The sequence below is a fragment of the Zonotrichia leucophrys genome, chromosome 1A (genome assembly GCF_028769735.1).
Source record: "Zonotrichia leucophrys gambelii isolate GWCS_2022_RI chromosome 1A, RI_Zleu_2.0, whole genome shotgun sequence".
In the NCBI taxonomy this organism is placed as follows: domain Eukaryota; kingdom Metazoa; phylum Chordata; class Aves; order Passeriformes; family Passerellidae; genus Zonotrichia; species Zonotrichia leucophrys.
Genome location: NC_088170.1, coordinates 19,330,162 through 19,402,250, shown reverse-complemented (window position 1 = coordinate 19,402,250; position 72,089 = coordinate 19,330,162). Strand labels below are relative to the sequence as shown.

Below are 72,089 nucleotides of genomic sequence, written 5' to 3'. Positions count from 1 at the left end.
TAAATCAAAAAGTCTTTGCAAATTCAAACATGTCTGCAATTTTTTTAAGACAGATGAAAAAATAATCACTTGTGTTTTCAGCAACACTATTACAAGACATTGCAGAAACCCTATAAAAATGTCTTTCAGTTATTCCATAATTCCATCTTTATGTGCATACAGTTTTTCCCTGCACTTATGGCACCCAGGTTAAACATTTCTATCATAAGCCCAAAGCAATGCAGTCAGTCCAGAATATGACATGGTACCGTCCTTCTTAGTCAAAGGCCTGGGGACAGAAACAGTTTAAAGCCATTTAGTCATGGAATTTACTGTTTAGATGTGGAACAGGCTGCACAGAAAAGCTACAGATGTCCCACTCCTGCAGGTATTCAAGGCCACAGTGGGCAGAGCTCTAAGAAACCTGGTGTGGTAGAAGGTGTTCCTGGGAGGGATATTGCAACTAGATGATTTTTAAGGTCCCTTCCAACCCAAACCATTTAATGCTTCTATATTTCCTGAGATGAAGATTTTGTTTGTCTCTTCTAACAAACAAGCCTGTTTTAACAAGCCTGGAAATTTGAGCTTGTTTCTGGGCCTTCTGAGGGCAGGTGGGTGGAGAAGGAGACCTCCAACAGGGTTTGGGTGTTATTCCATGAAAGTTTCGTGCTCTCCAGAGTGTGAAAAAAAAACCTGATGATTCCCCTTAACAATCAAAATCCTGTTAGGAAGACAAGCATCCACTCTGTCTTCAAACCAGGAGGCAGTTACTGTAGTTGCTTCACAAAACTGTTATCTTGGGGATTAGGCTCTCTTGAAGAAACATCTCCTAATGGGGCCGGCAATTCAATAAATCTGAATGTTGAGGGTAGAAACACTCTACCCCGGGAGCTGCTGGATAATTGGTCTTTGCCCCCTTTCAGGTACTGCATAGCACTCCTTCCTAATTCCCCTGCCAGAAAGATGAGCCAGGTGTGTGCAGAAAGAAGAAATATGAACTATGGCAGTCAACAACCTGACAACGTGGAGGTGTGGAAGGGAGCCCACGCAGCAGCTGTGTTTTCCCTCCAGCAGCCTTGGAGAGTCCAGGCCCTTTCTGCCAGCCTCACGTCCTGGCATGACCCAGGCCAGGGCTTGCAGGCATCACACAGCCTTGTTCCCATCAAGGAAAGCAAGGCAAACCTAGCACACTAGCTCCCATTTCCCTGTCCAGCTGGTTGGACACAAAGCCAAGCAGGCTGGAGGAAAACAAGTATCTATGTACCATGATGTGAGCTGAAATGGAGGACATGGATCAGCCATTCCCCTCTCCCAGCTGCGGCAAAGTCACTGTAGACTCTCAGAAGATAAAATACATGGGCAGTGGTGAAGTTACGTTGTAAAGCTCCTTGACACACCTGTCAGAGCCATCAATATGGGTTTGTAACAGGTTTTCTTTTCTCCAGGAAACATATTCAGTAGCCAAGAGTTGTGGGTATGTTCTAGCTCAGCTCTTGGTCCCAGGGGTCACCTCTGCATAGCCTTCCTTGAGGTTTCCTTGGTTGATGCCTGTCTAAACTTCTGGATGGGACACATCACCCAGCTGCTATGGGGCAAAGGACAGAACAAGGGATAAGAACTGAACAAAAGGTATCTGTTTTCTTTGGGCTTCTGTTTTCTTTGGCTTGCAGAGAAGATGCAAGGTGCACATTTCACCATCTTGCTCTGATGTGTACTGAATTAAACAGAAAGGCCACAAAAAGGTGACTTTAAAATATAGCTTAATGGTCCACATTTAGGTCATGGAGACATTTTGCAATCATAACAAATCTTAAAATAGGTTGATATATCTGCTGTTCAAGATGGAGCACAGTTGTAGAAAAAGGTACAAAATATTTTATTCATAAGTCTAGCAAGACTGGGAGCTCAATCCGATTGACTGTGCTGACCTACTTTTCATGAATACCTGATCTCACACAGCTGTGCTGCTTGTCTCAAAACCAGCAGTACCACAGATGAACCTGCCATTCTGTCCACTTCAGACTAGTGAGTTAAACATGATTTTTAGCCCCAGTGTTTCCTTCTTTGTGCTTTATTTGAATCCATTGCAGTGATAGAACGATTTTTCTTTGTTTTACTATCTGGTTTTGGTCAGACTTGCTAGCTTAGTACTTGCAGAATGTAAAAAAAGCCCTCAGCATGAAGCATTAAAATAATGTTGCTGTCTTTCTTGGAGCCTGGAATCATACCTAGTGTAGCATCACTACAAAACCATGCAAAATGCATATTCTTGTTCACTATGTTTTAAAACCATGTCCTGTCAGTGATACACCCTTTCTGTGGTGGAATTCAATATCTTGAAGTTTCCAATCAATGAAGTCTTTTTAGTATTAATTTATGGATACTCAAATTACTGCCACTAATTTGAAACATCTTATAAAATGAAATCTTCTATTCTACAGATCTTTGTATAAAAAACAAAAGTGAATTTGGCACTCCTCTCCATTTTTCTTTCCCCTTCTTCTAAGTAAAAGCGTTTTTCTGTATTTTTATTCCTCGCTGAAACATAGAGCTCTCCTTTTCTTTTTTTTCTTTTAATAAAAAGCAGCATGTTACATGTTACATGTGCTAATGAACTGGCATTTCTAAAACAGAATGTATACCATATCTAAGACAACTGCTATGAAAATGCCTGAGTTGCTGCACTCTCTAAATAGAGCACAATTATGGCATACGGTTGGAGTGCTTTTATCTGTACTGCCACTGCTGGAAATTTAACTGTGTATGTGACCTGAATATTTAGAGCTCAATGGAAAATTCCATGAATGTAGTGTAGCTTCAGAGCACCTAACAGCTGTTACAAATATTATACCCTTTATACACCATTGCTAAATTATACAGATGAAGCCCCTCTCCCATTCTGGGTGTATGCTATCACTTCTGCAGTATTTTAACAGGCCCTTTGAAAAATGCAATGAGTAGGTGCTAAGTAGCTTGCATAATAATTCAGTGGAAGTCTTTCCTATCTGTATAGTCGTAATACTTCCTGGCTGGGCACAGTTAATTTTCAAACCCAAAAATGCAGGAAGAAACTATATCATAGGTAGACCACATTTACTGTGTGCTTTTGTTTGCCTAGTTTGATATACATGCTAAAAGCAACTACTTAGCTGAGCAAATACAAAAAGAGAGGGAGCAGCTCTTCACAGTGTTAGCATGTTTCCTATTATAGCAGGATGGACCAGAGATGTAGTATATCCATGGATGGTGCCTTTCACTCTTGGTTACCACAGTACTACACTGACACTGAAGAAAGTTATTGTAATAGGAACTGCAGAAACAACAGGGAGAGTTTATGAGAGCAAAAGAGAGATTTTGTAAAGCATTACGTTTAAAACAACACAGCAGTTTAACTAAGATGACACAGGCTGCAGACTGGCTTCCTAACCAGAGATTCTTCCTGCCTCCTACTTACAGTTCAGTTCCTCCTGCTTTTATGCTGTTGCAGCATATTAAAAGACTCTTTGCTGTAGAGAAGAGAAAAGTGCTAAATGTGTTGCACCCAACAGCCGACTTGCTGCTATAGCACTCCACTGGCTGCATAGGGAGACAGGGCAGGTGAGGAAGTGTTAGCTGACATCCACACAGAAGTTCATGACTGCCAGATGCATCTCAGCAACATAGAGGTATTAAACTGAGTGCAGAAGTAATGGCAGTTTCTCTACCTAAAAGCAAGGTCAGTGTGGCAAAGTAGTATCTACATGGGGAGGAGTCAGGAAGGCTATAAATTCCAAGAACTTGCTTATCACTGAGCAAGACAAACACTGCCCACGTCACTCCTGACAGTGCTTGTCTCTTTGGTTTCATAGCCTTCCGTAGGTGACACCATCTCCCAAGGCCATCTGTTCCAGCACTTCCCTGCCCTCCCCCTTCTAAAGTGGGGTTTTATGTCAAATGTCTAATGGGAATCTTTGCTGTAGCAGTACATAGCCATTACAACTTACCCTAAAGGAGCAGAAACAGAACAGATTGTTCCATTCCTCACTGCAATACTGCCGCTGCACATTGCTCTTCCCAGTAACCCCTTGCTAGTATTAGTAAAAATCATCTCCTCAATCAATGGAATGGCAAGGACATTGCATGTGTGTCTCTGTCAGTAAAAATGGGAGACCAGAGAAAGAGTGAAGAACTAACCAGCTGTCTAAATCAGGGAATGGCAATCTGCCCAACAAACTAGGGTATGTCAAAGCAGAGCTAAAAATAATCCTTGCTCCACTGAAGATCTTGCAACATTACCACAAGGAAACAGTCCTTGAGTACTCTTGATGACTGGGAACATGGTTGAAGGAGACCTTTCTTGTAGAAGACCCAACCTTATGGATGGGTTAGACCACGGTGGTAATAATGTCACAACCATGGGCCATTCACCTAAGAGTTCGAGCTGGTGATCCTTCAGGGTCCCTTCCAAGTCTGAATATTCTATGATTCTGTGATTTATGCAGATGAGACTAGTTACAAGCACTGCAAGTCAACAATTTCAGGAATATCTTTTTCAATCAAACCAAGTTAAACTCATGAGATTTAAAGTCCATCTAAAGAGGTGATGGAAGTTATTTTATTTATTGGTTCACAGCCACAGTACTGTGGCCACCTCACACTTCAATACAATTGCATCAGATAATTGTACTACTGAAGCCTTCACTGTGCTCCTTGGCTTCTTTTGAATAATGCAGAGCAGGTTAATGTTATTGGTCATCTCTGTTCTTGAAATACTCTGCATCCAGATCTTTATCAAATTCCCTAATGGACCACAATTCTTAAGTCCCATTTTGAGGGTCAGAGTCATGGCAAAGGTAGCAGTCAGAGAGCACCATACTCCACAGCCATGTCAAAATAATGTAGTCATATCCAAGAACCTTGGGAGAACCAAATCCAGACAAAGGTTAATTTGACCTCAAAAATTAACTTGCACAAAATATAAATTTTTTGAGTGTTAAATGAGAAAAATATTTGAGGATATGACAGGGGATCTTTAATAAAAAGGATTCTGAAAAAAAACCTTTTTTCTGGGTACAGAGAAGATTCTCTAGGAGAGGAGACACAAAATATCCCTGACCACTTAGGTATGATTTGTAATGCCCTCATGTTGTTAGTAGCTTTCTCAGTTCTATGGGGTAAATTACACTATGTCATTAAATGTATAGAAATTCATGCAACTTGCCGAAGCTGCACATAACTAAAATGCAATAGAAATGCCTTAATGAAGGAACTTTCTTATAGTCATTCTTCCTTCAGGAGAGAGCAGTGTGTTTGTGTACTGACAGACAGAAGCAAATACCTCCTGTGCACATGGAGCGCTGCTGGTGGAGCAGGGACTGACAGCAAGGCAAGGATCTGCTTCTCTCCCTTACTCACACACTCACCCCACCCCTGAGATGACCAGTCAAGGAGCCTGGGTGCACCGTGATCTCACATGCCCTGAGAAACCCTCAGCGGCATAAGCAAAGCTGGTGACTCCGTTCCCCACATCACACTGGGCACAAACCTCTCAAGGGGCTCATGGGCAGATGGCAACAGGGTCTCTGGGTGTGGAGAGCCTGGGCCAGGGCCCAGCGTGGGCCTGGGAAGGGGGCACTGTGCCAGCCCCAGCTCTGGGTTAATGAAAACATCAGTGACTTTGAGAGACTCTTTGTGCTCACTGGGATTTTGATTTAAAGGCCCAGATCTCTTTCAGTCCAAAACAACTAGCATCACCTGCCACCTATTTCTTTCTAATTGTAGGACTTCAGTGACTTCTCTAAATTTCACTATTATTATTTTTACATAATAATAACAGTTTTGAGATTGTATTTGGGACTTGTTATTTAATTCATATACAAAACAAAAATATTTTCAGTGTCAGGCATGTTACAGTCTTTGTATCACACTAAGTTAATAGCCTCACTCTCTTGAGAAACTGAATAAAAATCCTTGTCTTATTGCATATTCGGTTGGATTTCCTGGGATCAAAATTTTAGCTTTATCTTGAATTTACGACCTGATTTTTTCAACGTTGTACCCTGCTGCTATCCTTTCTCCTGAGGGAACACTACTTACTTCATCCAGAGTCACTGGAAATTATTGAAGAATCATGGAATCATGGAATGTTTTGGGTTGCAAGAGACCTTTGAGGACCATCTATTCCAAACCCCTGCCACGGGCAGAGACACCTTCCACTAGATCCCATTTCTCAAAGCCCCAGCTAGCCTTGACTTGAACACTTCCAGGGATGGGACATCCACAGGATCTCTAGGCAAGCAGTTCCAGTGTCTCATCACCCTCATAGCAAAGAATTCCTTCCTTAAATCTGATATAAATATATTCTCTTTTATTTTAAAACCATTAATAAGATCAACACCAGAGACTGCAGAAACTTTACCCCCAGCAATGACATCATTAATTAGCATTACCCTTTGGGAAGCACTCTTTTGCCAATTCTTGGAGTTTAACTGCAAATCTTTGAAAAACTCAGATCCTGGATTTGTGGGACAGGGAATTAAGCATTTTACAAGAAAAAAATGTTTTAAAAAAGGAAACTATAATGGACTTAAACACCACAATACAAATAAAAATTATTTAAATGTTACTTTAAAGTTCTTCTTATTTTAAAACTAAAAAACTAAAAACTGAACATTTTGTTTCCCTCTGACTCATGATAGTAATCACAGTAAACAAATCCTAAAACTGTGAATGTTTGTACTTAATTCTAATGCCTTGTGAAAGGAATGCAATTGACAGCTACCATGGCTATATTTGGAGCATTGGAGAGTAGAAATAGAATGGGTTTTTATTGCAGTAATGTGATAAATTTGGGATTTCCACCAAATCTCCTCTCCTTACACTCTCCCTGATATCGTTTATAATGAGAAAATGTCATTATGAATCTCTAAAATTCTTTAGTCCCCCGCCATTGTTTTGGTTGGTGTTAGAATGGAGGATGACTGGCAGGAGCAGGAAGAGTAAAGGCTCCCAGACAATACAAAGCACATAAAGCACTGTGGGTCCAGCCCAGCCCAGTGATAACTAATGGCCATGGAAGCCACATAACAACATATATTAAAGCAGCTGGTGGCTCCCATCAGTTTTCTCCTGCAAGTCCTAGTGACACTGAATGTGACACCTGCCCTGGTGTCTTAGAGTGATAGCCGTGCTTGTGGCCAGGCTGGAACTCCTTGAACTGGCGCTGCTGGGTCTGAACTCCAAGCAGACAAGCAGAATGAGCACACACGGTTCTCCCGCTGTTGTCATAACCCCTTCCCCCTGCAGTATCTGGCCATACCAGCTGGGGATTAGGACCCCAGCATTCTAGGGGCTCCTGTAGAAAGAGTAACACAAAAGGGGTAACAGAAATTGTAACAGAAAATTGATGCACTGCACTAAGGACTTTCCAGGCTAAATATCCACATAGTCAGCTCTCTTCCCCAGATTACCTATCTCAAGGCCTTTCCTCATTAGAAGCATTGTCAGTCATTTAAAAGGATAAAAATTCAGTTTCATCTTTGTTGTCTGCTCCTTATTTCATGGCTCAAAATTCCATACAAATAGTAATTGACCCATGGAGGTTTTTCTGTATTTTTTGATTTCTATCTATGTTACCTTGTAAGAAATAAAACATGAAACTGAGTCAGCACAAATCACCCAGGTGGCAATTCCCCATCCTGTGTTGCATGTATTTATCAAGAATAAACACCAGATGTCAGCACTAATCCAGAACTTGAAGTCACAGAGTCACAGAATATACATGGAATTTAATCAGACCCTGCTTTACTGTCCTCAGAATGCATACGATTAGACTGTGAAGCAATCCATCAAAACTTGTGCTTGGAAACAAAAATATATCAATATTTGAAGAACCTCAATAAATTCTGTGTTTTGCTTCTACATGAGAACTCTTAAGTTCTCTGAGTAAGGGAGTGTGGATATGTGGACAGGTTTTTTTGCTTTAACTGGGCCCTAGAAGACCCTTAATTCCATACACCTCCCTAAAAATGGAACTGTTTTTAAGAAGTGGCTTTAGAGGAGATAGTTTGGTAAACGGCAAACACAAAAGTTCAAGAGACACCTAAGGAGTAAGAAGTAGACCTGAAAGTGAAGGACAGAGAACAAGAAGCCTCTTGGTACGGTTGGCAGGTGGGGGCTGCAGTTTAGCCTTGATTTGGGGTAGAACAGAAAGGGGCAAGTGAGTGAGATGCATGTAAGAACACAGCTTCTGTGGCCACTTGTGGAAGACTCCCTATCTGTGAAACAAACCACTGATTATTTTCCTGGAAATAAAGCATAATTTAGCTGTGCAAGTGCATACAAACCACGTGCACCTGCATGCTGAACTACATGAAAATGTGAGAATAGGAAAACAAAATCCTCCTTGACTAGTCACCACCACTTTGAGGTCAATGCATGATGGATTCCTTCTGAGAGACATGAAGCATACATTGACACATTGCCTCCCAACCCCTGGAGGTTCACCTCTTGGGAAAGAATAAAAAAGAAGATTTAAAACATGTTAGAACTTGCATGGGTATTTCCTGCCAGCATGAAGCACAGTGAATTCTTCAGGGTTTTGACCATTGTCACCAGAGACAGAAGAACCTGTGCAAAACCTATGATAGAGCCCAGGATTGCTCTTTCTGATATCTGTGGTGGGATCTCTCAAATCCCGCAGCAATCTGATATCTGCAGTAATCATCCCTGATAAGGCTGCTCCTAACAGGAATCTTTCAAAAGTAGGAAAAATACTAGTCAAAAATAGTAGCAATTTTTATATCAGTGCTTAGAAATATGTGGGTTTATTCTGTCATGGGTTTTTTCCTAGACTTCTGAACATGTTCCATCAAAACCAAAGAGTAACAGACTTAATGGATTTATTATCTACAACTATAGCTTGGTCTCCAAGGATCACATGTTCCTCAACCAACATTGAATGGAAGAGGACCAGAAATATACCCAGGATCAATTATAGAAGTAAAAATAGCTTTGCTATTTAAAATCATATTAGTTCTCATTACAAAAACAAATTGACAGCTGTTTACATTATGAACTTAAAAAACTCAGACAGTTCCTCCTGAGCCAAGAGCTAAGTCTCAGTCTGAACAAACTGGCACGCTTCCCATGGATACCTTTATTTTTCAGCAACCACCACCACATTAAATCCATCTGCCTTCCGTGTCATTCCTTGCTCCCTGAACTTCTTTGCTCTGTTATTAAAAAAAAATAATAGGCTGTTTTTATTAACTTGTAAAACAATTTAGTTTGATTCATCTTCTCTGACCAGAAGAACAGAAGAGGTCATCAATCTTAACTTCTCTGTCAGCACAGATATGTCAAATCAGAATTAAGAGGTAGGAAAATTGTTGAGGGAGAAGGTGGAAAAAAGAAGACAAAATGGAAGACAGTTCTCAGAAGAGGGGAAAAAGACTGCTGCTGAGCTGCTCTGCTGCCACTAGTTGATGCTCTGTCAGGCTAGAAGCTTCATTTTTCATGCAAAATCAGAAAAACTGTGATACCTGAGAAGGGCTGCAGGCTTTTAATAAATTCAGGAAAAAAATAAAAAATTAAATTGATTCTCCTATGAATTAACAATGCTTTTCTCTTCATTTCTATAAAAACAAAGAAATTCTTCTTTGAAATCAGTTGCATCCTCTTCTCTTTGCAGGATAATCCAGTGGAGGATTCCAGTTCTCTCCTGCCTTCACCTGTGAGATGCTCTCCTCAAGGTGTCTTCTCTCATCTTGAGTGGTGACTGGCTCTTTTCCAAACCAAAACACAGAAGACTGAATTTTCTACTATTTTCAGCACTTTCTTTATGCACAACAGATGCATTACCCCAAGGAATAGTATGAACTCTGTTACACTGTGAAGATGAAGAAATTTAGTCAGCTCCACAAGTAAAGTTAAATCACACACTCTGTCTACCATAAATGTCCCAAATCTAGACTTCTGATATTAAAAATATTAACAAAAACTTCAGATGTTCTGTATTACCTCTCCAGCAATGACAGAATAAGTACTGGATTACAGTGTGTTAGCTCAATAAGTGGTTAAAATTCTCTACTCTGAATTCTCTGCCAGCCAGAAAGAACATTGAACAGCTGATGGATGACCTTTCACTTACCTCAGTGGCAGGCAAGGTTAGCTCCAAACCCAGCACAGCAGCCTGACCACACCTTCACAAAGGTGAGCTTTATGTCAGAAACTTTTGTAAATACTAACAGGCAAGTGAAAAGAGGATTTTAGCCACTGAAGAATGTCTAGGAGTCTGGGATCTTGAGGACAACAATACAAAGGTATAGGATGTAGAAGGTTCCATCTTGCAGCATATCTTGATATCCAAAGTAGCTTCTTTTCCCCATCCACCATTATCTTTTCTATTCCGTATGGGCAGGGCTTCAGTCAGACCTTTCTCACCAGAAATGTACCTCATTCATGCACTGAGGGAACAAATAAACTGCATTATCTGTGATTTGAGAGGGAGGAGAGGGACATTTAAACAGAGGCAACGTTGCTTATTATTTAAGTAGTTTTGGCTTTGTAATTTTGGTCCCTCCAGTCGTTTCACATGAGAGCAGGCAGCAGCCAGAAGCCAGACCCTGCAGAGCACTTCCTGTTCATGTCCCTTCCTCTGAATCCTCCCAGGGAGGAGAGGACAGATGTTTCTGGGCCACTGATACCCACAGGGACATTCAGATGAAGAGACCCCAGAGCCTATCAAATGTTGCTGACAGATTCCAGTGAATGAATATAAATTAACATATTTATGCCAAAACCATCATCCTGGTGGAATGGAACAAGAGAATCACCTAATGTGATGAATGCAGACGTTTTCAGTTCACTGCTTGCTTCCTTAAAATGTTCTGGGCTACTAAAATGTAATTTATATACAGAAGTGTACTGGGTGCTAAAGGGAGCTTTCATAATGCAGAGATTTTATGAAGGTAGAGCTGTAATTTATGTGCAAACAAGTGAGACAGGTCAAATTTTTTCAAGAACTTCTATAAACAAGGCCATTCATGAAATGCTGAGTGAGTTGGAAGTAGGTGGTTCTCTCAGGAATGCCATCTTACATTTTCTTTAAAGGAGCTTCTGACCATTCAGTTGCTCCTTTGTGTGCCTTTATTCCTTATCTGTGATCCCATCTATCACAAGACCTTCTTAATATTACCTCTTATGTGACCCCTCCAGTACAAAGGAGATTAAATATTGATGTGGCACATAACTATGTGCCAGTAGGCCGAGTGAGTGAATATGAGAATGCAGGCATGTGTAGCCACACAAAAGCATGGCTTTGTACAGAAAAAGATGCAACCTCTCTCTGCCTGCAGCGACACCACAATTTCTTGCTTATCACTTTACATCACAGAATCACAGAGATAACTAGGTTAGAAAAGACCCTTGAGATCATCAAATCTAACCTATGACCTAGCACCATCTTATCAACTAAACCATGGCACTGAGTGTCACATCCAGTCTTTTTTTAGACACCTCCAGGGACAGCGACTCCACCACCTCCCTGGGCAGATGATTCCAGTGCCCAAAAGAGTTTTTCAGAAAAGCATGTTGACAGGACTGTCCTAACCATCCTTTTTTGATAATAACATAGACTTTTTTATTTTAAGGACATTTGACTGGTTTTAATTATCAACAGTGGAACATATTCTAACAGTGAGTTCTTTAAGCAGCTCACTCAGAAAAGCAGAATTTCGCTAATTCTAAAAAGAATTGTGTATTCTATCTAGTAAAGACTTTTATAATTTTACACTCTTCATCCCAGTATTATCACTTATACTTTGTTTTAATAATAGATTGCTGCAAAACCATGAGCAGTTCTTAAATATTTTGCTTTTTCCTCACTATCTGCCCATTGATTCAAAGCCTTATTTAAAGAGAGATTAACCCTTATCCTCCCAACTGATCATATGCAAAAATTCAGAATCGTATCTGAGCACCTCATACACATTCAAGAATTTAGTTGCACATACTGCCTATGAGAAGGCAGCTACTACTGTCCTCACCTTTGTATTTGGAGAATTAATGCACTGAAGGACTGAAATCAGATTTACGCTAAATGCCTATTTTAAGAAAAGTAGGACGTGAATGTTACAGCTCCAGCTCTAAGCAGTGATTTTGCAATAATTTCAAGTCAAGCACTTGAGATACAGCCTCCAGGTTCCTTGTGATTCTCTTATTCTTCTCCTCCTGGACTCATGAAAAGCATCCTTTGCTTCAACATCCTCCCTGCCTTCCACTCCTTTTGCTATGATTTATACCCAAACTTCAGAAGGGCCTTTGGGCAGCAGGGGATTGAGATCTGAACTGATCAAAACTTAATGGAGAACTGGCTAAGTAGGGAACTTGAACTTCTCGCTTCTTATAAAGCCATTAAAAACATCCACGATCTCCATCAATACTTAGACTTAGTGAATCTCAAGAAAGCATGGTTTTGTCAAGCAAGGTAAGTTCAATAAGTTACTTCATGGAGGGTCTCATCATTTTTGGACCCTAAATGCTCTCAAAAAAGGTGTAGGTGATGAATTAGTCTGGTAGAAAATCATGGCCATACCCAGGAAGATGGTATTTTTATGTACTTTCTACCTTGTGTATTTTTATATGCTTATTATTTACTTCATTTTATGCTGAATTCTGTGGTTTTTAATGCCTCTAATTCTGCCTTGCTCTGAAGGTACACCTCTGCCTAACTGCTGCATATTTTATGGTACACTTTAAAAAAAAATTCCTCTTTTCATGTGTCCTCTTCTCAGTACCTCACAGAACTCTGTCTCACAGCTTCAACCCTGCTAGTCTGCTTTGCTCATATATTCGTATACATTCTAGGACATCTCCCAGGCCATATATTAGTTCTTGCTGGCACAGCAAGAGATGGTCTCAGTAGATCCAGTTGTGACATCAGGACAAGTCCTTTGCATCTCACAAACAGCTTGCTCTGCTTACCCAGAAATAGCAAGAGCCAGTTTGTTCCCAAGAGAAGATTCCTCTTCCACATAGGAGTGATAATATTCTTCCTCTGTAATATTCGATCCAAAGCCGCAGGTGGTGCTCTGATCTTAGAATGCAGCAGATCTTAGTGGCAGTCACCAGCAATAGCAGCAGCCTTGGATGCTTGAACACTCATGAAACATGCCAAAGGACTTCTCCTTTTCCGCTGAGCTCTCAGCAGGGGCCCTGAGGGCCCCCTCCCCTGTCACTGAAGCAGCCATTTTCCTTGTACTGTTGCACATCAACAGTAAAACCAGATAAATATTGTACACTGCTTACCTTATCAGGTGTATCTACCTCACCCCAGTTGTTAGCATGTTCAAGTTTCCCATCCAACTTCTTACCAATGCACACTTCTAGTTATTGTAAAAAAATGATGCCTTGCAGAAGATCACTAACCTGTATAATGCCCTAGTCTAATCCAGTACACCTAAATTCTACTGAAGTTAAGACATAAGGCCAAGACTGCTGAGAAATGTAGAAGGAAACCCAGCCTGGCTTGGCCAGAAACACTGCTCAGCTCTGCCATCTCCTCCTTCTGCACCAACACAAGCAGCCTGTGATCCCTTCCCATTGGCCTGATATTTGCAGCACAACACAACATTCCTGCCTTTTTTCCAACAGTTAGCCAGTGCCCTTTGTCCTACCAGTGTGAAACAGACTGGGAAGACCTATGGGAGCAGTGCTACCTCCAGATCTCTGTTACCTACTGTCCCAAGTGGGGAATATTCTGCCCAGCAGCCAGGTGAGGCTGTAGAGCTGATGCTTAGTGTCCCATGGCTCTGGGTGTGTGCTGTGGCTGCCCCTCACAAAGGTGGAGATCAACTCACAGGTTCCCACTCACTGCAGCTTCCCTGCCCTGGGACAGCCACAACACCACAACCACACTACTGCAATTAGTAACACATTGAACTGATGTTTTCTTATTCTTTTACAGAATCCACAGCATCAGAAATGCTGTAAGATAACTCAGGTATTGTGTTACTTGTGATATTACTTCTGATTGTTCTATCACAATCTGCTGAAATAGAAAAACTATCCCACAGTTACCAATGCAACTGAAATCTAGTTCATGCAAATAATAGTGCTTAGTTATAGAGAAAATCAAACATTAGGGGAAAAGACATTAAATAACCAGATAAAGAAAAAAAGGATGTTCAATATATCTACTTCTTCAGAAAAAAAGTAACATTTCTTTTTTAATGTAATCAAGGGGGGATTGTACTCAGCTATGCTTATGCTTTGCATGATTGATGATTTTAATATTTTGATGCTTGGTTGACGTCTTTAATATTTTGATGTTTCTAATTTTTACATCCATTTTTATTCATTTGTGGACATGTGGGGCAGGGTGGGGGTTGTATGCTTTTAAAAACTATTTGAAAACAAGAATACTGGCCTAGAAATTCTTGGAAAGAAGGCAGCTGTGCCATGTAGAAAGGAATAGCTTTGATGTATTCGAGGAAGAGTTCCTGCTGAGCTGGCATTTTATAGTTTGTTTCTGTCCAAACTGAACTGCTTGTGCTGATTCATTAGCAAAGGATCTGCTCTTTGCCAGATCACACTTCTCTTTGCCAATCTGCTTTTGCCAGGCACCAGCAGTTCCTCTACATGGCATGTGCAGAGCCTTTCCAACACAGCCATGTATTAAAGCCAGTGGCAAAGGAATACCAAGATTGGTTTTGCCTTTAAAACAGACTACTTTGATGTATGGAAACATTTGTTAGAGTTGCACCAAATTCCAAAGATTTTCAAGACCTGCAGTTTGCATGGCAAACATGTCCCAAAACCTTTTTCCAATTAAGCAATGTAAAGATGCCTTTTTTTCTGCATCAAACATGCAGAGTGTGTTTTGGTCAGATTCAAAGCTGTCTTTGTGCTAGATGAACACTATTTCTAATGTGAAACTCCTGAATCCTCTTCCATTGTTTTACAGCATCTCTGACTATCATCCTCCATCTTTGTTTTGTTCAATAGCAGCAACTGCCCACTCTTAGTAAAGCTCTTATTTCACTCAGGAGTTTCCACGTCTTACCCCACATTTGGGGCCATTTTAACACAGATGAGACCTTTGTATTTTGTAAAATGTCGTCCTTCTATGTCCTTCTGAAACCTAAAAGGGAGAAACTGAAACTCCACCCAGAAACTCAGTTTCTTAACTTCTAAATTTACATCAGGGTCCAACTTTCCTGCCATGTGCCCTGCTGACTGCATACGATATTTCCTTTGCCTAAAAAAATAGCTTATTTTCTAATTTCTGAAACCAGCTTAATTTGGCCTTATCAAACCAATGTTTTCTTATTTTTAAAAAATGGTTTGTAAATATGTCTGAAAGGAAAAAGGAATCTATTATCTCTGATAATGTCACTGGTGTTACAGAAGCGTTTCAAAACATCTTCATCTTTAAAAGACGCATCTTGCAGGAATTACAAACAGCAGTAGGATCACCAATTGCAGTGATGGAAACCTACAGAGAGCCAAGAGAAATCCCCTGGCAGAGAGGAGAGCCCAAAGCTGTGCTGGGGAGCGTGGATGGGGAGCTGCCATCTGCAGCAAGGAGCTGCTCCCCACGGCGGTAGCTGTGCCTGAATATGAACCTGTCCTCTTTCTGGCTGCCTTTGAGCTTTTTAAACTAACACCATTGGAGTAACATAACAATATTTTGGAGGAAAAATACTGAGTGTTGATTATCTGATAGTTTAAACTAGGAGATGTTGGAATGGCTTTAGTATAAAAACATGATAGGAACACTGAACATCCAGGCTGACTTACACTATTTACATCAAACTCCCTGCATTTTTAACATGGATTATCTGGAAAGTCTTCCATTAAATAAACTGATTTCACTACATGTCTATTTTGCATCTCTGGAAGTGTAACTGTTTCTTTATAAGCAAGCTGGATGAGACTGCATATGAGAAGGTACAGAAGTCCATGTTCAGTGTCTTCCTAGATCAAGGAAACAACCCTTTGTTGAACAAACCCGGCACATCTGAAATTAATTTTCTACCTGACCTCCCAAGATTAAAGAGCTTTCCTTGGTCTAGTGTTTGTTTGCAAAATTATGTTAAATTGTCCTCTTAAATGTGTGCATAAGATAGATGCATGTTTCAGTATCTGGGTGATACAGGACTGCTTGACGTAGGGGCAAGGTGATATTTAGCTAAGCATTAGAGACATGAGGAGCTGCTGCCTGTCTCTAAATCTGTGATTTACCATAGCAAACAAGGGACAAAAAGGACTCATGATTGTGTAGTTCAGCAATTGATTATAACAGGAGCAGACTTCGAATTCCTGTTCTAACTTCCAGCACCATTTCTGCATTCTGCATCATCTGTTGAAGTAAAAAACAATTGATGGGAAGGGAAGCTTGAGTCCAGGCAGGTTTTCTGTGCCCCACAGCAGCAAAGTTTTCCTGTGCTTTCAGGGAAGCCCATGGGTCTAAGCAGCAATATAGCTCTGCTCAAGAAGACAAGTGAGAGACCAGGAAAAAGCTCTAATGTCCAGCTCATGATGCCTAAAAGCCAAATATGATCACATAGAAATCCTCTACACTTCATTTCTTCTGCAAACTTATGGATAGCTGAATTTTTCCTAAAACAGGTATTAAGTTTAGACATTTCTAAGTAGACTGCAAGGAAAAAGCAGATATCTTTCAGGGTAATCTAGGCCTAGCTCCTTCCCCCTCAACACCTATGTAGAGGGACTACAGTATATCAAAACTGTCTGTAAGTGGCAACACAATGCTGTACTATTTGTTAATTAGTTAGCACACAGGTAGACTCAAGATTATATGCTAGGCTGTATTTCCAAGGTCTTCTGGAGGCAGGCCTCAGTTTACTCTTCATATATTTTGAACAAAATGAAAGATGTGTGGGTGCAATTCATGGTCAAGCCTGACAGTCTATTAGCTTGGGCCACACAGCTCCTTCTGGACTCACAGCATGAGCAGAGCAAGGGGACAACTGCCTGAAAAATACAGTTTAGACATCCACTTATATATCTCTCTGATAGCAAAGAGTTATTGATTTCATAACATAGAAATTTGAAAAAATGTGTCATTTAAATAGAGGGGGACTAAACATACTTACTGATATATTATCTTCTCCATTGCAAATTCTACAAGTATATGTTTGAGCCACCAAAGATCTAAGTAGGTAAAGAATGAGACACAACTTCACCAAAAATTGTCATTCTGAGAAATATAAATAGAAAATTTGGAATAGCTGTTATAATTTAAAACCAGATGGAATCTGAGTCTTCAGAAACCTATTTTACACTTTCTACTTCATGACTCCAAGGTCAAATTGCCAGATTGCATGAGTAGATGGCAGTCAAAGTAATAACGGGCATTTTCACTTGCTCTCCCCTCTGATACACATATCACACATACTTACAGAGCAAGAGAGAGAGAGAGATGATTCACGGGAGTGGAATTTGAATGAAAGAATTTCTCAGCATTTGCTTTGCTATTTTATTCTCTAAGGTCTTCAATTCTTCCAAGAAACAAGTCAGCCCTGTTTTGTTCCTTGACACATCAAGGAACTTAGATTAACCTTGAATTCAATAGAAATTAAGGATGAATAATGACCTTTAAGAGATGACTAAAATAATATTTGTCTTTTAAACACTAACTAATGACAAAGCAGGATTGAGATGTTAAATGATTTTGAGTATTTAAATGCAAGAAAATGCATGACCCCTCGATGTGTATCTCCATTTGCTAAACCTCCTTCTTCCCCTCCATGTGGTCATCCTGATACCTACATACCAAGGTAGGTAGGATCAAGGCAGAGAAGTCTAAGGGATGAAAGAAAAGAAAACTAATGCTAGTCCATGTAAATGCTAATGAATATGTGGGGAAATTTTAAAAGAACCACACACTTTACAGTTCCTCAGCAGGAAGGTTTCAAACCCTCACACCTGGAACTTTGAAACCTGCAAATATTCATCAGTTATTCAGGTACTAAAATATGTCAATTTCTCTTTTATATAATTTTGAAATAAATAGGTTTATAACATGCACTAGAAGTTTGCAGCAGTTGAGTCACAGTTATGCATTCCCTGAGGAATGGCGTTACCAGCTCTCCATCTTGATTTTCATGAAGTCTTCATATTCAATGTCTTTTTCGGACACTTAAAAATATGCTGTCTGTGCTACCTTATTTACTATGAAATTGATAGCTTGCATTTTCCCACCCATTTTTTTCTCCTTCTGCAACAGGACAATGTGGCTAAAATTTAAGATCCTCTAAAGGTCCCTAACAACTCAAACCACTTTCTGATTCCATGACTCTGCAATTCTATAATTCTATGACTAATTCAAAGCAACTACTATATGCATAAATTTTTGGACACCTTTTATGTTAAAGAATGAAAAAAAAATATTTTTAATTTAAAAAAAATTCTTTTATCTGAAAACACTTCATAAGTTTCAATTATTTAATCAGCATTAGAAATCTGCTTATATATAGTTGAAATCTCTTTGAAGTTATTTCAATTGATCTAGTTTTCTGTAATTTTCAATGTCATCAAAATACAGTTTTTCAAGAGATCACTGATAAAATCAGAAATCAATGGTGACAAAAATCAATATACATTGGGTAAAATTTTGCATATGAAGACTCAAGTTTTAGATAATTTCCTTTTTTTATGCGGCTTATAGTGTAGTGCTTTGCCATACTGGAAATTGCAGCTTCCTTGAAATATCCTTAGTCCCTTTGATGTCAGCTTGTAATTTTCTTTACTTTTAGTGTATATACTTAGGTGCTATTTTACTATATGTTCCAAGTTGATATTATTTGTACTCTCCCCCACCCATGATACAAGAAAATGTAAACCATGTATATGTTGACATGCTCTCCCAGGTATTTTTGAACTCTAAACTAGAATCTGAACTCCACATATAAATTGAATGTTTAATTTTCTTTTTCAAATTCAATGTCTGAATCATCTTCTTCAACTTCAAAATCCAAAAGGTTTTATTTATTCAATAATTAGTAATAATTACAATTTAACTATGTTTTAGGTATTTTATTTACTTACCACTCAGGATATAAATATTTCCACAGTGACAAGTAAAATATGTCATCTCATATTTCACAATAAATAAAACCTGAATAAACATGGGCAAGGTAACAGTTGCTGACTAATTTAACAGATATGTCTCTGGATTTTAAATTTCACTATCGGTCATTAATTGCAACAAAAGTTTTATGATCCCTTTGGTAAACAGCTATGAGTTAATGACAGCCACAAGGTAGGGCAGGTATTCAAGTTCATGAGGTCATCTCCTTTTCTTCTGAATCTGGTTGCATTTTTTTCTCTAGCAAGCCAAGGCAGATTGATTGCAATGAAGTATTGAACTAGTCTCAACTCAGAGAAATCGTAACTAGGAACAGTTTTAACTTATCACTAGATAAATCCCTTTTTGCCCTGCATTGCAGATGGAGACTCCAGCATTTTAATGCTTTCTTCATGATCACATGGTGCAGTCTGTGGCAATTTAGCCAGACAGGATGTTTGACTTGTGTTCTATCATTTCATTCGGAGCTTATTTAACCCTTCCTTGACATTGCTGTAACATTGTGGGCAATTTTGAAACCATGTAATTGTTGAAAATAAAAAGTCATTTTTTTTTCTTTTGAATTTTTCTAAATAAAGATTACAATTTTCAGGGTACTTCTAGGCTCACATTGGACCTCAACCCATGATTAGCTTCAGCCCATCTCATACAGCATATTCTAACCATGCTGGATTTAAATTGTTTTGTCTGTGGGCTCAGAAAGGGTTATACCCTCCTTAAGAGCAAAAGGCTACTTCAGAGAAGTGAAAATTAAAATGCCACTCAGGTTTCTATATCCAATCTTTTCTTCTGCAGTGCTTTATCCTTTGTCTCAGATTTCCAGAGCTGTCTATGACAGGAAAGAATATGGACCTTCCAGGCTATTCAAAATGGTGGTTAAAAAAAAAAAAAAAAAAGCCTACCAAACCAATAATGAATTTATACTCCTCATATTCTTACATTCATTATGGATTGCAGCTCAGGCAGAACTCATCAGTCCCAGGCCATACTAATACTAGACTGTCCAATACTCCCCATTACCAACCTTTGATTTAAGTCCCTTATAATGTTCTCCAATTTTATTTGGGCTGGACCTTTTCATGGCAGATAACAAGCTAAGATGAACACTTCATGTGCCTATACTAAACTTCCATGCTTCAGCTGCTAACGAATTATCAATATTAAGAAAAAAATACAACCCAGTAAATCTCGTCAAATTTTGTAATAAAATACAGACCTTTAGCAGTGGGCTTGTTGACCTGGAGGAGCTACCTTCCATAGGCAGCCAAACAAAAACTTGTGGAAAAATTCTTAGTGGGAGCAGCTGCAGAGAACAGAGGAACATATTTCAATATTGTGCATATTTATAAATGGCACATGACCTAAGAATTCACTGGCATTCTTGATTCTTACATTTCTAAGTCCTTTGAGTGCTTGAAGTCACCACCTTTGAATTCTGTTAAGGGAAATGTTGTGTGTATGTTGATGTGTGTGATTCAGTTCTGAGTAACAAAATAATCTTTAAAGAGAGATCTGGAATATAAGGCTACATAAACTCAAGAAATATCAGCCATAAATGGATCGTATAACAGTCAAATCAGTAAAACAATCAAGATTGCTCTGGTCATTTAAAGACCTTAGTTTCAGAGAGGTTTGTGAAACAGATTGTGTAAAATTGTGAAACAGGTTTTGTAAAATAAGATTCTCTCTTCATCTTGCAAATTTTTCCCCAGAATTTAGTATAAAACATTTATCACATAATATAGTTCATATAAAATGTAGTATATTGAGTCCTTTCCTAGGAAACACAACAATTATGCTGAGTCCAGCCACTAATTAGTCCAATCAAATGCAAAGCCAGACAAATAATTTCATTTCTAAACACAAAATTGTGAGTAGATTCCATTTTACTTTACAAATAAATTATTCCAACTTGACATATTTAGAACCGCATTAGTCCTAAATATATCTAAATTCAAATCTAGTTCTTACTGAGATTTTGCAATATTCTGTTTAAATTAGAGCTAAAAAAATTAGCTTAATAAAAGCTAAAACAAGAGCTATGTTGATACTACTATTGACATTCGGATGTTTAAAATAACATTTCTATGTATATCTATATTATATATATATATATATATATATATATATATATATATAATATATACATAATAAAGCATTATAGATGACTAGATAAGTAGCCAAGGCAGATAAGAAAAGTAGACAGATCTTGTTCCTGTCTTTGGTACTAAACTCTTGCCAGAGCCTCTGCAATTTACTTGCAAAGTCTGCATAAATTTTTGGATGTTGGGACGGTTGTTTGATACCTGAGTTTGGGGTTCTAGACATTTTATATATGAGTAATCAGAAATTATTTTAGATAACATTGCCTAATTTTCCTCTTCTTTTCCATGCTCATACGGAAAGTAAGAACTTCTTCATTCTCTTCAGATTGGTACTTTTTCAAATGTCACTATAATTCCCTTCCCTTGACTTGGTAACACCAATAACCTTTTTATTTACTTTATGGTTTTCCATCTTCTAAATCTGGCAAACATTAGTAATTATGGCAGGGGTTTTAACTTAGCTGCTGTAAACCTTGCTCCCCATACCTGGATCTGCCCAGCAGCCCCTTGCTCACTGGCTGGCACATCTCCCATGAGTGCACTGGTGCATTGCAAGCACCAAAAATTCTGCCTTTAATTGGTAAGAAAATGCCTCAGGCTGCAGCCCAGACCACATTGGGTGCTTGAGCCAGGCCTCTGATAGTGTGTGAAGGGGTTTGCTGGCCATGGACCTCTGGCTAGGGCTGCCTGAGACAATCAGGAGTCTGAGTGTTGACACAAGGATAAGGATTTTTTTTTCTATCCCATTAGCATGTTCAGTAACATTTTATATTACTTCTCAAGGAATCTCAAGTTGAGGACAGGTCACATTTTATTTAATATGCACTGAAACTAGAAAAAAATAACACAGATACTTCTTACTCTATTCTAGACTAATATTAAGATCTCCTGCTCTTAAAATACAGTCATCAGTCTTTTGATATGACACTGTTTAAGGATATTTAATATGTGTAGCTCCTTCAGAAAACAATATTTCTCCATGCTTAACAAAACATTCCTGGAACAAGAAGTCATTCTGCATTTCAGCCTTCCAGCCTCAGAAATCAACTGTGCTTGCTGCATGTGTGTTTTATTTTGTTTGGCTCCATTTTTCCCTTAGTTTGGAGATCAAAAAGTGAAGCCATTCTGTGAAAATAAGGCCTGTGTGAGTTGAAAGGAAAAAAAGTGGGGAGAGAACGGGAAACATTTCATTCCATATAAGTTGTACCTAACAGCTTTATTAACTGTGTGCTTCAGATGTTTTGCATTAAAACTTAATATAGAGAATTCTGAATGAGTGCCAAAATCAAGGGCATTGTTGGATAAATGCTATCACTGTGCCCAAGTTCTGATTTATCCCTACATAAAATTGCTTGCCTGCAATTAAAGGTTCATTATTCTACCCTAAGACATAAGTAAACATCCATAATAAGGATTTAAATTACCATAATGGCTTCTATGAATTCTATCAATTTTTGTTTTCTTAGTTTTATGCTTTTAACAGCCATTATGTAGTGATATTAATATTGATAATTACTATGGGCATACATTAAATATTCTGTTTGAGTCTGATCCCAGTATCTGCCTGTACTTACAAGAGCCTGACTGTCTTCCACAGCCTGCTCCACCATTTTTTTACTGTATTTTCTTTTGTTCTAGATATCCATCTCTCTTACTTTTCCTGCCAAGTCATGCTATCCTCTCTCTTTTCCTGTGGCCAGCATATATTTTTACAGGGTAAAACACAAGTGGGAAGAAAGGAAGGAGTGAGGAAGGAAAGGAGGGAGCTAAGAGACTCCTGGAAATAAAAGCACACTGATTTGCCAAGTGGAGGGGTAATGATACAGCTCCTGGAACACACTGGCTTAGAACACTGTGACAGTTTCTTATCTATTTTTTGTTGTATTACCACACATCAGTAGCCTTTCCTCTTTCAAAACGTCTCCATTTTGGCTCTGAAGGTAACATGCCCTGGAAGGTTTGAGCTAAAAATGTTGAAGGTTGTTATGTAGACTCAGATTAATGAAGCCATGTTTTTCCAAAAATAAACAAATTTGAAAATGCCAAAAGACTTAAACTCTTGTTATTGACTTATTTTTCTCTGTTTTTTTTTTTTATTATTTCAAAAGAGAGGAGTAACGGCAAAATTAAAACTGCAAATACTATTTAATCAAATGAGCAAAGTGTAACAGATATTTATCAATTAAGAAATCAAGAGGTAGAAAATACCAAAAGTTCCATAACCTTAATTCATTTTTCTAGGCGTGGCTATGGGTGACTGGTGAAAACAAATGATGCTGCCCCTACCCCATATTTACTGAGCTGCCTGCATTTCTCAAGCAGAAGCCAAGTGGAACAGCTCTTCCCCTCCCATTGCACTGCCTGCAGCAATGGCCCAGCTTTGTCCAGGTTAACATTTTGTGTCCTCACATGCCAGTCTCCTACCGAGGCAAAGCTGTACAGGATTTTATGGATTTTAATTTATAAGTTTTAGAGCTGATTGGATGCTACAGGACTTTACCTGCTCATTGTTAACTATTAATCATCACTGCGGGATTGTCTGTGGGGATTGTCAAAGATCCATGATCACAGGTACAATCCTTGCTAAAATTGCTCTACAGTGTGTAGACATCAACATTTGCTTGATGCAGTTTTCTTTATGCAACATGTATTCCTAATGATTAAAACCATTTATCTCCACTCCATTTTATATCCATTAAATAAAGAGCAGTAATTGAGTGTATATTGCCTGTATTCCCAAAGTGTGTTTCACCCATGTGATGGGCATAGTGTTTCAATGGCCAGTTCTAGAGCTAAGAAGACAAGAAGTGCCATGATCCAGGTGTCCATATGCCCTTGAATCCACTGTTCTGCTAATTTTCTGGTATGTCATAGCATGCATTATTTAATTAAATGAGCAAACACATTTGTCCTCAGGAAAAGTGTACATTTACAAGTAAAATGCAAAATATTTTTAATGCAGAATCCAATTAATTTCTGAAGGCAATTTGTCTCCATATTTGGGTTTGCGTTTTTTTTTAAAGTTGGCCTAGTTAATTATGGTAATCCAACAGTATTACTCTATCTTCACTCTCATATTAAAAACATACTTCTGCTTAAAGAAACTTCCTTTTATTTTTCTCCTTGGGAATGTATGTGGTTTGTACTGGATCATAGCTGGATATTTGTGAGTTTTGGTTAATTTTTCTTGTCAGTAGCCTTGAGGGGCAAAAAGGGATTTAATCAAATGATTTAACATTATCTAGGCAATAATTAAGTAGCCATGTTCATATTATTCTTATGAGAACTTCATTAACCCCAGTGAGAATATTGATCTGAATGAAATGAACAAGATTAGGCTTTCTGATTAATAACTAGTTTGTGTGATGAAAAAATGGATGCCCATGTAGTTGGAATATTAAAAATTGAGCTAAGGACAGAATTTTGATTCAGAGGATCATTCTTCTAATTTAAGTGACTGATAACTCATAAAATGCAAAGGTTGTTTCTTATAATGCAATCTAGCTGTTCATCTAATTCAAAAAGAAATTTGTCAGTTAATATGTAAGTTTTAGCACTTTTTCCCAAGGAATGTCTTTTGATCTCCTTTGCACATACAGGGTTGCAAGCTCAAGGCATGCCGTGACAGGAGTTTCTCCATTAATCAGAGAGAGACACGACTTGCAGTTGAACCATCTGGAGCGGTAAGACCTGGGACAGGGTTACAGAAGAATCCACTCAACCCTGAAAATTCAAAACTAAACTGAGACTTTGTCCTTTATTCATCAGATATTGCAAGTTCTTGCAACAGGTCTTACATAACATTCAGCAGATGCTGTAATGCATAAACAAATAGTATTGGGCTAAGAGAAAAAAGAGTCAATGTCTTAACTGTGAATGTCTTTGGTTTCATGAATTTGGGTTTATTCCTTAAAAAGAATTACCTTTTCAGTGGTGGCTGGTAGGAAACATTTACAGAGGCTCATTGTTAAAAGACACATTTTCTGCCACATTTAGATATTTACCCCTTAGGCAAAAAAAAAAGTGAATGTTCAGATTACTGTGATTATTAAAATTAGAACGCAAATACATATTTGCAGAAGTAGCCTAAAAAAGTACATCAAAAATGAAATATAAGTTTTATTAAGCCAAACCAAGCACAAAGCAATTGCTTCTGGAAGAAATTCTGTGTAAATCTCTGGTTTATGTGGAAGATATTTTAATTAGCTTTTGTAATTATCTTCCTTTTCTCTTAGTCTACATGTCAGTGTACATCCAGAGAGCCAAATTACATTTAAGATAAAAAATGAAGTTCCACTATGTCTTTCATCAAACTCAAGGAGGCAGTGACGAGACTCACATTTCACACAGGATGCATCTGCAGAAGGAACTGTAAATGCCAATGCACATTCTCTATGGCTCAGTGTTTCTTCTCCTGTTAACTCTGTCCTGTTATGAAGTAGAAATGTTTCAGCTTTGCTTCTCAATTCTTGTCATGCTCTCCAGAAGGGCTGTGGCAGTGCTGCAGGATGAGCTCAGTGCTCTCAGCACAGCTGGTGGCATGGGGTGGCAGGGGACAGCCAGTGGAAAAGGCAGACCATAGTGGGCAGCTGACAATCCAGACATTAGCAGGTCATCATGAACTTCACTTGTCCCTAAGAACCAACATAACTGTAGCTGATTATTTCTCAGAACTGAAAACTGGGATTTTGTGGTCCACAGCCTGAAAGAGCTCCAGGGGCAGCAGTCTGTTATGCATCATTACCTCCTCTCTATTCTTCAATAAATGAGAAATAAAACACAGTGAATTATAGGATTGAGCAGCTGAACCTGAGTTCGGCCAACAGAGCTAAGACTCTCTGCAGACAGGGAAGGGGCCTTCACGTGTGCCTTTGGACACAATTCTGTCTTTGCCTGACTCACTCCCGAGAGGGTTTCTGTCCTATCATGTGCCTCAGTAGTCCTGGTTGACAGCAGGAATAATTGCGGCTTCTGGAAAACCACTGGAGCAGTCCCTGTGGGAACCTTTTATGACTGCTGTCAGGCCTTGAGGCCTCTCTGCTTTGCCCACATTTCTCTGCCCTGCGTAAACTCCTGTCCTTGCAAGGAGTGAGCCCTTCTCCCATGATATCAACAGAGGGCTAGATCCCTGTGTGTGAGTGAAGTGGGTTCCTGACCTCAGCAGACACTCACTTCCCAATGGAAGCTGAACATCTCAAAGCTTTTGTGCTCTGTCCAAATGAATTTTATATCCATCAGAATTCCTTCCACTGAGAACATGTATTTGCCAACTATGATACGAAAGATTGACTTCAAAAGAATTTTGGAAGGTTTTATAACTAACTGCAAAAAACTGGCTGAGTGTTCATCCTTGACCAGACTTCAAAAAATAATTAGGAAACTGACTTCCTAGATTTCCTCTGATACCCCAAAAATACAGAAGCAGAAGGGTGAGCATATATCCAAGACAGCCCAACTGTTTGCAGAGCTGTGTTGGGACCTGGCTTGAAGGAGACAAACTTGGGACCTCCACAGGACACCCCTCCACCCAATGCACACAACATTCTCAGCATCAGCACAAGCATAAGGGCACAAACAGCTCAAAGAGGGCAGAAACACCCGAGTCCAGCAGCGCTGACAGGGAAAAAGGCTGTGCAGCCACAGCCACAAACCCCACAGCTGGATTGATCTACAGGCTGAACTGGAAAGACCAAAGGGGAAAAGGTTGTGCAGGAGCAGAAAGCAATGACAAGTCCCACCCCAACCCTCCTATGAGCATTTGTTTCAAAGAACAGCTGTTTTCTATAAAGCTGACTTGAAAATTGGTATCTTCCTACTTCTGAGAGCATTCGTTCACTTTATCTTTTTTCTGGCAAAACTACTGTTGTTTCTTTACATTCTTGCCAGCCCTGCAGAGCCTCCTCAGCACTGAGGAGGTGAACCAGAGTCTATTTTGGCATAAAGCAGAAAGGACACAGCTTGATCTCAGATCCCAGGGTGGATTTTCAGTGCTGGCAGTCAAGAAAGTCAAGGTTTTATTTATAAATTAAAAGAGGGGTCAACAGGAAAGTCACTGGAGAAAAAAAAATAGAAAACCAATATGAAACCCTACCATGCCATTTATAGTTTCTTTATAGATGAGAGCATAGTTTGTGGAATGTAATTTGAGTTATAAATAATATTTATGTTTGTTTCAGCCAAAAAGCTGTAGCTCATTCAATTAAGAGAATGGATGTGTTTGTGTGGTGTTACTCATTTCTTCATTGTAAAATATACCTATGGAAATTTTCTTGCAGTGGCAAGGAAATGGATAATAAAAGAACTTTCATAGACTTCTTCCAGTAAGAAAAATACAGAAAAATACCTGAGGATCGTTTGATCACTTTGTTGCCTTAAATCAAATATCTGCAAACAAACAAACCCTATGCCCAAAAAAAAAAAAAAAATAAACCCAAACCTGAAAGAAAAAAAAAACCACACACACAAAAAAGCCAAACAAATTTTAATGAAAAATAAATAAGGGAAGAAATGTGCATTGGCAGATTTGGTTATGAAGTTCAGTGTTAAAAAGGGATTTTGTACAAATCTGGGAGAGAAGCTTAGTCATTTTTAGTCATTTTCTAAATCTGTTCAGCTCTCAGGGTGTCCCATTCCCTTGGGCGGTGTGAGGAGCAGCAGCAAGCAACATGATATTATCTCAATCCTTAATGCTTGCATATTTCAAGCACCAATGATGAGGAATTACATGTCAAACAGAAATGTTCACTACAAAAGAGAAAGAAACATTCTTTTTGAAATATTTCAATTGAAAACACTATGCAAAAACACAGATACAGCAAGTAATAAGTTCAAAAATCTGAGATGGCAATAGCAAAATATTCATGGTACTTCTCTGAACCATATAATGCTGAAATTTCCTTTTTACAAAGCTGATGATTTTTCTTCCTCTTAAAAAAGTTAAGAAATTCAGTTTTAAGAAAAATAAAATGTTAAGCACTATAAAACAATAATTTTAACATCACGTTGCAATGTGTAGAACAGATTGTTTCCATCAGGAGTAAGGCAGGTGGGGAAAAGTCAAGATGAAATACATTTTTGTGAGGAAAGGATAATGAGGGGAGGGGATGTGATTTTTTTTTTAATTAATTGAGTACACCCAATATCTACAACATGTATAGCAGAAAGTCATGAGCTATTTCCACAGCTCTGTACATGGCTGTTGTTTTGAACAGGGAAAAGACAGGGTGTGGGAGACAGAGTGCTCTCCCTAATGCATCCAGAGACCAAAGAGCAAGCTCTGGCCTGTCCTGGTGCCAACAGCCATTTTCAATAAATATAAATAGTTATAAACAGAAAGTGTAGAATGCAGGGTCTCAAAGGCAGCTGAACATGATGATGGCCACATCACACCCATGACTGTCACTAGTTTCAGAAAGTGGTACCCATTAATTGTGGTTATTTGGAGAGCCATGTAGGCAGATATTTGACTCATTTTGCTACAGTTTGTGAAGGGTTTGGTGATCTGGAGTTACAATAGCAAGTGCAAGTGTGGTTATACCCCTGTGATAGTTAATCACAAAGGTCTCAAGCTAATATAAGAAACTCAATGCCATGGTAACTAGGCTATTTCCATGAGTTAAACTGAGGTGTGTAAACCTGGATCATGAGAAGTCATCTAGAATTTTATTGTTTTATAAGGAGCATATTTTGGCCAGATTATTTTTACCATTTCAGTCATCTGAGGACCATAGCCAGCAACTCATTGTTTCAGGAGCTCGTAAACTTGGGGTAGGTGTATTCTGTAAAATCATCCAGGTAAAAAACCAAATAAAAATACAACTACAAACAAGCCAAAGAAAACCTAGGAGGACTACAGATATAAAGAAGCCAAGGAAGAGCTCGAATATGCTGTGACAACCTCTGCCAGCACAGAGTTACAATTCACATTATCCCTAAGCTGAGCAAAGGGACAGTCAAAACTGAGCACAGTGAGCTGCTTAGAGGAAGTTTGGAATGATAGCTAAGGTGGAAATTTTCACACAGCTTCTCAAGCAGGCATTTTGTGGCTGGGTTTCATCCATGCTGACTGAACCACCCCTTCTCACCTGAGCAGCTGCACATTTTGCACCAATAGTTAGACATGACAAGGGAATAAAAACCAGAGATGAAATATAGCTCCTTAAACACCTCTCCCAGGCCCTGGGGCACTCAGCCTCAGCTCCCACCAGGATCAAGGCCCCATCCCAGGGAACACAGAGCCAGGGCAGGAGCTTCACCAAGGAGCATTTGGACCCCAACTCATGGGTAAGGTGAGCCCTTGAACCCCATCATAATCAGGGTTAGCTGGGACCACATCATGACCCCATAGCACAGGAACATCAGGGACCAATCATTCAGTCATTGTTCATCATCCCTTACCCCAAGTATAAACAACCCTCTGTGAAAAAACATGGTAAACCAATGGGGAAATGGTGTTGAAATAAACTATGGTGTTGAAATAAGTTGGAAATGGGGGGATGCATTTTATCAGTAGATTTTTAAACAGATTTTTTAACATCCTCAATGAACAAACTTGTGAGTTTATAAGAATAAAAAAAACATTTCCGTCTGATAAAATGTAGGTATGCAGATTGACAATGAGGTTTTCGGGCTTAATGAAATGCTTTGAGGTTTTAATTAAACTTCTGTTTCTGCTACCAAAAATATTAATAATTTATTTAGGGTTCCTGTATTTCTGTAACACAGAGACAAAACTTTGAATAGGGATGGAAGAATGTATGCAGACAACTTCATGTGGCAGTCCAGAATACTTGTTGTCTTCTTTATCAGTCATCTCAGGCAATGTGAGAAAATTGGTGTTCCCACTCTACAACTGAAATCTGGGGAGAGACAACAGGGTTGATTAATATCCAGAAAAACCCAAAGCAATATGATCACTTAGTTCTCCTTGCAGGAGTCAATTCTGTCTTGAATTATTGGGTAAAGTACAAGAAAGATACAGCAGCAAAAGTTTAATTCCCAGAGGTATAGCAACCCACTGGATATCATCAGGATCTCACCTTAGGTACTGCCAAAGTGGTTTGAAGGTAAAAGTGAAAACATTTAAGGGAAAAAAAAATCCAAGAATTTTTTAAATACAATGACAGGCTTTTTATGCAAAACACAAAAACCAACCTGCATAAAGATAAATTGAAGGGACATACACAGCTGATAAAATTCAAGGTGCAGAGGGATACTGAAGAGGAGAAAGTGTTTAAAAGTGGGGGAAAAGACTGTTTAGAAGAAAACTTACTTTCAACTTTAACTGTTTTCACAAAATTCTGCTGAATATCTTATGGTGAACATTAGTATTATTGCAAGATCTCAGAACATCAGCAGGAGGTGGTTCAAAACAGACAGGTGAGTTTCCTGGATTCCTACTGAGTGTAAGGATTCACAGCAGTCTTTATGAGGACCTCAATATTGTGTTTGTCACTATTTTGGCTACAGTGAATTGGGGAATTATCTAAACTTATACTTTGAGCCAAAAGTCATAACACAATGAAAATACCTTCCAGTATTTTATAATAAATAAATAATAATAATTTATATAATTTAATAATATAATCCAGTAATACATTATTTACAGAGCATCAATTGATGCTGCATTTTTGTTATGCTGTATTGCAAAGTGTTTTTGAAACACAATTTGAATTGATAGATGTTTACCTCATATTCATGTGTATGTCTTCAGAAACATTTGCCGTATCTTAGAAGCAGCATATCTGCAATGTGATACAGGGGTTGCTATGGTGAGTTCACATCTCTTATTTAATCCTGTACCTGAGTAAATACACATTGTAACAACCTCTGCTAAAGGTGCTATTAGTAAAGTTATGTCAGCATTTCTATGAAAAATACTTGTTATCCTGTTATGACTTGGCCAAAAAACAAAGAAACATATTCCCAAACCAAATCCCCAGAAGTCCTTTGTACTCTTCCAGTATATTTTTAGCACAGCATCAATAACTTTCTGACGTCTTCAGTCATAAAAATCAAATTAAAAAATCAATGCATTTGTTTCTACTCTTCAGTAGTTAGTAATTTTGATTACAGTTACGGTATTTCTCATTTAGAAAAATGTTTAGGAAAATTTGGGGGTTAGTTTTCATTTCACTGTTCCAGTTGGTACCAGTGGTCATTCAGTCAGGCATTAATTACTGCACTTGTTTTACAGCCCATCTGTACTACCAGAGTCACATAAAGACACTTCTGTATAGGGGAAAACCAGATCTTGTATTTAATGATTCAACTCAACTAAATGGCATCAGAAGTATAACATGTAGACTCCAGTACATTCTTTTTGAGCAATTATTTGAATGACTTTCCAGCCTAATGCTTATGAAATGAGTGCTTAGTTGGAAGTAATTGAATACTTTTATCTTTTTGGCACCTATTTACTGTCCTAATAATTTGTTTTGAAAAAGAGTGAGTAAGTTTCTGAGAATATTTTTCTCCATGAGCTAGCCTGTGTATGTCAGGACAATTCTTGTATACATTTTTAGGTTTACCTGATTGAATGTTTTCCTTGCATTGGCATTTTTAACAAACTTTTGTAGGAAATCTCTTACAACAGATAATAATATTTTTGAAGCAAAACTGCTACAAAAATATTTCTAAATATATATTTCACTACATTACAGTGTTCACTCAACCTGTAGGTTTTAAGGTGGAAAAGTCAAAACTTACCATAAGAAACAAATAAGTTTATCCAACTTGTCCATAAGGTCTGATTATTTTCCTGGGACTTGCATGTATGCTTTCATGTTGACCTTGTAAAAACTGTACTTTTGAGTGAAACACTTTCTTCTGTGCTTCATGTCAGCCAGTAAGAGTGGATGGTCATTTATGAGTGGATAAACAGTGTGGCTGAACAAACACATCTTCCTCAAAAGTCAGGAAAAACATGTTTGGGTGGAGAAACAGATCATGAATGTACATCATTAGCTGGTAACGAGGAGGGAAGGTTATTTTTAGAGAATTTACTCCAATATTCTGAAAGGGAGAGTTGTGACAGGTTTTAGATGTTGCCCTGGCATAAACCATAGAAGCTTGGTCTTTCACACAACTTAAATTAGGGCCCTTCACATTAAATGGAGTGATAGATATCATTGAAATAATGCTGATGGTGTTTTGGGGAGTGGCTCCAAGTTTTAAATGCTATGGTATTTGGATGTTACTGCACAACTTGTTGCTCAGTTCCTGCATAGGATAGATCTCAAGCTCTACAAAACCAAATACTACAGCACTAGAAGATGAGATGTCCTTTCAGTCTTCTGCTGTAAGGCCTTCCTTCCAAAGACAAGCCAATATCTGACATTGAAATATTAGAATCAAAAGCAACAACACTAAAAATTTTAGAAAATACTGTTCAATAATATAAACAAAGGAATAGCAGAACAGAGTGAATTTTACTTTTCTTGTAATATGTGCCTATGAGTACAAGATGACTAAAGTACCAGCCTACTCACTTTTCAAAAGAATTATCACTCAGAAGACTAGTAATATTTTTTTTTCTTTTATTGGGATGCTGTATTCATATTTTCCATACCAATTATCTTCAGTTGTATTAATGTACAAAGAAATCCTTCTAAGACAATAAGTCAGCATGTTGTTCCTTTCTCTTTTTCTTTCACTTGTGCATAAAAGAACTGGAACAAAGCAGGATTGGAATGAATGAAATAAGTTCTACATTTAAGGATCTTTATTGGAAAATTTTCACACTCCAGAGGTAAATACTCATGTAGCATCAGTAGGGTAAAGCCTGGTAGCTCTGTCCATCTCGTGTATGATAAGACACAAATGAGTTTTCCAAATAAACAGATCCCAGAAAACAGCATCTGAACTCTCTGGAGAAAACCAAGGGAAAACAGCATGGTTCAGCAGAGCAATGTGCTAAGAGTCACCTCCCACCATCCCTTAGGCAGTCAGGATGTACCTGTTGGAACAGCTCTGGCTTCCTTAGGGCCATTACCTTCAGAATACATTCAAAGTATAACCTTGAGATGATAAAAGTATAGAATAGAATACATGGAAGGCATTTTAAAAAATCTTGGTTAAAAATTTGTGCCAGCATGATAGCATTTGTTGTATGTATCACTTTTCTGAGTCACAATAAATTGTTTCAAGGTTATCAGTACATATTCATTGCTTTTCCTTAGTGGTAAGTCCAGAACTTCCTAGTGACAGTCATTGGTGGCTAAAATTATTTAATGTTCCCTTCTTTATTCTTATGACAGAAAATTTCAGGTAAAATTAGAAATGCAGATTCCAGACCTTGGAAGCTGTGGAACAGACACCCATGGTGCATAATTTGACATTATTTTCTACTAATGTGAACTATTAGAACCAGAAAAAAAAAAAAAAAACCACAGTATGATGATTTTTATCATTATTCACATGTGTAAAATATAGAGAAGGGAAAAATTCATCATCTTGTCAATATTTTGAATTTCACTTTCCTATCATGGAAAACACAATCTTGTGTAAAATAACAGATGCTATATCATATCATGCTAAAGAGCTCAAAGTTTGAAGGAAGAAATAAAAAAAAAAAGAGCTATGTAATTAAGAAACTTCTAAAGAATGTTTAAAAATATTGCATTAAGTTCAGCCATCCAATTAAAAGATGAATGTTCATTAAGCATGTTATCCAGCCAAAAAATTCTACAAACACTAACTGACTTTCATAAAATCATTGTGAAATGTACAGAAAATTATTGTCACACTTTCCTTCTCATCAGAACTGAAAATAAGGTGTTAAAACATTTCTCACATCACCACCTCTGGTGGGTCTTGAAAATAGTAGTAATAATAGTCAAGATTACTATCTGGTCTTGATGATTCAGCTTGGATTTCATAGACACCATGGACACCAGTTTCTCTATTCACTATTAAACCATCATTTTGCTTCAAGGTAAAGTTTTCTTCAAAATAAACAGAAAATTTCAAAACATTGCAACAAAAGCTATAACATCTTGTTTTCCTAGAAATCTAAAAACTTTTTTTATTTACAAAGTACATATGATTCCTAATACAGCTCATTTCATTTTTTTTTTCTTTAATTTATCCAGATATTTGATCTAAAATTTAGAAATAATTTTTCAGAAATTATTGTTAAAGTCATTGCAGAGGATGAGAAAAGATGGGGTTAGTTAGCCAGAACCAGAAAATTCCACTATGAAACCAGACTGATATCTAAAGAATAAACCTGTGTTCCTCAAGCTCACCACAAGTCTTGTTAGAAAGCATGGTTTGACCTTTCTTCTTCTAAATCAGATTAGTGAGGAATGTTCTGATTATTGAAACTGAGAGAAGAAAAATTGCTGGATGCTGCAGGAATTTGATTTTTTAGTGTATTTCCTTTTTACAGTAAAATATTTGGGGATGACAAGGCTACTCACACAGACCTTTGCCAGTCATAAGACTCTAATCTGAATAGATATCTCAGGATTCAGCCGATGTTTCTAGTTTCTGATTTATTGCCTACAAACTCCAAAGCAAGTGAAACACAGAGCAAATGGAAGTCTAAGTGGCTGATGGACATTTTTAGTTTTGTTTGAAACAGGTGTCACAGGACTTCCTGCACCTTAAAAGCATGACTCATCTTGTACCTTTTTGTTTCTGTTTTACAATGGAAAATGTCATTCCTACTCTGAGAAAGTTTATTTTTGTGTCACTCAGAGTACCCTCAGATAAGATCTTTCTCCATGCCAGAGTGAAGTTTGTCACGTGCATAAATGCTGCCCACGGGTGTAGGAGGGACATTGGGTCAAGTCCTTTCTGACAATTTACACCATTGGCCAGTGGTGGAGGAGATGACACCACCTCAGCTTTGATCATTCCCAATTCCTTTGGTTTTGGAGATAGAATGGTTGCAGAAACAGTTCTAGGAGAGCAGGAGCACTTTAGAAATTTCTTCTGCCAATTAAAGTTGTTTACTGGGTGAAGGGATTCTTATCCAGAAAACGGCAGAGGAAAGGCTAAAACGGAGTCCAAGAAGAAAGTGTGAAGTGTCACTGGCTCAGGAGGCACAAATTTTCCCCTCTCAGTGAAAGCATCAAACTCAGCACAGAACTGGGACATTTGAAAAAAATCTCTATTACCACTGCTCCTATTCAAGATGCTGCATGAAACTTGGTGGTAGCTAGTCCAGCTGCACATAAATCATAAAACCCATATTAAAAATCTCAGTTGTTTACAGCTTAACATAAATCAGAACCATATTGAAACACATTGTATAGCTTGGAGTTACAGTCTCAATACAAGAAATACTTGTTTCCTCTTGCTAAAGTGCTGAAGCTGAAGTAGCAGACCTTTAACATCAAGCCAAATATGGACAAGAAGGAGCTCTATACACAAACACTTCTAGAAATAGAAGTATATTATTTTCAAATAGAAATATCACTGAGCAGTACACACAGACATTGCATCTGTACACCTTCATAATTTTCCCACCTTCATAATTACATAGGACTATAGAAAGAAAATTTCTTACTTACCACATAGCACAACTTACAATAACAAAACAAATTTTATCTTCTGAGTCCCCTTATTTTGCTGGAATGGAGGTGGGGGAAAATCTAGCTCAGTTCATCAGCATGTTTAAATAGTGTCTTTGAGAAAGGATTCAGAAGCAAATATGTACCCTTGCACTGGGCAGCTGCTCTTGTGGATTTCCAGTTAAACAAACATCTATTGCAAGGTATGTCTCGTAAAGGGGTTGTTTTCTCTAGGCTTTTTCTAGGGTCATGGTCATCACCTGGGAATTGTGGTTTTCAGATTTATGAAATTACTGGTGTATATTTGTGCACACTTGCAAAATAGTATAATGAACAATAGTGGTGTATGAATATGCAGCACATAGAAGCAGAAGATCAATTTCCTGTGAGAATTGCTGTTTTCCAGGTTTTACTTCAAACTCTACTAAAGAGAGTCAAGCAGAGTAAGCAACTAAACTGGAAGAATGAAAGCTCATTTAGAATTGCTCTCTGTAATTTTTGCTGCTGGCTCTAAGGAGGTGCTCAGAGTCTGCATTTACCTCTGCCCTCTCCACCTCCCCTGCCTCAGCTGTTAAACAATTAGCAGCCTGTTAAACAATTTTTAACATTTGAGGGCAAAAAAAAGAAATGGAAACCAATGGTGACAAAATCAATGTATAATACAGCTTTGTTTTAGCAATACCTGTATATTTAATTTCTGATTATTTTCAACAGGCAAGAGCAGAGTAAAGAATGATGAGTCTTTGCAGGAATGGTGCCTGCTCATTGCAGTGGGCTCACAATCTTGCCTGTCATGTTCATTCAATCTGTTGAGCCAGAAATAAAAGCTTTACTCATAGGTTTTGACTAAAAGAAATATTAATTGTGTTCTGGAAGTCAGGAGCCACCTTTAGTACTTTGGGGGGTTAAAAAAAAAAAAAGCTGATATACTAACAGATTTTTCTCATTAAGTACCATTTTAACCAGCATGGTAAATACATTTGTTTTCAATGTCAGAAAGACAAAACGCCCCAATTTAGAGATTTTTTTCTGAGTGCTTCTACAACTGTACAGAATTACAAGGTCTCAGCTACTGCCAAGCCTCTGTACTGACTTCTGAGTTAGTGCTCAAAGTAGAGTGAAGCGTCTGGCTTCTTTTCTCTGATTTTTAGCAGCTGTGTTTGAATTGGAAGTTTGATTGACAATTATCTCACTTTGGCAGAAGCTTGATTACTTGGGCTATGAAAAGATTCTTTATGCTGTTTTGTTATAAAGAGGGTTTTTTTGTCACAGGTTTTCAGCATTAACTCTTACTTGTTATTGAATAACCAAAACTACTATATTTTTATTTAAACCTAAAATATTAGGTATCTGTGCCTTTGTGTCTAGTTAATTATCCTATTTTCTTATTTTTATGAAGTTTTAGCACAGGTAAAATACAAAATCAAATTTTCTCCAAGACTTCTAGTGAGGAAGGACTTTGATAAATTCTGTTAATTTAGGATTAAAGACAGAACTAAAAGCCCAGAGTAAAGGCCCTTTGATAGCAGTGGGGGATGAGTAATGGAAAATGTTCTTGCTGTGGACTAATCAGAGTGTAATTGCTAAAGGAACCAATCTTTCATTAATTGCAAAGGCAGTAAACTCAAACAGTCATAATGTCAAAATATTGCAGTTCAGTTGAAGAATTTTATTGAACTAATTGATTTAATTGTTTTAAGTAATGCCATTATAAGAGTCATTATTAAGAAACATTATTCTCAATATAATTTTATGAAACATAAAAACTTTTTACGAGGCAAATTATTTTCATTTCAAAAAAAGGATTAGACAATGGTTTTGATTTAAAAGAGCATCTTGACTAGGCAATGTTTTGTTAGAAACCACCAGTACTTGATTTTGGATGTCATCATAGATAGTGTGAAGCACTTTTTAAGTAAGGGGGTCTTTAGGTACATTTAGCCTAGTTTAAACAGGTCTGATGGCATTTTCTGAGTCAGAAAACTTGTTTAATCTAATCCAGAGAAAATGGACCTGGCATGTCTGCCCTGTGCTTTTGCACACCCTCCCTTCACTTCTGCTGAGCCCTGAGTCTACTGCTGCACTGTACTTGTACTGCTTGTACAAGTGCTGTAATTTTCTTGCAAGTTCCAGAATTAGCAAATCCATTTAAACTGTAATAAGCAGTCCTGGCTTACCTTCCAGTACTCAGCCTGCTTATTGCCTTTTGCCCCTCTCCCTCCCATCTGCCAGATGTTCATGCAGCCACACAATGAGTGGGAACAGGACAACACTCTGGGTTAAAACTTACCTCTTTTTTTTCCCCTCTCATATGTATATATGGCTATTTACAGTCACTGAGAAAGCAAAGAGAGTTAAAATACTGATTGGGTCAGTGGGAAGTTGGCACTGCCTCTTTTAGCATCAGCATTTGCTTTTGTTGACTTAAGGGAGTTGTGGGACTACAGAATTAGCTTTACTCCTATGAGGCTCAAACCCAGCTGGGATCTGTGGAACAAGAAACAGGAATCCAGATACGTCAGCCACAGTTCCCTTCCTCTCCCAGCAGTGCTCAGGCTGAATGAAAAATTCATCTCATTGGCACCAGTTCTGATGCAATGTCTCCTAAATTCAAAGCCAGAGGGAGAGTGCTGCATGTAACCCTATACAAACTGCGAGTGCAGTATCCTGGCAGTATCTGTGTAATCTCTCTGTGTCTGGACAGTGACAATAAATATTGACATCATTGCAAAGCCAAGCAAAGTGTTTGGGAGGTTTCCACGCAGCCATGAACCCTTTGCATGTTTCCAGCAATATTCCTCTGGTTATTGAGTCACAGCAAACCCAATGACGTAAGTTTTTGAGGGGGAGGTAATGTAACTTGTTAGAACCAATGGCAGAAAACAGGAGGAAACAATCACATTTCTAGATGCCCAAAGGTAGAGCTAGTTAGTCTTTCAGAAGTGGTACAAAATCAAGGAGGGAGCAGCAGTGATTGAGTTCTCAGAAGATGACTTTCCTTGACTGTTATTTGTGCTCAGAATGTCCCTCAACAGACTTCCTGCCATCAGTTGTAGAGTCAGTATAGCTCAGGGGTGCAAAAGCCTTTGGCTAAAATGCCTTAAAAGCTTCTTGGTCGAAATCATGCAGAAACTCACTGCAGCTGCAATATGAAAATAGGGTTGTGGTTACTGTTGCTTTATCACTGTTATTTTTAGTATTACATATATGTCTCCTGCAGCTTTACCTCTCAGTCAAACACTATCATACCATAACAACATACAGGCAAGCAGTACCTTTTCTAATTCACTTTTTTGAGGAATGAATAGAGCTTAAAACTTGGGAAATCTTAGGATTGGAAGTCATGAAGGCAGGTCCCATGAAAGGCCCCTGAGGATTAGGTGTGGTGCTGAGAGGGAGAGGACACAGCCGGGTCAGATACAAGCTGCCACCACACGAGGCTGCTAAACTCGGTGGATCAGTGGCTGCATCAGAGAGAGCAAAGCCTCGCAGAATTTTCACAATTTGGTCAGTGCAAAAGTATGTTTTGCACAAGGTAGCAGGAGGGATATAAAAACATGACAGTGTAATAAACATGTTTCAGCTAGTATAACAAACAGAATTTGGAGCCTTCAGAGCTGAGCCAGATTTCTCCTACAAAAGAGGAAAAGTGCATAGCCAGGCATTGTCTCATATGACAAATGATAATAATGAGCAATAACAATAACATGAATCACAGTTATAAGTCATCTGGTGATTTAATTTTTTTTTACAAACTATAAAGCATTATAAAAGTCACTACCATGGGGTGTGGTATACTATCAAAAGAAATATGTGGAACTGATAGAGACAAAGTTTTTCTAGCTATGAAGTTTCAAAAGAAAAAAATTATAGGTACAAGAATGTGTCACATAAAGTATGTTTTTAATCTTTTTTGCATTGTCTTTTTTTTCATGTGGCTTTTTTACATCGCTAAATAGCTGATAAACTGCAGACAGTTTTCCTGAGGACTTTGCATGCTCCTTTGCTGCTCAGCCTTGAATGTACTTATCCCTATGATGTCCAAATGGAACAGAGATGTACTACATTCCCAGTTTTGCAGTCTGAGGGCTGTGGAGCAGAGAGTGGATTAAATTCACCAAGGACATTGCAGCACCTGATCCTGAGCTGTTGTGAGTTTATGTGAAAGGTATGTTTTGGAATACATGCACCAGCACTGCCCATGCTCAAAGTCCAGCCCATGGAACCCTCAGTGCAAGAGAGCAGAACTGAAACTTTGTCAGGCTGTCACATCCCACAGCAGTAGGTGTATGCTTGGTGTCTTTTGAACAGATTGGGTTGATTGAACAGTGAAAAAGCTTTGACTTTACAGAGCCTGAGTTGCCCAGGTACTGAGCTGCTTAGCCCTGCCCAGCTAGTGGCCATGCCAGATGAGACTGTCACTGGGGAAATGTCAGTGCCTAGCACACTGGAGTGTGAGCACTGGCTGCCACTCTGGTGCCTAAGCTCTCCATGAATGTTGCCTTAGAGGTGTGTTCAATAAGGAGGAAAAGTCTGCAGCAGAACCAAGAATTAAGTTTTTTCCTTGGAGGAACTGCAGGACCCCTGGGGAGTGCACTGGGTGTGCAGCATATTGCTCTCACTGCCAGAAGAGTGTAATGGGCTCAGACTCTGCTGGGCCAGAAATGCATTGGCTTAACCTCTCTGTCATTGATTTTAATAAATGGGGAATTGTTGTAAGGTGACAACACCCATATGTCTCCAAAGGCATGCTCTTACCCTTGTGTGAAGATAAACCTTTTTAAGAGTCATATCTCATTTTGACTGCTTCCAAGGAGCCTACTCTGTTTTCAGGGTCTGAGAAATGTCGTTAAGTGGTGCAAAGAATTATACATTGTTTAGACAGCACAAATAGCAATACTGGTCTCCCACAACATCTACTAATGAAAGAGGAATCTGATTGTTTTCTCAGGCTGGTTTTAAATGCATCTAGTTTGCATTAACATCTTGTTACTTTTATAAAAAGAACTCTAGTACTAGTGGTGAAACTTAGTTATCAGTAGCTTTCTTTATGTGTTTTATAAAACTTGTGCCTCTCTGCTTCCAAGAAGAACCTGTCTCTCTCTTCTCATATTCCCATTAGGTTGCTGTAGACAGCAGTAATATCCCTACTTATCCTTTTTTCTGCAGGCTGACTCCTTCAACTTTACCTTGTATGCCTTGCACTCCACCACCATCTTGTTGTACTCCTTCCTGGGGGAGCAAAACTCAAAATTGCCTGATGGAGGAGAATAATCTCTTCCACCCCTTTGACCTGCTGGCTGTGCTCCAGCTAATACAATCCAGATGGTTTCATGAGAAGTCTTCCAGGCCTTCCCTCTGTGACCGTGGGGTCAGGAGTCATGACGGTCAGGCCTTCCACCCCAGCACATCATTCTGGCACATACAGAGGCCTTTGAGAACTGTACACCACTAAGCAAATATAGGCTCCTCTGGCTCACTAAACAGGAACAAAAATGAATGTATATGTTCCATGTGTTCCCTATTAAATAATGAACAGTGAGCTCTCCCCAGCCTGTGGGACTGGCAGTGTGCTTATCTCACAGCAGATAACTGCAGATAGAAACTGTAGTGGACACATCTGGTCATGCAATGGGACAGGCTCTGAGCTCCAGTGAAGAAGGATCCGTAAGCAGGCTAGCCTAGAATGTAATCCTGCTGGAAACCTTTCCTTACAATGAGAGATGGCAGCAGAGGTAGAAACCACCCAGATGAAATGTTCTGGCAGGTTGGATCTCAGCTGGGCCAGTTCTGAGGAATTGTTCAGGATTTAGCAAGTCATTGCAGCTGCTGCAAAAATTAGCCTCCTAAAATAAGGATGAAGATCAAAATATTAAGCCAAGTTTAGCTCCTTTTCTTTCTGGCTCTTCACATTCTCCAGATCTTAAATAAGTAGAGGCTCCAAAGCCAAGCCTAATATGATGTTCCTAGAGCTCCTGAGTCTCAGCAACTCTCACTGCCCAAATCATAGGTGCCACACCAGTGGTACATTTGAGAGCCCAAACCACTTGCTCACATTTGGGCAGGACATGGCAGCAGCTGTGAGAAAGCCCAGGCACCCTGTAACCTGCTGAAAATGCAGTTAGCAAAAGGCAGAGTGAAAAGAGACTGGATAAATTGCAATAAGACTTCTCATCAGTACAGAAAGGGATATAATAGCTCAATATTACTCAGCTATAATATTTTAAAAACCATAGAATCATAGTTTTATACTCTGTAATAGGCAGCAGCACCAATTTACTACTTTATTGAATTCATCATTCTTTTGCCATGCAAATTTGTTTGCTCAGCTTCCTTCCATGTAGAGCATGGACAATATGCTTTTTCTAGCACTCATGGACATTTTTGGGGCAAACAATAGAATAGACACAGGATCGTGGTGAAAATATTCAGGCAGTCCCCGCCTTTGCTCCGGCAATGCTTGAAGCCAGGAATAATTGCCCTGACAGTGCAAGATATTCCCTGATGTATTCTGGAAGTAATGGAGGGGGTAAACCACTGATGTAATTTTTTTAGGTGAAGATGTAGAACAACAGAAGGCAAGGGGTAAAAATCTAGAGGATGCTTTTCCTCTGTTCCTGACGTCATTAAAATAGAAAGCAGACAAAAAAATTGTGTGACAAATTCTTCTTTGAAATATTATGAGTAATACCTCATACCCTTCCCAAAGCCTAGACTCATACTGCAAGCATTTAAGCAGCAATCTGAAGTGCATTAAAGAAGCTAGCTAGTGACCATAAGCCCCTTCTAGGAGGTTTGAATCATTTTCAGAGACATTCCTCTCTCCCTCTATTGAAATTATACAGACACTGAGGTAAATTGCTTCCATTCTTAGTCATTGCCTTTTGTTAGGTGTTATGAACCTCCAGTTTTCCTTTTTACTTAAAAAATATTGGGCAGCAATAAATACACTCTGCAGTGGCAGGAATCATTTCAACAGGAAGAGATAGTAATGTCACAAAGGGAAAATCCTGTGCTATCTGTAGTCATACTTATAAGCGCAGTAAGTCAAAAAGTGCAGTAGAAAAGCAGTTAATATATAGTAAATTATAGTCATGTCTGAAATTCATGTTTGTTGTTAGGAATCCTATTTCATGAAATTAATCACCTGAGTGTTATTTAATATTCTTCTTTAGCTCTTCCTCTTAGTTCACTGTAGCCAATTGCAAATGCAGCTTTTCACTCTTGCCCTGTCAAGATCATTATTGCCAGAGAGACTGAAATAACCTTGGGGATAAGAAGAAATTTTGTTTTTGGAAAGGGAACACAGGATGTTGCAATCTTTTTCAGAACATGCCAATTATTCTGCTACACAGAACTTAATACATTTACCAACTATCCTCAGTTTTGTTTTGCAAAATTTGTGAATATTAATATTTTTAAAGAGCACTTTGAGTTCTTTTGTGGGTTGTTCTGTATTTATATACGTATGTGTGAGGACAAAAAGACCCTTAAGCCAAAACCTGCCACTTTCTTCAGCAAATCTCTTCAAGAACTCAGTGAACTATTGAATTCATCAGTAAGTCCTTTTTATAACTTGTTTCTGGCACATGGAGTGTTGTTTGCCTAATGTCTGGCCATGTCTCACCTGATTGTGTTCCTGCCATCAGTATTTTTGAGAGCATCTTTAATATCTTTGCGTCCATGTCTGTGGCACTAAGCAGTTTTCCAGACTCATCAAAACACTGATTTTAAGAGACTTGTGGAGAGCAGCTGCTCCAGCCTCCTCCACAAGGAGCAGCTGACACCAACACCATGTGATCTCAGACACGACTTTGCCTTGTAAAGCCTCAAAACCTTCAAGGACAGTGGCTCTGCAGCCTCTGTTACCTCACCAACCTATCCCAAATTTGCACTACCATTCTCCTCACGGCCAATCTGAACCTTCCACACTCTGGTGGCTTCTGCCCTATCTCTGGGCTTCCTGGTCCAACTGAGAAGAGTCTGCCCCTGTAATCTTTGTAAATACCCTTCAAGTCGCTGCAGCTTGCTTTTGTGCCTCCTATTATCTTACCCCAGCTTCAACAAACATCCCTTTCCCAAACTTTTTTATTTTGAAAACTTCAAATGTGTCTGTCCAGCTGAAATTACACAGGACCTTGAATTTGCAGGATCTGAGTGAGAATTCAGGTTGCTTGAGGTGCAGGAGATATCAAGGTCCCTCTTGGCCTTACACTTTAAAAAACTGAGAAGAAAACCCTAATCTTTAATAGATACTTAAAAGGGTAAAACATAGCAAGAGTCAAATAATTCTGAAAATATCCCTGCAAAAAGCTTCCTAATCATTTTAAGGTGGGGTTTGGACGTCTGTATACATGGGTATGTAGGGTCAGGTGCTTTGAATGCAGCAGGTTTTTCATCACCAGGATTACTTTTACTTGTAGTGTATTAGTGTAGATCACACAGCCACAACAAATTTGCAAAATAATCTTTGGTTTGCCCTGCACACTGTCTCAGTGCCAATGACAATGAACACAGAGTGAAAACTTAACTCAGAGCTACAACAAAATCTCCTTCAACTTCAGAAGATAGTATTAGAGCAAGAAGCAAACACAGACAGATAAAGGCTCTTGTGTCAAGAGGAAAGTAGCATGAGTCAGAGAGCAATTACTATAAAACAGGAAAATGTTAACGAAACATTTAACACTACCTCAAGCTCCATGAAAGCAAGGCCAAAATACAGGAAAAAGTGTTTATTATTTTGGTAAAAAACATCTCCAGCATGTTTACTGAATCTCATGTCATGCTGTAAAGCCTTTTTGTCAATCTAGGCTCCAGACACAGCAACGTAAGCAGCCTCAAGGGCAGCACCACAGTCCTGACCTTTGTTGCCCAAGCTCAGATCCTGGAGGCTGACCACCAGCTGCATGGGGGGCAAAAGCTGGGGCAGAGGCAGGCAGCAGAACATGCAGGACTTCCCCCAGCAGTGATCCCCATGTTTGGGGGATCCCAAGTACCAAGCTCTGGTCCAGCACATCCAATTCACACAACCAGGCCATCTCTGATTACTCTGGCTCAAACAAGGGCTCTAAGCAGTGGGCTGAGAGGTTTTGTGCCCTAAAGAGTATTATAGTCTTCAGAAAATAGAACCTGTTATGGGAGGCTGTGCCTGCGGGGCAAAGGATAATTGAGCCTTTCTTAATGGCACTGCCACCACTGCCAGCTCTAGGTTCTACCAAAAACCTCTGCTCTGGAAACACCTTTCAAACTCTAGAAGACTCTGGGAATACACACTTATAGCTACAGAAGACTGTTCCTGTTTTCTCTGTTCAGGGAATATGGCCTCAGTCTTCAGAACTGCTGTGCGGGGACATTTCTCCTGTCAGCAATGGCAAGTATTACTGCAGAAATTTTCTCTATAAGACATAAGATAGCCAAAAGGCACCAGAAAAGAAAAATATAACATCTACCAAATATCATAATTTTAACTGCAGTCAATCTGGCTTCTTCAGAGAAAGGGTAAACAAGGCGCTGGGCTGGGCAAACACTCCCTAGTGAGCTTCAGGGTGCTCCATAGGCCCTGAGGTGTCTAATAGAGCTTGCAGTATGATCCCACAAATTAACAAAGAAGAGCTTTATTTAGTAGCTTCTGGTGGAAAAGTAACCAAGAGTACAATTGTCCCTTTTTTTGAATGTAAGTGGAGCTACTCTGACTGCATGACTGTGGCAGAGACGTGTCGCACGTCAGTGAGAGACAATGCTAGGTCCAGCTACCAGAGGCAAGGGTGGACATCACAATGTTGTGCTTTCTTTTGTTCACTGTTTCCAACATTCTAATCGAGAATTTAATCCTGTTCTTTGTCAGAAAACAAAAAGAAAATGTTTTGGTTTTTTTTCTTTGAACTCTTGCACGACCTCAAGCAATACTAGCAAATACAAAGTTTTCTTTACAAATAGTGAAACCAGCCAAGATGAAGACAAAACAGAAAGGGTCTTGAGTTAGCATGTGCCTCCCTTCAGTGGGAAGATTGGACACTGACATTTGTGCTCTGCTGAAAGACTTTTCTGATGAAAATTAAGCAGTGCTTTTCTAGTTAAGGATAGGCAAAAAGAACTGGCAGAGTAAAAAAAACTGTGTTAAGAAACAGTGTTATCTGGTTCTTCTCTGCAGAAAAAAAAAATTGCCTACAGGCATGTGAATGGTTTCTTCCAGCTCCAGCTGCCTGCACACCTTGCCTGGCATCTTTGAGGCATCAGGCCCCTGGGACAGGGGACCTGCTGAGCACCATCAACCCTGATGACTCCATCCCCCCATGCACTGAGGAAAGATCCACCCAACTACCATGATGTGGCTGCAGAGAGAATTGTGCCACACTGCTTAGACCCAGTGGGAATCAGAGATAGACATGGATATTTGTGGTATTTGAAAAGGAAATTACCTCTAATCTTGATTATTATTTATTTAATCAGGTTCAAAAAATGCATCAGAAGTAATTTTCACAGCTGTTGCTGATTTGTTAGTACATCTATCCCCAAATCTCCCTGCTGTTTTCTTTATGGTTTGCAGTCTTATTTTCCTTTGTTTAAAGAAATGTTTTTCTCTCCACTATTGTTACATGAAACAGCCACATGAGCAACAGAGCACCAAGGAGGCTGTCCATACCACAGCCCTGTCAAGTGTGCAAAGCGAACAGGCTCAAGCAGAGCACAGCTGCCTGCCCCAGCTCCCCTAGCAGCTCTGCTCCCGTACCCTAGCAATGGCATAGGAAAACCTGGTGCTAAACTTCTGCTGAGAACTGCCTTAATACATTTAGGACACCTATTCTTGGTCATATGCCTTAGAGGAAAAGCCTGTTTCCCTCATTACATCAACTGATGAAATGGAAAACACAGGGAGCTTTCATACTCAAAGTCCATTCAACCAACCTAGGCCCAAAAATTTGTTCTCTTTTCCAGCTATGTTTAAATCAAGATAGGACCTCTGGCTCCAAACCTTGCGCCTCTTAATCTTTGGATTGCTCTACTTTTGGCATCGTGTGGCATGACTGGCCTTACAATCAGTTGTCTTTTCATGGGAATGCACAACTGAGGGAGACAGAGCTTATTTTTGTTAAACCATTTGTCTGAGTCTATATTGGAACTCAGATTTCTTTTTGGGGGGGAGCTCTGAAACCAGCACAGCCTGGCCAGTTCTGGCAGCAAACAAGCAGAAGGCCTGGTCACACTGAAGCAGGGTTGGGTTCCCACAGGTTGTCACCCAGCCTGAGCTAAAGCAGTCTGAGTGCTCCACAGGAAACTCTAAGAATTAAAAACTACATCCCCTCACTTGCCCTCCTGCCTTCACAGTCAGGCTAGTCTGAGGGCTTTAATCACAAAGCCTGCATGGGGGGGAGGGCTGGGGGGTTAGATGTGGGGTTTAATCATGGTCATTATGTAATTGGATAAAATTCTACAGTAAATTCTGCAGTATTACAGGCAAATTAGAGATAATTAAATACTTCTCCACAGGCCTATATTGCCATCAAATGAATAACATTTGTCACTGGACATATATCTCCTCAGCTGACGTGACACTAAATATTTCAACTGGGAAACCAAGGCACAGGTCAAATAGCCCCTTTGAAAGCACACACTTCAGACCAAGTCCAGACAGGCAGACTGCAAGATGTAGCTCTGTTGTCACAGAGATAAGAACAGTGTGGGAGCAAACAGGTATTTCTTTCAGAACTTATTTTCCAGGCTCTTTATTATTGTGCTACTGCAAGATTAATGTGTGCACATTATTCAAAAATCCAGACTGTCAAATGAGAGTGTGATCAAGCTTGGGTGCTGTGTTCTGGGGAGAAGCATTTTGAAATAGGGCTCAGCTCTGAGAGCAAATAGCTCTGGTAACTGAGATGTTTGCCCTCAGTGTGCTCCAATAAACTGATTTACCTTTCTTCTTTTTTTTCCCCTTTTTTTTTTAAGAGCTGACGCAAGTTTGTCAAAGGGAGTTGTTGGGTGTAGCAGCTGGTGATTGGTTCATCCCATACACTCCCATTTGTCTTTAAATCACTGTTCAACTGCTCTAGGTTGCATATGAGTAAACTTTTTCTTGCAGGTGCAATTCCTAAAAGATATAACCTGTCTAGCAAGTGAGGAAAGGAACCTGCTTAACTCAGAGGTAAACTTTTTTTCTTTATAAAATTTTATCAATGTATTTTAGACACTGGCCGTATCTTCAGACACTGGGAATTATAAATTTAATTAATCTCTAAATATAAGCACAATATGAAGGATAGGCTCCTTAAGATTTACTGACATATTAATTTGTACTGGCAAATATCTTTGATATTTCTTCACGAATGAAATTTAGACTTCACTTTTGTACAGAAAATCAAAACCTAAGCAACCACAGAACAGCAAAAGTATTCAAAATTTCCCAGTCAATTAAGAAATGAATGATTGCTTGCCTTTGCAGCCCTTGGCTATCTTCTGAGAAATTTTTTCCAGGCTCTCGAGTTACTTGGCTAATATTTCTTTGAACAAATTAATTTGGGAAAGTGGGCTTTACATTTTAATTATTTATTTGACAGCTGCAACACTTATTTAATTTTGAAATAGCCACATAGACAATAACCTTATAAAGTCACTGTCATGAAGACGAAGAATCTGGCAAAATCTGCTACATTGGATACATTGGCAGAGATTACAAATATTGATATTGCAAAACCCATGAAAGTGTTAGTCATATCTGTGACCCAGCATTATTTGCCCATTGGTTGTCCATTTGCCTAATGTTCTAACTGCAGACTGGACAGAAATCAATAACCTTGTGAAATCAGATGCCAAAATTTTCATGATTTTCCGAATCATTGCTGGAAACCATTACTTAATAAATTATGCAGAGCAGTACCCTATGCTTGAAGAGGAAAATTAGTTTTATAGAGATAAATAACTGTCCTCTAATAATAGGTAAATTTCTTCTGCAATGAATATTTCCATTTTAATACCATACTTTAGGAAAAATCTTTTCTGTTCAGCCAAATGCTACAAGAGGCAGCAAAAACATCATTATATTGAGGGCAAGTTTGAGGAACACTGGAAATCTAAGAGATTTCTCTTGTGTGTTTAGGCACCAAAATCATAGCTCTGAAGCAAAAAGCATTAAATCCCAGGGCAGCTAAAGCAGGAAAACTTTGGTGTTTTTCCTCCAGTATTGCAGGCAAAGCTTCTGGCAGGGGCCAGGCCTGCCCAACCTTGGTGGCTGTGCTTTCACACCATCCCTGCCCTGGTTCCTGGCTGTTCCTCCAGGAGCAGCAATCCACCAGCACAAACCCCTGAAGGGGTGCAACTGAGAGCCCAATGTCAGTGCATCCCCTTTATCTAAATATCTTGCAGGCTGAGTAACAGCTCCAGAGCTACAGGGTCACCCCATGTCCCCCTCAGGTGAAGCAGTGACAGCTCTGCCTTTTCTCTGTTACTTGTGCGGAGAACATGCTACCAGTGCCTGCGCATCTCCCAAAGCCCTCAGTATCTGCAGTGCTAGGAACCGAAGATATGGATTGCCACCAACTAAGGACCAGCCCTGCCAAGTTCTACTGAAGTTCAAAGGCACCATTGGTCATAATCACAGTTACTAGTGTTTGCAATATTCAAATCTAATAGCAGTCCTGTTTTATGGGTCTCATTCTCCCCATATTTATGCCAATGGCATTCTGCTCATGGTTCGTAAACCTCTGGAGTTCTACCAACCTCTCCCTAAAAAATTACAACTGCAAGAAAGCAGGTTTTCAATAGACTTAATTTTGCCAACTGAATCTTTGTGCTTTCACCAGAAGACTTTTAGGAATTCAAAGATTAAAAAAATAAAATAAAATAGAAAATCGTTGCTTTATGCAGTGGTTACACAGCCTCTTGAGATGACGTCCATAAATCAGACAACTTGTGTAAATGTTTGACGGGGCAATGTCCAGATGATTCTTATGCTGTAACATGTATTTTCAGTCAATTTTTCCATATTGTTTGCTGTGCTGCACAAGCTTTCATCTTCAGCCTAATCTTTGTGCAGCTTAACTCCTGGCAACTTTTTTGCTTACTTTTCCTCCGGTTCCCATCTCTTTGAAGATCTGTATTTTTTGGACTGCCACTTCTGGAAAAGACATTTTTCCAACAAAAGTTAGGCAGTGCACACAGAGGAGGTTTTACCCTTTACCAGAACAGGGATGAACACAGATAGATTTGTTTGCCTGACTTCTACACCACAGATTAAAAATAAGCATCAAGAATTGGAAAAACTCTCTTTCTGAGACAGGGCAGTGTCTGTGTTTGAAGACAGTTCTGTGAATGAAACCACAGTTGTCAAGGCTCTGTTGGGGATGGAGGGGTGAGGAGAGTGTTACTGGTTTTTTATCTCATGGAGTTATTAATATCCTAAGCAAGCAGAATCCTCCAGGCATTGAAATGTGAGTGCCAGCAGCTCTGCCCTGATGCCTGAGTCACTCATCCCCCCACACATACAAACACTCCGTGAGGCAGCAGAAAGAATTAAAGCCAACCACTCTCTCTGGTAGGAAATTTCCTAATGCACTGTGATATTGCTTCTCCTTTTCAGTTGTCTGGTCTGGGTGAATGCTTTTAGTAAGAAGCAAGGAATTTGACATTAATTTCTGTCCTGGAGTCAGTTTTAACCTCCAGGACTGGTATTTAAAGTTTATATTTGCATTTTAAACACATGCACACCAACATCTTGCCACTACAGATATGCTTGCAGATGTTCCTAAGCACAGCATATGATCAGTATCAGAGGACAGCAAAGGTCTGGTCTTTGAGCTGGACCTATACACACATAAATGCAAACCCAAGAGAAGGCTATTAAATAATTGCAAATTTAATGTTGCAAAGCGCCAGACTTAGAAAATTATTTGTTGCAATGTTTTCTGCTATTGTTATTATGGAATGCTAAGCTGTATTTGACATGTCATATTTATGAAAATTGTCATCAATCTGGCCAGCGTGCCTGATTGCAAGGCAGCAGGTAAAGGTCCAGGGAACTACAGCTGTGGCCCCAAGTGTGTGCTCTCTGATCTCTGCTCGCTCCCTTCACTGGTGTCCTCTCAGCTGTGGAATGGAAATACAGAATGCATCAAGGGAGAAGGATTGCAGAAATGCAGCATTTCTTGAACAGTGTTTTCCTCTTGAATCTGATAATAAACAAATGAATTCACATGTGTATCTACAGATGAGTCTGTAGCACACAGCTGCTGAAATCCCAGAGGTGAAGTTCTCTTTGTAAATTTGGGTCATAAAATTTCATTTGGTCCATACAATAAATAAAGAGTTGAGCATTTATTCATATGATTTTTTAAAGGCAAGAATTTTTTTCGTGGGGTAAAGATAATCAGTCTAATACCCATGTAATAATCCTGTGTGAGACAGAGCTTCCAGCGATGGGTTAAGTAAGAATTAAACACCAGTCCCCTTAGAAACTGGCCTATCAGAATTGCACCTCCCAATTACCAAAAAATGGTCATACAGAGATGCTCACCTCTGTCAGATCCCAGTGAAAGGCACAAATCTACGAAACATTTAAACCTGTGACAACATTAATCTTGCAACAAATGGGATAGCCTAAATACTGCTATACTCCTGTTTTTATCAGAAAACATTTCTGCCTCACCCTCCCCTAGAAAGTCCAAAGCAACAGCTCAGGAAATTTTTTTCTGCTGGCTTTGTATTTTTTCCAGATGCTGGATATCCACTGTGCATCTGTTGGCCTCTGCACCCTTTACCATTTGAAGGGAGACAGGAGAACCAAGTGCTGGCATATAAAGAGACTTTTATGCTTGCCCAGAATTTTCCCAGTCTGCAACAGTTTCCCCTCTTAATGCTATTACAAAGATCAAGCACAAACCAAACAATTCACACTGGTTTATCTAATTTGAAGAAAACTCTAATGAGTTCTGTTGTGTTTTGTTTGCAGAACAGAGTGTTCTGGCAGTCCCTGCACGACAGAGAGGACCCACAAGCAGACGGCACAGTGCTGTTTACCCTGAAGAAGCGAGTGTGTGTGCTGGAAAGCGCTGACCGCTCTAATGGATCGCATGGAGCTGCAAAAAGTCAACATCGAACCTGACGATCAGAGCAACAGTGGGGAAAGCCTCGAAGACAACTACAGAGAGCCGGCTGATTCAGAAAAGGCTGCAATTAGCAGGTAGGCTTTTCTCTCTTCTGTTAAGGCTAGAAAGCAGTAATCGATAAATAGTCTTCACTAATGGCATCTGGGAAGTTTCCCCACAGCACTGACCCTCCTTGCTCTGTGCTCTGGAGGACAGTGTGCCCAGAACAGCAAGGCAACCCAGGTCCCCCCTTGCCTGCCACCACCTGGACTGATATCATCAGGCTCCCAACACAGACTAACCCTTGGCAATTTCCAACTACTCCAGTCGGATGGTACATATGTAAATTAATACACTCTCAGAGAAGTTCAGCCTGAGCACATTGAGGGGGAATGTTTCCCAGGGCAAGGAATGGAGGGCAGCAGGGACAGCCCGCCCTCAGACATTCCAGCAGAACCCACCACAGCACTAGCACCTGTGTGGCTGGAAAACGACATCTCAAAACCAGCCATCGGTCTGTTGCTCTCAGCTCGCTGCTCCCTCCAGCACGTATCTCCAACAAGGGTCTTTGTTCCCCAGATGTGAAGCACGTGCTCAGCTTCAGCGTGTTACTGACAGTATGGATATGCTTTCCAACATCTGCAATCAAGTGTAATTCAAAGATTACTGGGTCTAAAACTAAATTCCAAATCAAAGCAAAGATCTACAAATTGTGCCATTGGATATGAGAACTTTACAGGAGAACAAACCTTTTTTTTGCTGGATTTTTAAATATTCAGAGCAATGCCAAAGGAAATTTTCCAGTGATGACAAAAAGCACCACTCAAATAAAATGTGTATCATAAGCTTTATCTAATATTTTCTTATTTTTCTTTGTGTTCAGTCCCTTTGCTAGTGATGATGCAGAAAGTCAGAAGTTCCTTACAAATGGATATCTGGATAAAAAGAAATTGGAGGACTATGATGAAGAATATGTAAGTTTTATTATTTTTAAATGAATGAATGAATGCTTACAAAGTAGACCTTATTGACCTGATTTTTTTCTTAAAGTGTCAGTAAGCAAAATTACTCTGGAGCCTGGTCAGCAAAATCTTGACTTTCAAAGAATAAACACATTTTCTAACAGTTAGGCAGCAAACCCTTTCTGTTATCTTACAAGTAAAATTCAATCTTTCCTACACAAGTAATCAGAAAAATTCCTTAGATCACACTTGATCTTCAGTGGCATCTCCATGTAAACTCAGCTGAGATGCGCAGACAGTGGGGCATTGCACCCATTTTCACCCATTTTCTGTCAGGACATTGTGCTCAGAAGGACTTGGTTGTTCCTATAGCCACATAGATCTGTGCCTTAGTGGATACATGCTTGTATTTCTAGTTTCCAGCATCTGTGTAAATGAATCTAGATTCAGCTGCACAGCTTTGGAGAAAGAACCTTATTGTTTTGGCTTTATGATGCTGCGCTCTACATGGTCAGCACAAGTCCAACTCCCTAGACAGCTCCGCATGCAAGTGGAAGCACAGCACCAGCTCCTGGGGCATGCATGTGGGTACCTCTCTGCTAGGATTTAATGTTACTCAATTGTTAGTGAATTTGATTAAATGAAAGGCATTATTTTATCAGTGGTGTTACAGATTTTATTGATGAATGATCACATAACATCAAAAATATTGTTTGTAGTTGTAAACCAAAATTAAGAGCCATGTTCCCTTTTTCTTTTCCACTTGGCATCTGTTGTAACTCATTCACACACCATCCCCTCTCTCCTAGGTTTTGCCCTCTTCCATTCTTCTGCTTCCAGCCCTAGGCACACAGCACTCCTTTCTTTCTTTCTTCCCCCCAGACACCCTATTAGTTCCCCCCCCAAAAAGGGCATTTTACTTGGAGACAAATTCAATTAAAAATCTGAATAATTAAAAATTGGTAATTGGGAAACCTGTTTGATAAGAGCGTGTGTTTCCCTGGAGGCTGGCCAGCATAGCCAGTGTAACTGTGTCACCTCAATCACCCGTCAGGAATGCAAGCCTCTTCCTGACTGAGACGATGAAAGAGTGGGAAGAGGCAAACACTACCAGCACAGCTGTCTTTGGGGTAGACTCCTTTTGGTGGTAAGTGCCTCTGGGCCAGGGAACCTTGAAAAAGCTCCACCTCTAGGCATCAAAGGAGGAGTATAGGGAACACCAGCAATGAGGATAATTAGCCAGTCATGCTCAGTAAAATGCAAATGAATTGCCATTTTCTGTTCTTGCACCCAACAGCACCGGGGTAGAACTTCCTTTGGAATGTCCTCGTTCAACCTCAGCAATGCCATTATGGGCAGTGGCATCTTAGGGCTCTCCTATGCCATGGCCAACACAGGAATTATCCTTTTCATGTAAGTACATAGAAAAATAAGCAAATAGAATATAAGCAGGGGGCTGGAGCTGAAGTTTTTATGACTACAGTGGTATGTTAAGCTTGGTTTGTTAGCTGAAGATTCTTGTAAGATCCCCTGTAATGAGAGCATTTCAGCTCCACCACAAGGAACCATCCACAGCTGAAAATTCACTGCCGAAATTGTAGACCTCCTTTGTGTTAGAAACATGACTGTGAATTGATACTGTGCAGCCAAAAAACAGAAGGAAAGAACAGCATGCTGGTCCTAAAATAACAAGATCGATCTTGCCAGTTTACTATGGGAATCCAACAAGGAAATTAAATCACCCACAAATATGTTTGCATCACCCCAATCATCTAATCACTATGTAGAAATGGAAGAAGAGCATTCGATATCATCTGAAAGGGCAACATGCTTTGAGTGCAAAGGCATTCATAGATCTAATGTTGCTGCTGCAAGTCTGTCTGTACCCAATGTGCACAAAGGACAGCATTGATCTGTGACTGACAAACAGCATCTACACAGAATGGGTTTTGATAGACAGTAACATATAGCCACGGGAAGTTTTTTAATCTATGGCTAACATCTGTCTCTTTTTAATGAGATGAATTCTATCAAAAATATTTTTTTTTTAAATTATTGATTTTAATTTTAGCTTGAAGCCTTAATTTTAGCCTCTCATGAGACTGGAATAAACCATGATATTACTGTGTGACAATTAGCCATTTTTGACATTATTGAAATCTAGCATGTTTTTATAGAGCTTCTTGCTTGTGGGGACCGTGTAACTATAACAGCAACAGCATTTAAAATTTTACATGCAGCTTACAGTTGCTAAGAAACATCTCCTGTTTTGCCAGTATAATTTTTAACTGAAAATTAGCTGTAGATTCAAATGCTGTTCTGTATAAGCACTTCATAACACCTGCACCCAACTAGTTTAGATATAATATATGCAGAGCAAAAATTGGAAGCCAGTTCTAAAACTGACATTTTGTCAGAGTCAGAAAAATGTAGGATGCTTTTCTCCTCCAGCTTTCTCTGAGCACTTGTGCTAACTGGTATGCTGATAAATGATCACTGGAAAGAAAACTGTGATATGTTAAGCCTCATTAACAGGGAAAAATATTATCTTTATAATATCTTTATTTGAAACTCTGATCATACTGATTTGTGGCGAAAAATTCTGATACAAGCCTAACGATATTAGCTCTGTTGTCAGTGCTAAAGTAGGGAATAATGCTAAAGCAAAAAACCTCCCCCCACAGCTCACTTTCTTTGCTATGCTATTTCCATATTTTCTGAATGAGAACATTCTCCCTTTTGGTAAAGGAAGGATTTTTATTTAGAAATATGAACTTGTGTGTAGATACTGTTACCCCTACAGCAGTTATCCAATTGCTTGAAGTTCCTCTGTTTTCACATCCCGTGATGTTAGTGTTAGTGGGACAGAAAAATCACATCTACTAAATGGAAACTGCTGGACATGAATTCTAATTGAGATGATGCTGGCAGCATTGTAATTTACTCTTCTCGTGTTGCCCAAGTGCTTTCATGCTGGAAGGTGTTCTACAGGGTGAAGGAAAATAGAAGGCTCACAAAATTCCAAAAGCAACACTTCTGCTGCCCAGCATGATTTAGCAAGTGCAACTACGAGGACTTTGGTTTACCCCATCTCATGTGTCAGGACACAGAGATCATGTCTCTGAACAGCAGCTGTATGGGTGGCCCTGATGAGGGAGGGTGCCACCTCAGCAGGATGTACCGTCACCTCAGACATGGTCCCCCCCTTACCGCATTGCATGAGCCCACAGCAGGAGACAGCCCTGCCCACACCAAGGTAGTAGCACTATCTGTCTCACCTGAAGAGGGAAATTTCAGAGGAAATTGTGATGGTCTGGTGGTTCATCACTCAGCCCCAGGGCCTGAATCTGCTCCTAGACTCATTTATGAACCTGGCTGTCAGTGTCTCCTATATCTGTACCAAACTTCGTGTTCAGGGGAGTGGGAGATGTGGGCACAACCTCCTGTTCAGCCATGCGATAAAGTGCTTCCATATTTTCTATCTCTGTCATGTTATTCTCTTCCTCACCAGCACTTGGGCAGGCTGATGACAAGATGGTTAAGGTAATAAGATATGTTGTGCACAGCACTGTGCCCCGAAAATCTCATACAAAGCTGCATTTTTCACAAGCAGTTTACAAGAGGCAGATAGCTGAAATCACATAGGATGCACCTGTTGTGTGGCATAAACATGGCAGTAATCAGAATTACTGAGGTCAGGTACCAGTATCTTCGGGCAGACTAAGTCTACAAGCTAAGCTACCAGTGCTGCAAGAGCAGGTTTTCCAGTGTTGTGCCATGCTTTAACATGATGCAAGATTTCTAATGTACTCACACAGCAGGCAACTAACCTCCACTACACAGTGATATGCCAGAAGTCAAAAGCAGTGACCAGCCAAGAGATAGCACTGAAGTTGTCCCAGTTACCATTTGCTTTTGGATTTCATTTTTGTAGGGTTTTTTGACAGCTCTGATTAAGGAGAGATTTGAAAATGAGAGGTCAGCGGGCAGCTGAGGGTCCAAAGACCAGATTCTTGCATAGAAATCTGTTTACTTTAGTGGGATCTTGTTAAGATATACGATTTGGTCCTTGTGGACTAGCACAGAACTAGCACTTACTGGACTTCAACAAGCCTTCAGGGGCACTTAGAGTGTATAAGGTGCAACTGTACTCACAAGGAAGCTACAATTGACACTTAGCTCTGCATTTAGCCTGGGAGACCAAAGAACAAACTTGCTGAAAACTATTTATGACGTGTTGAACTTCATGAGAATGAGCAAGTGTATGTTCAAATCAACTGAGTGTCTCTGAAGTCCTGCTTAGGATTCTGATTTCTGCTTTGCCTTGCAGAGTTCTGCTGCTCAGCGTAGCAATATTGTCACTCTACTCGGTCCACCTTTTACTGAAGATATCAAAAGAAGGAGGTAGGAGGCTGTGATTCACAATCTGTATTGCATGCATGTATTTTACCTTGGAATGCAATTTATCAAGTATGTCCAATTGTCGTGGTTTGAGGCTGGTGCAATGCCAGTGCCCCCATGAAAATGCACTCCCCCTGGTGTCTGCTGTGAGATGTGACCAGGAATAGGCAAAGCAGGCCCCCGCTTAGAAATAAAGAAAAGAAAACTTTATTAACTACACTACAACTATATGTAAAAAGGAGCACACAGGAAAAATGAAAACCTTCCAAAAACATTTCCTCCCTCCACCAAATTTCCAATACATTCCTCCCTCAGATCACCAACTCTCAGTCCATCACCACCCTTTAAATAATCAATTCTCAGTTCATCAAGAGGAGAGGAGTCCTTCTTGTGCCATAGGCTTCCCCAGGAAACACTGTTGAAACCTCATGTGTTTCCATGTCACTCGTGGCACCGCCTGGGGAACATTTGCCATCGTGACATCTTCCTTCTATGCCCAGTGCTCTCACCACTGCACATGGACCAGAGCTGCTTCTAGGGTTGTCCTTTTAAGGATGCCTTGTCCCATTCCAAAAAGAGCACAGTCTCTCACCTTTGGGACACCAGCCCCTCCCAAATTTCACCCCCTGGGGCCAAGGGGTACCAACACTGAACTCTCTTGGCTCTGAGCCATTGCCTCCCCCTGGATGCAGTCTCTGTATCACAGGAAACATGGTTCTGTCCATGGCTATAACAAGAAAAGTCCAGCTAAGGCCACTCCATCCTCTCTTCCCACCTAAGATTCTTCTCTACTCTTCCAACATTGTTCACTTGCTCGAACCTTCATCACATTTGCCCATTTGTTCTTCCATTTCATCTCTAGCTCTCTTCTAGGAAAGGTTAATGTTCTGTGAAGTTTTCATTGTCCAAAAAAAGGTTAAAATCTCGGGCTCTGCAGGCCCGGATCTCCCACAGCGGCCCGACACCTTCTCCCTGCACCCCCCCTTCTTCTCCTTCTCGGCTGTGCTGCCGGCACATGTTTATCAAGCTCCAAGGCAGCACAGGCACAGGCACACTCTCTCTCTCATGGGAGGAGCTGCCTGATGCCTCCTGGTGCTTCTCCACCCTTCTATCCTCAGGGCCTCTTGACCTCCCACCTCTGTCCAAGGCCCGGCCTACCTCACCCGGCCCCATGGCTTCCCCGTCCCTGCCTAGCCAGCAGCTGGGCCTGGGGAGGGATCCGAACTCTTTCCCCACTGGAACCCAAGAGATGGTTTCCTGGGAATGCTCTGCTTTTAACCCCTGTGTTCTCAGAGGCTTATACATGTCCCCCAGTGTCCACACCAGGCGCCAATATTCAAATCTGAACACCCATTGATGTGACCACAGCATCCCAAAAAACTCACTTCCCCTCAAACCACAACACTAATGTAGTGGCCCATATTTTTGTTTTGATTTTGTTTGGGTTTTTTTTTTCAGGATCATTAATATATGAAAAACTGGGAGCAAAGGCATTTGGCTGGCCTGGGAAGTGTGGTGTCTTCATTGCAGTCACAATGCAGAATATTGGAGGTAAGAGACAAAAGTTTTCTAGCTTCCAATGCTCTTCCTACAAAACACAAGTGATTTCATTCTCTCCTCTGTCTGGCTAAATGGCAGCAGAGATGAGCCAGATACAGCATACACTGTATTGTAAAAATGAAGGATATGAGGAATTCATCTCACTTTTTTCAGCTACCTGACACTTCAGTGTATGGTGAAAGACAATCACCTGGGATCTCTCCCTGGCCAGTGAAGAAGCTTCAATGATGGCTAAAGTGGCCTGACTGACCATCCTCAAGGAACTGGCCATTCTCTTCATTGACTATGGCTCAGCCTGTCAAAATAAAGGATTTATTTATTTAGTCACACTGTTATTTAAACAGAACTCATTTCTCTACTTTAGCAAAAACTTTTCTCTTTTTTTGGAACTACAGTTTTGGAAACTCAGTTCTCTAAAGGTTTTTGTTTTGTTTGGGTTTTTTTCCAGCAATGTCAAGCTACCTCTTTATTATTAAATATGAACTTCCTGAAGTCATCAGAGCATTTATGAAACTTGAGGAGAATTCTGGGTAGGTGTCTTTTCCCAGCCTGAACCTGAGATGAAAAATTTTCACTTTGATGTCAGTGATGATTATTTTTACTTTTATTCTTCCTGTTTAGAGAATGGTACCTTAATGGGAACTACCTCGTCATACTTGTAACAGTTGTGATTATTCTTCCCCTCTCCCTTCTAAAAAGCTTAGGTAAGCTTAATGCCCTGCTTAAACTCATTTCCTAGTCCTTTAAGGATTGTGAATTTTTATGTAACTGAACTATTTTGTTCTGTTTTGTTTTGTTTTTCCTGCTGCACAGGTTATCTTGGTTATACGAGTGGGTTTTCACTGACCTGTATGGTTTTCTTTGTCAGTGTGGTAGGTGACTGTTTTGGTATTGTCTCCAGACAAATACACTGTATTTGTAAATACTCTGTAAACCTTAAATACTTTTATACTTTGTACTGTGGCAAGTTTATGTTAGGATAGCCCCTGCAAATTTATCAAATCAACAACCTATTCAGCAATAGGTGAAGTCAGAATAAAAAAAATCAGTTAAAAAAACACTTGAGAATAAAAAATAAAGCAGGAAAACAGTAGAGGCAGAGTGACAACAAATATTTGCAGAAGAAGCAGAATTGGTAGCACTTTGTTTCTTGCATCCTCTCTTTCTCAGTGTCTGCTTTTACTTCTGTTGGAATACCACAGATGTCTGATCTCCTATAGAGGAACTTTTCTGATAACATTGTCTACTTTTTGTAGGTGATCTTCAAGAAATCCCAAATACCCTGTCCTCTTCCCATCATGGATCATGGGGTTGAAAACTGGACCGCCACCAATAGCACAGTGCCAATGCACCTGGTCATGTTATCAAATGAGTCACTCAGTTCTGGTGTGAATTTCATGATGGACAACACAGCTGGGCACTTCCCAAGCCTTGAGGAGCCAAAAGATATCTCCCCAAAAAGCGGTGTAGAATACGAAGCGCACAGCGACAACAGTGACAAGTGCCAGCCAAAATATTTTGTGTTCAACTCACGGGTAAGGGAGATCCTGTAGAACTTGTCTTCCACCACTTGTACCACAGCTAAACTGCTGCCTGCCAAGTCAGAGGTGCAGCCGTGACCATTCTTACTAATGGGAGCTTTATTTTACAGACTGCCTATGCAATACCCATCCTGGCATTTGCATTCGTATGCCACCCTGAGGTGCTACCAATATACAGTGAACTCAAAGAGTAAGGTTCTTAAATTTTGTCCCATACTTCCAGTTAACCATAGATAGAGATAATCTTCTACCTGTTGTCCATTGATTGCTGGTGTGTGAACACCCACATGATAATGAATTATTGCTTTCCGTTGTAAGCAGATTTTGGCTTTGCTTTGGTCTTATAGTCAGATATTGGTGACAGAGAACCACTGCATTGATCAATATTACTTAGTAAAGGAGGAATATGGAAAGTCCTTCAAATGATCAGAAATAAACTGGGAAACTTGGTTGCACTGAGATAATTCTGGTTTCTAATAATACTTAAATGTGTTCTGTGTCTGTGTCAGTTGCACTTACTCTTAAAGTTTCTTGGGATGCCATTGGTTTGGGTGTCTTTGGTAGGCTCTTCACCCAGCCTGTTTTGCTTAACAAATATCAAAAATCCAATATAGTTGCTTAAAACAGCACAGAGTTAATAGCTGGGAAGGGCTAAAAAAAGGCATTTGCTGAACAGCAAAAATTGCATTACAGGGGGATGTGTTGCAAAACTCAAGGAGGTTAGGAACCATTACCTCCTGTTTCAGTAGGTTTAACCTCAGAAGCCATAGAAATTCCAATATGACTTGGGAAAATGCTTGCAGGTCCTATAAGATGAAGATTTTCTTTAACCAAAGGATTTATGGAGGAAGGATGTGATCTGCAAGGGGTTCTTGAACCTGCAGAACAGCCCTATGTAGATATAAGGGTATGTTCACATAGAGTTGGCTGAAAACTCCTGTCTATTATTGTCAACAGACCTTTAATTCTCATCCCTCCATTTTTTAATCTAAAATATACCATTTGAGATTAACATTTAATAAATAGTGATATACAAAATAATGTGGCACATTTTTATGTTGCCACAGAAAAAGCAATAGAAATGCAGTTTCAACATATTTTATAAATCTTTGCTGCTCTGCACCGTTGTAAAGCATCAAGAGCTCTATGTAACCAATATATTTGCTATGAAATTTCTGTCTGGTGAGGGTGTGTCAGAGAGTTAAGATCCTTCAGAGCACTTCTTGTACAAATAGAGGCTTTATAGGACTGTTACTCTCTTTCTTTTGTACTTCAGTCGCTCCCGAAAGAGGATGCAGAATGTCTCAAACATCTCCATCACTGGCATGCTTATCATGTATCTTCTGGCTGCCCTCTTTGGATATCTTACCTTCTATGGTAGGTCAAAACACTGTTCCCTGTAGAATTTTCCCTCACTTTTTAATGCAGGCAGGCGGGTTCTATCACAAAGACTCAAGTATTAATGTATTTTCTAGGGGCCTGAATCCAAGTTTAAGCAATAATCAATTATAATACACAGTGTGTAACCTTCTGAGTGAACTGTGGGACTTATCCAACTGTCAGGCCTCACCTGTGAGAGACTCCAAGGCACCTGCTGGGGGGCCAGTCTTGTTTCCCTTGACTTTGTGAACTCAGACAAGAAGCTGCTGTAAACTTGACCCTTGGCAAAGGCCAAGAGTACTAAAAATACTCCAGTGCTCAACAGTTCTACATGACACTACTAAGTGCTATCCAATCTGTCTCTGACGCCACTAGTTCAGTTTCATCTATGCTGAAAAACAGGTGCAAATCATTCTAGTGTAAAAAAAATCTGGATGAGCTAAAGTAACCGATGGGCAAACAGAGTAGTCCCTCTATTAGCACACCATTTTGTGCAAACGCCACCTCTTTTTACCTTGTTAGTCCCTCCATACAGCAGAGAAGTGAATGATACAGCACACTCTGCTCCCTATCACTGGGGCAAGAGGGCTCTGCTTGAGAGCTGAGACATCTGGGTGGAGGTCAAAAGGAGCTGTTACCAGTTCAGTAACAGTTCAGTGAGTTGTTTCATATCACAGAAATTATTTTTACTTCAGGTTGTACATCCACTTAATGATTTTCTCAAAGTCACGTCAAAGATGCTAGAGTACAAAGCGTCACCTCAGAGCTGCATTGCCCTCATCATCTCTGAACGATGGACTAGTATCAGTCACAGTGGGAAAATTCCTTTTTCATGTCTAGCCCATAACTTATATCTAATGGCAGCAGCTGGGCTAAAGTTAACCTTATCTCTTATGTGACTGCAGTATAAAGATCCTTTTAAATGTGCAAGGTACTGCTTTAGTGATTTAACTCCTTTCTCTTTCCTTTTTGTAGGAGAAGTTGAAGATGAGCTTCTTCACACATACACTAAAGTGTACACATTTGACACCCTTTTGCTGTCAGTTCGCCTGGCAGTGCTGGTGGCTGTGACCCTGACCGTGCCCCTTGTCCTTTTCCCTGTAAGTAACAGAGCTGAAATCAGGGTAACCCATATTCACTGACTGAATGTGATCAACAAAATATTTTAACACTGAAGAAAAGTAAGCCTGAGCTTTGTATTTAGAGAGGTCTGTTTTCTCATTTGACCAAAGCCTGGACCTTAGGCATTTAGGGTTGCAAAATTTGAAAGACTGAAATAAATCAGTCTTTATAAATATATCAGGAATTACTTGTCTGTCTTCCTGGGTCTTTCTGTACTTTATTTGTCAGAGCAGTCCCAAGTAACAAAGTCTTGGAGATATATTGAAACCACTTATGAGATTTCCTAATACAGACACAGGCACCTACTATAGCACCCAAACTTAGGGCAGACACATGAAGCTCAGGTCACACATTGTGCAGGACTCCCACACTGGGCTGCTGAAATACAGGGACAGAGGGCCCTGTGCTCACTTTACAGGCTTGAGTTTGTGGACAGGTGAGGAAACTAAATGCCAGGAAAAAAAGAAGTGTAAAGGAGCTGCACATTCAGTTGTCCGAGCAAAGTTTGGAACTTCTGTGTGCTCTTCACGGGGAAAAACACAATAACCACAGTTGCAGGGACAGAAAGACGCAGGTAAACAAATTGCTCTGCAGAGGGACTGACCCTCCTCAGGGATCAATCTCCCCCAGTGGGCAGAACTCCAGTCTCCAGAATGTATAAAACTGAGCCTCATGTCTTCCCTGAGCTGCCAGAGGAGAAAATAGCTGATCCTCATAATCTGGTGTTGGGAGGCTGGTGTCTCATGAGTACAGCACGTACAAGGCCAGCACCATGCGGTAGGAGGGCTCCCAGCAAGCTGCATCACAGCACAGTGTTCCCATCTGAGTAACCAGGGGGTCCTGTTGCTCTCTTGTCCTGGGTGCAATACACACTCTGCATAGGTACTGTTTCCAGGCTTGCTGATAAATGACTAAGAGCAGTGATCACTGCTCAATGTTGTCTACTAAATTAAAAAAAAATTTGAAAAAACAGGTATAAGGCACCGTGAGTGGTCAGTCCTTCTAGCTTGGAGAGCTCCAGTGCTCTGCCTTAAAAATCATGTTCAAACCAGTGGCTAAATGCTTAAATTAGTCTTAACAAATTGATCAGTCTTAATGGGAAAACAAGCTAATGGCCTTGAAGAAATCTGTCTGTCAGGTGTAGCATTTTGTATTTTTAGATTTCTGCATAATCATTTTAATATTTGAATAGTTAGCAGCTACAAACCACAACACTGATTTTTCCATTAAAATTACTCCTGAGAAAATATCTTTTTCTTGTAAACCAGAATACCAAAGAGCTTTACACATTCTATCAGGACAGCCATCTCAGCAGATCTTACTCCTTCAAATAAGTAGTATAACTATATCAACTACTTTTTTAAATTAATCATCCCATTTGTATTTTCTTAAAGTAGTCAGAGTCTTTTATTTAAAAAAAAATTCATTGCATTGCCAAAAAAATAAATTAAATATAGATCTATATATTAGTCACTGTAAAACTTCAGTTTGATAACTTCCTTTCAAGGATTGTGTCACAAAAGGAATAATGCTCAATATGCTGACAGTAAGCTCACAGGAATGCAGGCAGAAAGTTTTCTGGGTAATAAACCTATCTTACACCAACTCAAAAAACTGGACAAAATATTTTAAATTTGCCTTCCTCTTCCTAGTATTAGTTCACATCAACCTGAAAAACATAAAGTACAAAACTCATGGTGTGTTTTCTAGCGATGTACTACACTGAGAGACCCCCCATATATTTATTTAATTGCCAAACTCACCTGAAAGAAGTTATATGTTACTTTAAAACAACCAAACAGAAGATGCATTTGGAGTTTTTTGGAGTGTAAAAATATTTTTGTTCAATTTCTAAATACCAACTTTTAAGTTAATTTTGGTACTTGAGAATAACATCAGCTCAAGCTACCAAATGGATTTGCTTTTGGCCTTTTTTTCTACTTACTATCTTTTATGTTGCAAAAAAAATCCATGATGTGTGATAAAGTCAATGAAGCAAAAAAGAATCCTCTGCAATTGGTTTTAGGATTATAATTTCCAAGTGGCATTGAAAAATATGCTTTACTTCTCAGAAAAGTATATGTATATATTAAATTATTAAGTACAGCGGCTTCCTCTATCTCTCAGAAAAGTAAATGACAGAATTCTTGTGGGATTTTCATCAGGTTCAGGAGTACAGCAAATCATATTTCACACATACTTTTTTTTTGCCTGCTGATTAGTACTTATAGTGGGGGGGGGCTCTTTGAGGATTTTTTGCTGATATTAGCATCTTTCAGTTGAATAGATTTCATGTCCCTGATTTTACACCCTATTTACTTGACTTTCTCCTACACTGCAAATATTTGAGTTTCTGCATTAAACTGTGAACCCAGTTCTCAAAAACCTACATCAGAGTGAGACTATATTATGGGAATCAAAGACTGAAAACACATTTTTTTCAGTCAGAATTTCTCACAACAGATGTAACTAATATAGAAATTTTTTTTAACAGAAAGCAAAGATGAATTAACTCCTGTTTTACTTTCCCTGTTGTCTTTCATCTTGCAGATCCGTTCATCTATCAGTGCATTGCTGTTTCCCAAAAGGCCATTCAGCTGGATAAGACATTTCCTGATTGCAGCAGTAATTTTGGCTTTTAATGATCTGCTTGTAATTTTTGTCCCAACTATCAAGGACATTTTTGGATTTATCGGTAGGTTTCATAAATACTTTTTGTTGACTCTACTGTCCTTTCTACAACATATTTACATTCAGGGACTGAAAGTCAATCTCTGTTTGAGTCTTACGGTAGAGAAATATAAACACAAATTGAATTTAAAGGGAATGTAAGGATTCCCAAACAGCTGACAGACAAAGGTATAAGCTACCCAACCTTGTTGTTACTTTGCATGAGGCACAAGGAATCCAATAATCCCGATATAAAAATTTGTAAGGAATTCCCATTTTGACCAAAAGGAAATTTAATACATATGGAGGAGAGGGAAATCAGCTTTGGTTTTGAAGTAACTATAGCGGGAAAAAATGTATTGACTTCCAAAGTATTGTGCTAGAAAAAGAAGAAAAGTGACACATTTCATTTGGCATTAACAGTTCTCTGCCTACCACTTTCTTTCTGTCAGTTTTGGCCTCTGACCAAAGAGGTCAATGAAGAGTCTCCATGCTCTGAAGTGCTTGAGGATGCAGGGGTGCAGATCCCTTGAGAAAGGTACCTCGATGGGATTTCTGCAGCTGGTTTGCTCCTCCCTGCCTTTTATACCCAGGTCTTCATGCTGGACTCTGCTGAGCAGAGAGGAGTCGGCACTTCTTAGGCACAGATTATCTGCTCTCTATTCAATACCTGCTTTCCAGGGTCATCCTACTGGGAATGTCCATTTGTCCTTGCTTCACCTGACAGCAGACAGGCTTCAGCTGATGTGCAGACATCTCCACCACAGGCAGCCAGACCACTTTGAAAAAACCCTCCCAGTAACAAGTGTCTCTTCAGGCCCCAAGCACCCAAATGAGTGTTCGGACATCCACAGCTCTCCACAAATGTAGTCTACAGAGAGAGCCCCTTGTACAGTTGGGCTCAGAATGGCAGCTGCCTCCCCACAGGCTCTCTTTTGCAGGTGCACCACTCTGCTTTTCTGACAAATGGTGCAGCACTCAGGTCTGCTCTCTCTTCCAGGAGCCTCTTCCGCTACAATGTTGATTTTCATCCTCCCTGGTGCCTTCTACCTGAGAATTGTTAAGAAGGAACCCCTGAGGTCTCCTCAGAAGATTGGGGTAAGAGAACTGGGGGCAATTGCAAAAGAAAGGGTAGGAGGTTGTGTGATTTCCACTCTTCATTAGCACTCAGACCATTGACTTCCAACATCTGGCACTTGCTCCTGAATGGTAGTGTCTCACTCAAAATACAGGTTGGGCAGTGGGATTCATCTGAGGCTCCTCAAGACAGAGCCATTAGAGGCCTACTGCTCCCGACTCTCACCTAAGTATTTAGGATAAAGTATGTCTTAAACCACTAGAAAAAGAGACTTACTTAATCCAATCTAAACTCCAGTTAACACCTGCATTTTCATAAATAGCACCAAGACAGTCTATAAGAAGTTGATGATTCATGCTAGAAGACCAGCTGTGGACTAACAGGAAGATTTGAGGTCAAGGTTAAGAAGGAAATTGCATTGCAGAGATAAATAAGAAATAGTGAGCTCTCCTCTGTGACAGATCCACAGACCTTATATGAAGGTCTATCATTTATGCACACCATGTGTCTATGTCGTGCTGGACTGCCACTGCAATGCCTTTCATCCTGAACATCAATAACTGTCTGCAGATTTAACTATCGCGGAGGAAATGTTCTTTGAAAATGTAATTAGAAAAGTTATTGATGAAATATATATTTAGGCACATAATGTAAACAGATGGGAATATATGCATCTATATATATATGTATGTTCACAAAAGTCATGTGACTGATACATACTTCTAGTATAAAAGTAATTTATTATGATGAAATTATTTCTACAATGTTTTTTCCAGCTGTTAGAGAGCTCTCTCTGTAGAGAGACTGTGAATATTTTTTCGTGTGTCTTTGTTCACTCTTCATGTTGGTATGTGTTAGGCACATCTAGAACTTCACATCTTGCACTGAGATCACATACAATATTCATCTTTATTTTACAAAGACAGAGTATTGTTAAGGGTGGAGAGATTATGGTAAACTAAAGCTCCACTAAAGCAAAGGGTGACTACAAGCATCAGAATCCCCTGAATATGTACAGAAACACTGTCAGATAAGAGATATGGGCTTACCTGTTTGTCTAATAAGGATTCAGCAGATTAACTCTGAAGTTGTTTTTAATTCCAAAGACTATAACCATTGACTGAAAATTTGTCATTTTTTAACAATAAAAAAAGACGTTTCTTTTATATAATTTTTTATTATTTTTCATATTACCAAAGTGGCTTGTTTTCAGATCTCTCTTGGACTGATATCCACACAGGACTAACTCTGATTCATGTATCCCTGTACCATATTACTTGGGCTTTAGTCACATAGAATAAGCCAAACTTAGGCCATGGGTATTACACTAATGGAGATCCAGTGGGGCAATCTATACTACCGCCCCTAAGTCACTAGCTTTATTAATTAAATTTCATTTCCTAATTGCAGGCTCTAATTTTCCTCATAGTTGGCATAATCTTCATGCTTGTGAGTATGACTCTTATTGTAATGGACTGGATTTACAATCCCCCAAGTTCAAGACATCATTAACCTGTGAAGACAACCAAGTGTGTTTCATAACACAAATATTTGTATTGTGTGCTCTGAAGAACATCTGAATGGGATTGTTATTCCTAGCTAGTAACTGCAGTACTTTGAAGACAGTTTCTGGTAGGGTCACAAGAACCCAATGGAGTCTACATCATCCTTGTCAATAAGGATTGTTATTTATGCATTAGGAATCTGAGCTTAGCATTTCTGGCCAGGTGAAATGAAAAGTGTGGTGTGAATGCTTTCTGTTTTCAAAACCAAAATAACTCTGTATACAGTTCTCAAAAACAGCTTGGTGTCACCCCTTTCAAAATCTCCCATGATGATAGTAACCACAGCTCCTAGAGCCTTGGGAAGGTAATGGCCAGAAAACCAGCCAGTGCCTCATTTTCAATCTGAAGGTCATGGGAGTGGCTGCCCAGGTCCAAGAGAAAGGCTGTGGTTTCTGAGGGGATCTGGAAGGTGATTCCTCTGTGCCTGATAGACTGACCTGCCTGTCAGAAAGACAGTGGACAAAGCTTTCCACTTGACTTTGACAAGCCAGTGGACAAAGCTGAGTGTTAGATTTGTTGCCCAGATTCATCACCCAGCTGTTTTACAGAATAAATATCTCTGGCACAGATTCTCTGTTGGGGCAAGTGCTTGAAGAACAGCAGAGTATTCTCACTTTGTTTTTAAAGATGCTTGTGCTGGAAATATCAGTCATTTCTGCAGTAAAGGTTTTTTGTTCTTTAATTTTTAATTATTGTGTGAGCTTACATCACTGAACAAGTTGTATCCTCCATAAAAACTTGTCTTCCACTCTCACAGGAATTTAAGGAGACCACAAGGTGTGACAAAGCACCCTATCCAGTATTGTTCAGTACTTGTGTATTTGATAAATGTTCAGTGCAGGTAACTGTAATTTGCTATATATAAAAATATATGTATTTATGTACATAATTTTTTGTTTTCTTCTAGTCATAAAAATGTTATCCTGTGGTATATGATTTTTGATTTTTTTATGTGTCACTCTGTTTTCATAGCCACACACTTAATATTATTTTGAAGGAAACATATTGAATTGGTGGGTTTGTAAAAGGTCTGTTTTTATTCACCAGTGGTTTAACTATACCTGTAGCAAGCCCTAATTGCTACCTGTGTAAAAACACATTCATATGTTTACTACTTACATTATAATAAATTTCAAGATGTTTTCCTCTTGAGAATTCTTGATACATGCCTTGAAATTTTGTGTTGCCACTGTACACCACAAATTTGAATTACTTGTTCAATTGCTGTACCTCATCTGGTCTATGCATACATCAGCATTTAACAACATCCTGTATGGTTAAGTCATGCAAGGGCAACAGCATTATTGACAATCTCAAGTGTATTGAGCTATACAGCTGTGCAAGACAAGGAAAAAAGCATTGCATTCCATGCTATGTTCATGTTTAATTAACAGTCAAATCATGAATTGGGCTGTGTCATGGAGTACTCACTACATATGCTCTCTGCACACATCAGGGAAAATCAGCCAGAGGGGTCTTGCTGACTCCTTAGCAGAGAGAAGGAGTTGGGAAGGTGCCACTGTTGGGTTTATCACACTTACACAAATCCAAGCTCATGTAAAAGGAGTTTTCATTTTCTGACTTGGAAATCTGTTGAATAAACATATTTTACTCAAAAACCTGCAGATCCAGACGGCTGTGAAGTACTCAAAAATTGTCTGTGCTCCCACCTTGCCTTCACACAAAATTTTATTTGTTTGTGTGTCTGTGTGTGCATAAATTGTGCATACTTACAGAATAACTGGAAAGGAATATATATATTTCATGTTAAATGCTTCCTTTCTGAGCAGTATTATAAGCTCACTTAAGTACTGTATCCTTAATATACTGGGAAACACTCCCTTATGAATGCTAAGTCTGCCTCTGCATCTTTTAAAGAAAATAGTGCCAATAATATTTTTAGTTTAAGCAGATAAGTATAAACAATGTTGCTTTATTATTGAAGAGAACTTTAACATGGACCAGAATTAGTAGGAAAACACCACCATACCTCTCTTCCTGTTACTATTACTGAGAGTTGTATGCGTGAATTTGTAACTGCATCTTTACTTCAGAGTTAAAACATGTATTGTGACTACAGCTGAGTGTAGGAATTCGTGTAGTCCACCCAAAATATACAGATGACCTCAAGAAAAGTAACAGAACTATGGCATAACTCACTGCCTTTTTATGGAAAAAAATACAGGGGTAGAGGGGTCATAAAATGTTGAGGTTTTGAGTTAAAATACATTGGTCACAATGATATGCTTCTGCTGCACACTCTGAGAGTAAGGGCAATATTGCTCACTAACTATTAGCACTGCTGAGAATGCTGGTTGTTGGAGTTTCTTATTCATTTTGCAATGTTGACAGAAGGCTTGGTGAGGATTTTTATTATTAGACCATCCATTAATGTATAATAAATGAATTTTTTGAAGACTGCAGATTATTCTTCATCTGCTTGAGTCCAGCAGAAGAATTTTTGTTTGAAAACCAAGCAGAGTCAAGGTGGTAGCCTTAACACAGGTATTGCTAAAACTTCATTCCCTTTTAAGAGAGAAATTTGTGTATCCATGTATTTGCAGATGAGCAAGATGGCAGCCCCTTCATAGAATAACCCTTTGGCAATTCCCTGTTTTCTATCTATTCATAGAGCTTCATTGATGTCATTGGGTATGGTGAATAGCTGGTGTTAAAAGTGGGGTTATCTATGAGATGTTGAATGCCTCATTCTTTGGATTAGCTGGGACACATGGTATGGCAACTAAATATAGTATGGGACTATATATAGTATATCACTAACTATAGTATAGGAGTCCACACCACATGGTGCCACTATGTATAAATACTTCCTATCATTGCACGTGCAGGTTTTCCCACTGTTACATACTTGTCTGATGCATTCTCACAGCCCAAAATATACTGGTCTACACACAGCTCCAGCATCAATGAGCTCATGTGAGAACCATGCCCATGGCCAGCCAGCATTTGCAGCCTGCCTGCTAATGAGGAAAGCACTGCAGCCCCAGACACATGCTCAACACCTATTCCACAAACATCCACCCTGACCTCTCCTTCCCCTCTAGTTAGGCAGCCTTCATTCCCTGCAGCATCAGCTCTGCTCTGTCTTGATGATGCTTGAGGTACAGTTTCCTTGTGTCAGGAGGCTATTTTGATTAAACAGTTACAGATGTAGTAAATGAATGAAGGGAGTTAAAGAAAGGTAAAAGGTATATCTTCAAGGAGAAAAAAAAATCAATGAAAATGTTGGAAATTTTTGTGGCCATAGAGGTATGTCATTAAATGCATGTTTCAAGAATGCCAGAAGTGATATTTAAAGAAAAAAAAAAAAAAAAAAAAAAAAAAAAAAACAGAAGTAATGAATATTTCAGCTCTGGATATAGTAAGGGACAAAAAAATGTGGTGTTCTTAAGAGGGCAAAATCATCTCTAGTCCATAAATAATCAAAGGTTCTATTCAATAGCATCTATTTGAAAGAAGGGCAGCAGGCCTAGCTAAGTCAGAAGAGCTGGATCTGGTGTTCATTTCATTAAACCCTCCTGGTTCTTAATGGCTGACACAATAGTGAATAAAGCTAGTCAGCAATTACTCACTAAGAGGTCTAGGTGGTGCTATAGATGGAGTATTTCCATTCATTTGACTTTAAATTTCAGTGGAAATTTTACTGAAATTCTGCAATTGCAACAAAATTCTGGCAGAGCCCCATCTGTTTCTATTAACCTGCCTGGCAAAGTTCTGTGGGCTCCAGGGGAGTTTTACAGTTCTTGGCCTCCTCCTCTCCTGGCAATGGGCAAGGGCCACTCACAACCAGCATGGACAATGCTTTGGCTGAGGGTCCAGGGTGAGTTCAGGGTCACAGAGTTTCCTTCTGTGGAGCTCGGCCTTGGTACTGTAGTGGCAAGACTGTCAATACTTCCATGGCATATTGTGTTGTCTAGTACCATCCTGGAAAAAAGAAAAACAAGCATGGCTTTAGTTAATTAAATCATCACTTCATGAAACGCTTAAAATCTTGTGCTGAATCTGGATGATAAAAAC

The 72,089-nt window shown here is 39.4% G+C and overlaps 1 protein-coding gene across 1 annotated transcript; it reads left to right on the top strand.

The window, feature by feature from the left end:
* Positions 1-47,749: 47,749 nt before the first annotated feature.
* Positions 47,750-69,214, top strand: SLC38A4 (solute carrier family 38 member 4). The gene is made up of 16 exons (XM_064701829.1): positions 47,750-47,838; positions 51,637-51,867; positions 52,656-52,746; positions 54,032-54,147; positions 57,065-57,138; positions 58,594-58,686; positions 59,144-59,225; positions 59,317-59,399; positions 59,509-59,567; positions 59,952-60,230; positions 60,347-60,426; positions 61,513-61,613; positions 62,592-62,716; positions 65,289-65,433; positions 66,409-66,506; positions 67,897-69,214. The coding sequence occupies exons 2-16, from the start codon at positions 51,749-51,751 to the stop codon at positions 67,996-67,998; spliced, it is 1,647 nt and encodes a 548-aa protein (XP_064557899.1). The 5' UTR covers positions 47,750-47,838; positions 51,637-51,748; the 3' UTR covers positions 67,999-69,214.
* Positions 69,215-72,089: the final 2,875 nt, after the last annotated feature.

Coding starts and splice junctions, on each gene's coding strand:
- SLC38A4 (XM_064701829.1), top strand. CDS start 51,749: ATGGATCGCATGGAGCTGCAAAAAGTCAACATCGAACCTGACGATCAG. Junction 60,231..60,346: donor ATTTTGTGTTCAACTCACGG/GTAAGGGAGATC, acceptor TTTATTTTACAG/ACTGCCTATGCAATACCCAT. Junction 61,614..62,591: donor TGGATATCTTACCTTCTATG/GTAGGTCAAAAC, acceptor TCCTTTTTGTAG/GAGAAGTTGAAGATGAGCTT.